We start from the raw sequence: 71,827 nt of genomic DNA on the forward strand, positions 1-71,827 counted from the left end.
TTTAGGTCTTCTGCCCATTTTTGGATTGGGTTGTTTGTTTTTTTTGATATTGAGCTGCATGAGCTGCTTGTAAATTTTGGAGATTAATCCTTTGTCAGTTGCTTCATTTGTAAATATTTTCTCCCATTCTGAGGATTGTCTTTTTGTCTTGTTTATGGTTTCCTTGGCTGTGCAAAGGCTTTTAAGTTTCATTAGGTCCCATTTGTTTATTTTTGTTTTTATTTCCATTTCTCTAGGAGGTGGGTCAAAAAGGATCTTGTTGTGATTTATGTCATAGAGTGTTCTGCCTATGTTTTCCTCTAAGAGTTTTATAGTGTCTGGCCTTACATTTAGGTCTTTAATCCATTTTGAGTTTATTTTTGTGTATGGTGTTAGGGAGTGTTCTAGTTTCATTCTTTTACATGTAGCTGTCCAGTTTTCCCAGCACCATGTATTGAAGAGGCTGTCTTTCCTGCATTGTATATTCTTGCCTCCTTTATCAAAATAAGGTGACCATATGTGCGTGGGTTTATCTCTGGGCTTTCTATCCTGTTTCATTGATCTATATTTCTGTTTTTGTGCCAGTGCCATACTGTCTTGATTACTGTAGCTTTGTAGTATAGTCTGAAGTCAGGGAGCCTGATTCCTCCAGCTCCGTTTTTCTTTCACAAGATTGCTTTGGCTATTCGGGGTCTTTTGTGTTTCCATACAAATTGTGCAATTTTTTGTTCTAGTTCTGTGAAAAAATGCCATTGGTAGTTTGATAGGGATTGCATTGAATCTGTAGATTGCTTTGGGTAGTATAGTCATTTTCACAATGTTGATTCTTCCAATCCAAGAACATGGTATATCTCTCCATCCGTTTCTATCATCTTTAATTTCTTTCATCAGTGTCTTATAGTTTTCTGCATACGGGTCTTTTGTCTCCTTAGGTAGGTTTATTCCTAGGTATTTTATTCTTTATGTTGCAATGGTAAATGGGAGTGTTTCCTTAATTTCTCTTTCAGATTTTTCATCATTAGTGTATAGGAATGCAAGAGATTTCTGTGCATTAATTTTGTATCCTGCTACTTTACCAAATTCATTGATTAGCTCTAGTAGTTTTCTGGTAGCATCTTTAGGATTCCCTATGTATAGTATCATGTCATCTGCAAACAGTGACAGCTTTACTTCTTCTTTTCCAATTTGGATTCCTTTTATTTGTTTTTCTACTCTGATTGCTGTGGCTAAAAGTTCCAAAACTATGTTGCATAATAGAGGTGAGAGTGGGCAACCTTGTCTTGTTCCTGATCTTAGTGGAAATGGTTTCAGTTTTTCACCATTGAGAACGATGTTGGCTGTGGGTTTGTCATATATGACCTTTATTATGTTGAGGTAAGTTTCCCTCTGTGTCTACTTTCTGGAGGGTTTTTATCAAAAATCACTGTTGAATTTTGTCGAAAGTTTTTTCAGCATCTATTGAGATGATCATATTGTTTTTCTCCTTCAATTTGTTAATATGGTGTATCACATTGATTGGTTTGTGTATATTGAAGAATCCTTGCATTCCTGTTATAAACCCCAGTTGATCATGGTGTATGATCCTTTTAATGTGCTGTTGGATTCTGTTTGCTAGTATTTTGTTGAGGATGTTTGCATCTATGTTCATCAGTGATACTGGCCTGTAGTTTTCTTTCTTTGTGACATCTTGGTCTGGTTTGGGTATCAGGGCGATGGTGGCCTTGTGGAATGAGTTGGGGAGTGTTCCTCCCTCTGTTATATTTTGGAAGTGTTTGAGAAGGATAGGTGTTAGCTCTTCTCTAAATATTTGATAGAACTCACCTCTGAAGTCATCTGGTCCTGGGCTTCTGTTTGTTGGAAGATTTTTAATCACAGTCTCAATTTCAGTGTTTGTGATTGGTCTGTTTATATTTTCTATTTCTTCCTGGTTCAGTCTCGGAAGGTTGTGCTTTTCTAAGAATGTGTCCATTTCTTCCAGGTTGTCCATTTTTTTGGCATATAGTTGCTTGTAGTAATCTCTCATGATCCTTTGTATTTCTGCTGTGTTAGTTGTTACTTCTCCTTTTTCATCTCTAATTCTGTTGATTTGAGTCTTCTCCCTTTTTTTCTTGATGAGTCTGGCTAATGGTTTATCAATTTGTTTATCTTCTCAAAGAACCAGCTGTTAGTATTACTGATCTTTGCTATTGTTTCCTTCATTTCTTTTTCATTTATTTCTGATCTGATCTTTATGATTTCTTTCCTTCTGCTAACTTTGGGGTTTTTTTGTTCCTCTTTCTCTAATTGCTTTAGGTGTAAGGTTAGGTTGTTTATTTGAGATGTTTCTTGTTTCTTGAGATAGGATTGTATTGCTATAAACTTCCCTCTTAGAACTGCTTTTGCTGCATCCCAAAGGTTTTGGGTCGTTGTGTTTTCACTGTCATTTTTTTCTAGGTATTTTTTGATTTCCTCTTTGATTTCTTCAGTGATCTCTTGGTTATTATGTAGTGTATTGTTTAGCCTCCATGTGTTTGTATTTTTTACAGATTTTTCCCAGTAATTGATATCTAGTCTCATAGCGCTGTGGTCAGAAAAGATACTTGATACAATTTCAATTTTCTTAAACTGCCCCTGCATTTCTTACCTTCTCAGGCAGCTCTTAGGGTGTGGAGAGCTCAGCACTTCCCCCAGTCTCAGAAGAATCTGCAGCCTCCCCCATCAATCAGGAAGGAACGCAGGTGCTGAATGGCTTTGATGTCCATATCCCCATCCTACCTGAGCCTTCTCTGGTTCGGAAGCTGGCTGGTTGCCGTGGCTGCAGGTGGTGGCAGCCCTTCCCAGGGAATCTATTTGCTCATGTTGATAAACCTGAGTGGAAACCTGAGGGAGGAGGCTGGAGAGATTGGGAAACTGGGAGGCTCTCAGGGGGTCTGGTTCTAAGCCTGGCCTACGGTCTAGTCTGACCCCACACCTGGGACGTTGTCCCCATTTCCATGGGAAATACACTGTGGTTCTGCAGGGTGAGTGAGGGATGGCAGTCTGGGATTAAAAACCTGGACAGGGCAGGGATGGTGTGGGGAGGGGCCCCCCAAGGAGCCACCGGATGGCTGGTGGAGGCCACACTGCCCAAGGCAAGCGTGAACCCTCAGCAGATGTGATGGATGCTTGGCGGATGCCAGTTCACGCTGGATTTTGAGCCTGAGAGAGGCTCCCCATTCCCATAAATACATAATGTCTGTGGGCTCAGGGACAGGCTGGGGTGGTGGTACTTCCGCTGACTTGCCGTCAGGCTGGCAGGATCCACCAGGACAACACAATCTGAGTATTGATGTGGCCTCATGTGTGTTCCTGGTGAGTGGACCCTGGGGACATGCGAGCAAAAGCGGCCTCTGACATTTATGCAGGTTCGTGAGCCCCAGATGCAGCTGGGACTGTTAGGTCACTGGCAGCGGGGCTAGGGGCTGATTACAATATGTAGAAATGAGAACTGAGCTCCTGTGATACCTGCTGAGGTCTTCAGACTGCTGGAACTTGGCTCCTGTTATCTGATGCTGGGATTCGAGCTCTGATCCTACTGTTCTCTTTAGACAGCACCCTCTTCTATGAATGCTCAAGGATTCTGGAGGAAGATTCTGGAAGAGGAGGGAAGGTGTCCCTCCCACCGTTTCACTGTATTCTCATCAACTCTGCCAACAAGTCAGTGTTTCTCTGCTCACAGGGAAGGGCTTGAGGCTCCCAGAGGGTCCCTGGCACAGCCCAGGGCATCAGCTATGAGGATAGGTGGACACTTCACTGGAGACTGACCCTCCATCCCCGAGGGCTCCTTTTGAGGCTGGTTGACGTGCGGTTGCCTCACTCGGATTATTCACAGTCAGAGGCTCACTTGGGGATGGTGGATCTGTATTGGAAAAGCACTCCTAGCTCTGGTACCAAAGATCTCCAGAGAGCAACATTTTACCAGAATAGCACATTGTATTTTTTCCAAGGCTGTCTCACTTATACCCTGGAAAGGCATGTTTTCAGAAAATGGATCACGTTTGCAAACAACAGAGAACAATGTTCCTTTCTGTTTTTAAAAATTCTTTTATGTGGAAAAATAATGTAAAGTTTGGATGTGTGTTTATTAGCCTGGAGTCTTAAAGAACAAGCCTACCTTGTTGGTTGCAGGCAAATGAAATCCACAGGGGTCTGCTTTGGGGAGGTTTCGGTGAGAGTAGACCACTTTGCAAATAATAAATCACCTAACTTTCAAGGCCATTAGAGACCACTAAGAAGAATTTTATGGCCAAGGCCCAGGGCCTGCAGCTGACTCAGTCAGTGGTGGTGAGATGTTAAGGAAATAGAGCCTTGATGTGTTCCAGGGTCCAGTTAAGTGCAATAAAGGTGTAAAAACCACCTATCTCCAGCCACTGACTGCACCTAGAGTTCAAGCCTATAGCATTGGTGGGCAGAGGAGAAGGAAGAGGAGGAGGGGGAGGGACAGGGGGAGAAGGAGGAAGATGGGCGGATGGGGAGGGGAAAGCATGGATGTTCAGTGCAAACCTCTCCATCACTGGTGAAAGCAGTCAGTGTGCATGAATTTTTCCACCTTTCTGTATAAAGGCTCCTGTGGACCAGCCCCGTAAGGAAGAAGCGATATTCAGTTCTAGGGCCCGAGTGAGGGTGTGTGGCCACCCTTTGGTCTCTACTGTGGTACCCAGGCCTACCTGTACCACCTGTGAAGCCAGGACCAGAGTACAAATACCCTCCACACACCTATATCTAAACATTCATAAGTCATAAAGATAAACTGCTAAGAAAACGTTCCACCCAGCTACCTTGACAAAAATACCTTCTTAATGACTTGGAAGACCCAGGTTTAAATGATGATCTTGAATTCCTGGAAATCTGCACCAGAATATGGCAGTGGGGGGAGAGCTGAGCCGTATAAGGCCTTCCCTTTTCTCTTCCCAGCCCTGGCTCCATCCTGAGCCTCTAAGGGTCTTGCGTACCCATATGTGGATGCCCCAGCCTACAAATCCAGCCTCTGTTCACATGCCCCGCCAACATCCACTGCGTGGACACTCAGTTCACCCTGGAGGAGGGATGCTGGGAAGGGGCCCACCCCCAAGCTTGGGGTCTTTTGTGCAGAGAATTCTGGGATCCTGAGGATGTGCTAAAATAGGGCACTGGTTCTGGGCGGGTGTGTGCCCTTGGCCCCACAGATTCTTTACCCCAGAGGAAGAGCACAACTGGAGGAGAGCTGGAACAGGGCCCTCTAAAGCACTGTACTCCAAATAGGGGCCCATTGCCCAGGTCCAAGGGCTGCACTGGTGGTTCCCGCTGTGTTCACGATGAGATGAATTCATTTGTGATGCTGCCAGAACCTTCTGGTCATCAGATCTTAAGGAGAGCAAGATGGTAAGACAAGATACTTCGGTGGTTTTGATTCTCCTGAATGGGTCTGAGATGTTGAATTTGAGGCTTAAAATAAACTCATTCTGGGTACACCTAGCAAGTGCAGGTTGCTTTTCCTGGAGTCTAGCATACAACCCCAGGAAATGTGCCATTCTGTGCTGTCCCTGCCAGGCCAGCTCCTGCTGACCCGAGAAGGGAATATGCAGTTGGGTGGAGAGAGGGCATGCAGTGGTCAGAGCACAAAGCCTACTCCATCACTAACTAGCTTTGTCCCACCAGGTATAAGTTATTCCCAAGACCGAATCAGATCTCTCAATGACCACATGGAGGTGATGGATCCATAAAGGTGAGACAATAATGGTACCTGCCTGTAATGGTTTATTTTACATGTCAAGTTGGCTGGGCCACGGTGCCCAGACATGAGGTCAAACATTATTCTGGATATTTCTATGAGGGTGTTCTTAGATTAAATTAACATTTCAATCAGTGGACTTTGAGTAAAGCAGATTGCCCTCCATAATGTGGGTGGGCCTCATCTAATAAGTTGAAGGCCTTAATAGAATAAAAGACTGACCGCCCCTGGGCAAGAGGGTGTGTGCAGCAGATGCCTCCAGACTTGAACTGCTACACTGGCTCTTCCCTGGGTCTCCAGCCTGCTGGCCCATCCTGCTGCAGATTGTGGACTTCTGAGTCTCCACAATCACATGAGCCAATTCCTTAAAATAAATCCCTTCATATATATATATATATATATATATATATATATATATATATATATATGCGCATCCTATTGGAAAACCCTGATGAATATACTGCCTTACAGGGGTGAGTTGCACAAAGGGCTTGGTTCAGCACCTAGCATGGACAGTGCTCTCGATACACATGAACTATTATTATAACTGAGAGTACAGCTTTGGAGTCCAATGGCCACAAATCGGTTCTGGCTCTGTCGTGTCCTGTCGTCCACCACCTTCTCTGAGCTTTGGTTTCCTCACCTATGAAATTGAGAAATGGAACGTTGCCTGCCATATCAGTAAACAAAGGATGCACAGTCATCAGTGATTGTAGCCACTGCCGATGGTGAGCTGGTGAGCCCTGAGGGAACTCAAGAAGGAAAAGAATACCTGCCATCTAGCAGCCATCAGACTGCAGCCACTCCCCCTCGGTGACCCCTGAGGAAACTCAGGATATGAAAACACAGAATACTGGCCCCAGATAGATGAGGTGCATATCAAAGGAATAATTTCAGTGAGCCCAGACTCTTGCATCTTCCCATATATAGAAAAGCAGTAAATTCCTTGAGAGGTCTGTTTTTCTTTAATAACAATATTTTGACGTTCAGACTACCTACCCTTTGTTGCAAAATTCCTATATATCTTAGCTCCCCACCGTTGCCTCCTTGAAGCAGTTCTCAGGGCTACTTGAGATGCTGCCTCCCCGGCTTGAAGTCCTAAAAATTCCCACCGAATAAAACATAACTCTCAGTTTTTAGGTTGCGCAGTTTTTTTCAGTCGACAAAATGAGTATGATAGCAGCTCTCCACTTGAGTTGTGAGGTTGCTTAAGTAGGGCTCAGGTTTGTAGAGTTTCTAGTACTGTGCCTGGAATTCATTTGTTTGCTCTCTCACCCCACATGCATACTGGTTGTGCCACTACTGTTCAAACGCTGGAGACACAAAGGGCCGGAGTTCCTGCCCTAGGGGAGCTCATGTTCTAGTCCAGAAAAGGTAGACAATAAACATGTAAACAAACAGGTGGGATAACTTCACACCATGGCACATGCTGTGCAAAAAATAACACAGGATGGCGTGATGAGAGTGACTCTGGGGAGGTGACACTCGAGACCCAAATGACACTAGTGGAGATCTGGGGGAGGGGGATGTCCGGAGCACAGGAGGCCCTCAACTGGTATGCAGCATTACCATTGTTGTTAATAATAACTTGAGATGCTACAGCAACAGAGAGCACTAAATCATTGCCTACTGTTTGTGCAATGTCACTTCTCAAAGGCGTTTCCCCAGTTGAGCTGTGGCTCCTGGTCAGTATATTTCCTTGGGTTTGACCACAGATGTCCCTAATGTCCCCATGTCCCCAGTGTTTCACGGGAACTTTATATCCAGGAGATGACTGTTTCAACTGCCAATATTTAAAAACTCTTCTTCCCCCAAATCATGTTCTTTTCAAAACTCTAGGTTGCAGTCTGCAGAAATGATGGTTAATTGGCACCCAGCAAGCCTGGGGGCCCCTCCCCTGCTCACTCATTCATTCAGTAAGTGACCACCGGCCCCTACACTCTGCAGGGTGTGTGTCTTCTGAGCAAAGAGCTGAGCCTGCTGACCACAGTGAAACACTTGAGGTGGACCGAAGGATTAAAATAGACTCATTAAGAGGGAATTCATCTACCAGAACCTATTATAACAAGGGTCTAGTGCTGTTTCCACAACTTGGGGTACCACCTCCCTAGGATTCTGGGAGAAACACAGTGTGCCTTTGGTGGGGGCCTAGTTGGATCCAGGGCCTTTAGTTGTGTCCCTGGTAGGATGCTCCCAGGAATGGCGATTGGAGACTGTGATGACAGACCGCAATGCCAACCCAACACAAGTCTCAGCTGAGTCTGTGGCCAGGCTGGGGAGGTGCTGGTGTTAGATTGCTTCGTGTCTCAAACTCCCAGCCTCTGAGCCCTCGGCCCCCTACTCCATGGTCTTTTCTATCTCCCCTATGATGGCCCAACATCAGCGCAGTTCTCTCTCCTGATTGAAAACTGTCTCCAGGAACCTTCATTCACAGTAAGGTACAAATGATGGCTGGAACCTTTCGACAGGAATTCGAGCAGCACCTAACGGTTCGTGATGACCAATTGGTTTGCCTATATTGTTTCCTCAATGGAAGCGTTACCTGCACTGAGGGTGGGGCGCACGGTGGTTGCCATGGAGTCTGGGAAGATGCTGGCCCACTTCTCCATTTGCCCAGCGACTCTGAGAAGACAGCCCCTCTGAGCCAGGGGTCTCCTCCACTGGAGCCAGCAATGCTGGGGGCTAGAAAGGTGACCGGGAGTATCCTCGAGGGTGAAGGGGACAAAGAAGAGTCGAGACAGAGGGTGGAAGAGGAGGAAAGGAGAGAAGGGGAGAGGGAAGCAAGGAGGTGGGAGAAGGAGGCAGGATTCAGCTCAAAACGACCCAATCCAAGGCCCCCTAGTGACGGCTGATTTTATGCATCAATTTGACTGGGTCATAGGGTGCCCGGTTACTTGGTTAAACATTCTTTCTGGGTGTGTCTGTGAGGGTGTTTCTGGATGAGATTAGGATTTGAATCTGTAGACAGAGTAAAGCAGATCCCCCTCCCCAAAGTGGGTGGGCAGCACCGAATCCATCGAGGGCCTGAATAGAACAAAAAGGCGGAGAAAGGAGGAATTTCTCTCTCTCTCTCTCCATCTCCCTCTCCATCTCTCCCTCCCTCCTTCCCTCCCCTCCTCTCCCTCCCCCTTCCCTCCCCCTCTGCCTGACTACTTGAGCTGAGTTTTCTCCTGCCCTCAAACTAGAACTTAACCATTGCCTCTCCTGGCTATCAGGCCTCTGGACTCAGACCAGAACTGCACCACCAGCATTCCTTGGGTCTCCAGCTGGCTGGCTGCAGACTGTGGGACTTTTCAGTTCCCATAACTGCCTGAGCCAATTCCTTATAATCCAGATAGATGGATAGATAGACAGAGCTCCTATTGGTTCTGTTTCTCTAGAGAGCCCTGGCTAATACACCCATCCATCCACTCTTGACTGGCTCTACCCAGTTACTCTCTGTCACAAGGCCTCATTTATTTCCTTCCTGGCGCTTATCACTACCTGCAATTATAGTTTTGTTTACTTGTTTGTTTTATATTCTACCCATAAGATTATTGAGGCCCAAGCAAGCCGGGGCCCCACCTTCCTTCCGGAAGGTGTACCCACAATTCCTGGACCAGGGCACTTAGCAAGCACTCAGTAATTCTTTGTGGAGGCAAAGATGCAAGAGAGCAATGAGGAAGAAACATAAGGAATATATTATGGGAGACAATGGAGAGATGCTTCCCCAAATATCCCAGGAGCTTCTCACCAGCCCCTCGTCTAAGTGTCAGTCCCCAGCAAGGTCCGACGCTGTTGATACCCATCATCTTGCATCAACCTGCTGGGTGCATGGCATTGCTTCATACTGTCTCTGAATCAAAGTGCTGCAGTCCACATCCTGGAAAACACTGCCTGTCACAGCCTATGCTCCAAAGAATGTCACACACACCCTAAGGCCACTGATGGAGGTTTTTCAGAAGCCAAGTCCCAGTTTTTTTTGTTTTTTTTTTTAACATTTTATTGGTCCGATATAACCTGCTTTTTGGAATCCTGGCCTCCAGGAAAGTTTATCACAAGTTCCAGAGAAGACGTCTGGAACGGTGCCAGCACAGAGAATGAACGGGCGTTATTCAGTTGAGGAGGGACTCAAGGCTGAAGGAGGTGGCGGGGCAAGATGGAAGCAACTTGGCTGTACTTCAGAGGGAAGAGTGACTCTGAGCAGAGGCCATCGCGATTGTACAAAAACGACTGTTCTTCCTTTACCAGTTGCTACCTCTTAGGATGAGGATCAGGGTTTGAGTTCTGTCAACAAATGTTTTTCTGACCTGCTCACCAAAATATAACAACAAACACTCTTCGGCCAGGTCTTAGCTTTTTCCTCGGTGCCATTTTAGCCAGATGTGGGGTTGTTTTCTGTGTAACACCCCAAGGTGGCCGAAGCCTATTCCAGAAGGGGCAGAAGTCCTGCTCCCATGGAGACGGACCTGAACTCCAATCCCCACCGTCTAGGTTGCTGCCTCTCAGGAGGAAGGAGAAGCTGCCTGGTCCTGCGGTCCAGGTCAGAGAAATGGACGGCACAAAGTCATCTCTGCAGGTGAGAGCTGCCAGTCTTCACATCCCCTGCGCTGTTTTCAGCTGTCGGCTCTGAAACCTGACTCGGTCATCTTCTCCCCACACGCACCTCAAGCAGAGAGGCAGGTTCTCCTCTGGGGATCCTTCCTGGGCTCCTTGGCTCTGCGGATTCTAAACTCTGAGATCAGAGGTCTCAGCGGGTGCGCCCAGGGGGCAAGGCTCAGAGCAGGCGCTGCTCCGGTCACTGATGGTCAATTCTTCTCCGTTTCCAGCATTTCCCTCGGAGGAGAGCCACGGGCTGGGGTTCTGGAGAGCGAGGAAGGGGTGCGGGTGGCTCAGTCGTCCTCATCCTCGTCTTCGTCCTCAGTGTCTTTGTTGGGGGCGCACCTCTGGAAGCACTGCACCACGGTGGCCAGAAAGAAGCTGGAGATGATGGCGACGATGGACACAGCCACGCCAGAGAAGATGATGACGAACAGGTCTGTGAGCGAGAGGCTGAACTTGCACTCGCTGAAGCTGGCCTCCGACAGCTCGTGTAGGAATATCCTCCTGTTCTCCACGGGCAGGGAGCACTGGATTTCGTCGAGGCCTGTGAGAAAGGCAGGCAGAATGAGAGAGCGGTTTAGGCTGCAGCCCAGGATTGCCTACAAGTTAGCAAGGGGAGTGCTTACCAGGTGCAAAGCAGGCGCGTGCCCCCAAACACAAAAGGGGGAAAAAGTTGACTTGAATGCAATTTAAACGTTTTCAAAAAGCCTCAGGGTAATCACATGGAAGAAACCAGAATGTGCTGGTCTCCCTTACTTTAAGGCATGGCACTCTTGATTTTGAATCACTCAAGGTGGTGATGGAAGGCAGCCTAATCTTTTAAGGGTTTAGAAGCTCTGTAGACCGTAATCCAGATCTGGTAATACCCAGCGCCCTCGGGACAGAGGGCGGGGCAAGGCTGTGGGATGCGGAGGGGCGGTGCCAACCAATGGCAGTACCCTCCAGTTTGTAAGGCAGCTTCCCAAGAAGAATGCCAGCCTCCTTTCCACTGCCACCCAGGAGAAACTGAACAGAGGATCAGTGTAGCGCTGTAGAAACTCCACTCACTACCCTAGAAGGGTTTTCCCTTGGCAGGAGTGGGGAAAATAAATATGTAGTTATGATGCTTGCATGAAGCTCCTCTGTGCTTGAGAGTCACCTGAAGACTATACTGAAATCCAGATTCCCGGGCTCCGCCCCCTGGAGAATCCAATTCAGCAGGCTGCACTGGGACCCCAGCCTCTGCAGTTTTAAAAACCAGGTGATTCTGATGCTGCTGGCCCACGAGGCACACGTGAGAAACATTATCTTCTAGCTGGTGAGAGAGACTGTGAGGGGTTTGAGGGAGAGTTCCTGGGACACCCACCCCACTACAACCAGAAGAGCCCTTGTAAACTCTGTTTTATATATTGGGGTTCCCTTTAAGATCTCACTTGAAAAGTGTTTGGCTAATTTAAAAAGAAGTTTCAAATCCACAGGTCAAAAAAAAATGTGACATCTGGGTATGTGCTGAGACAGTGCTTCATAGCAACAGCAATAAATGCAATCTAGAGCTTACCATGGGCCAGGCACTGTTCTAAGCACTTCACACATGATAAATTGTTTAATCCTCACAACTCCGTGAGATAGGTCCTGCTGTCATCCCCGTTCTACAGATGAGGAAACAGGCTCAGAGAGGTAAAGTAACTTGTCCAAAGCAGCACAGCTAGTAAGTGGCCTCGCTTGGGCTCTAACTCAAACAGTTTGCCTCCAGAGACCTGGCCTGCAGCCACTGTGCCTCCAAACGGAACAGAAAGCAGGTGTGGGGCTGGAGAGGAAAGCCAGGAAGAGAGGGGCCAGGGGCACAGGAAGCCAACGCCATCTTCCCGTGGCTGCCACCAAGAGGAGTGGTGGTGACAGCAGTTGTCGGTCACCTGGGGGTGAGGGACATGTTCCTCGTGTAATGGATTTATGGCATTTTAGAGATACCGCTGTATGACTGCTCCTTTATCAGTTAGCTCTTCCTCTCGGGGTACCTCATCTGCCATCAAGTGAAATGGGAGGGCAGCTACGAGAATTGCAGGCTGGTGAATTTTACCCCTTCTACTTACTCGTAGGAGCCTAAAGCTGAGGCTTGCCTGGGACAAAGGACCATCTGTAGATAGGGGGTCAGCTAAGGTCTAAAGGATGAGATGGAAGCAGTTATGGAAGAACAGTCCAGGTAGAGAAGAAGGAAGCTGGCAAAGAACTCGGAGTTCGGGGAACCGTGCAGCTGGGGCATCAGAGTGAACCAAGGGGAATTCAGCATGAGCTGGGGTGGGAGAGATGGGCATGTGCTGAGATGAAGTCCCTGAGAACCAGGGTCTTCAAATAAATACTATGAAGAAAGGCAGCCCACCTCCACCCCCAATCCTGTTATGGACTGGATTGTATCTCCCCCCACCCCAAATTCATATGTTGAAGCCCTAACCTCCAATGTGACTATATTTGGACATAGGGTCTCTAGGGAGGTACTTAAGGTTAAATGGGGTCATAAGGGTGGGGCCCTGATCAATAGGACTGGTGTCTTTATAAGAAGAGGAAGAGATAACAGAGAGCTCTCTCTTTCTCTCTGTGTGTGCACAGAGGAAAGGCCATGTGAAGACACAGCAAGAAGGTGGCCATCTGCAAGCCAGGAAAAAAGGCCTCAGCAGAAACCAAGCCTGCACACACCTTGATCTCGGACTTCTAGCCTCTGGAACTGTGATAAAATAAGTTTCTGTTGTTTAAACCACCCAATCTGTGGTTTTTTGTTATGGCAACCCTAGTAGACTAACAACAATCCTCACTGGACAAGAACAAAAGATACAGACTTGTGTTAGTATTAAGCTCTAAAGACTGTTTGTTATCAAGCATAATCTGCACATCCTGATGGATATACAATATGAACTACATACAAAGTCAAGTTACTGTCATAATTTCACAAACTTCGAATATAAGAAAATGCATGATATTAAAATGCATAAAAAGGTCAGACCTGTTTTTGATCTGGAAGAGGAGAGAAAAATAAAGTAATAGTACCTAACATTCATATTGCACTTACTACCTGCAAACACTGTTCTAAGTTCTATGTGCATATTAACTCTTAATTCTCACAACAACTATTATTACACCCATTTTATGAATGAGAAAACTGAAGCACAGAGAATTTACACACCTTGCCTTCAGCAACACAGCTTCACAGGGATGTGAAGACACCGTTTTGACATTAAGCTCACCTGCCTGCAATTTCTGTTTATCCTTGGCGTCCTTTCAGTTCTCAGGAGACCTTCAATTATTCTCTTTATCAGTGCTTCCTGGTTTCAGAAAGCTGCCTTCAACCCATATCCAGCATAATCTGAAAGTCAGAATGATTCCTCACACCTCACTAATTAGCTGGTTTCTGTTCTGCAAAGAGCAGCCCTGCTAATTGCACAGCAATCCTGCCACCACCCTTTGGGTCTTTATTGCGTATCTTTCCTTCTAGCTCAGAAACAGAAGGTGGAGGAAGAATGCCTGAGCTTCCTCCTTCCTTCTGTCCTGACCCATCTTTTATGTAGTCTATAGCCAACCCACTGATGCTCTTCTCCCCATGGGAACCGTTGCTTAGCAACCATACTCAAGTTCCCTCCTCTCCCTGAATGGATGCCTACCTTAGGTATCCAAGGAATTAGCTGGACCAAAGCTCTGCAGGTTTCTCCAGTTTACACTTGACTACGTTTTTGACTATTTCTTTTCTTAAGCCAAACTTTGTTTACTTCTGAGCATTTTAAATGCATTTGAACAGAACAGGAGAGCTTTATGACAGAGTTATTGTGGGGTTCCCTTGCAGACATTATTTTCTTCAATGGAAAAGCAGGAAAATCAATTGACCTGCCTCTTCTTAACATCCACCCCACCCCTCCCCGCCAGCCAAAGATGTTACAAAAATAAAAAAGATGGACACCACTGGACTACATGAAGCTCAGGCAGTTTCTAAAACGAAGATAGTATTTGCCATTTTCAAACCCGTAACAGGTCATTATTACCGAGAGAAAAGGTCTAGAAGTCCTTTTTTCAATGAGCTGTATTAACTGGCAAACACCACCCCAACAAAACAACAGAAGCCCACAGAGCCTGCCATTTAAATCCAACCTTTGCTGGCCACGACTCCTCAAGTCGATTCTGATTTCTACGGTGTTCTTTGTGCCTTGAGATTACGCCTGGCATTTTTACAAAGTGACACTTTTAGAAACTGTCATGTCACATTTCTCTGTGGCTAGAGGAAACAGGCTTGCTTGGAAAACACCACACACAAGCCCACCAGGAGTGGGAGGCTCTGGACCCACGCTCAATGAAGCCATCACAAGATACACTGACTTAATGGGTTTTCGTAGCTCACAAAGGGCAGAGAAATGACAGTCAGCAGGACCCAGCAGAGGGGGCAGGGCACCGCTGCCGGCTGCTCTAAGGACACAGTCAAGGCCGACTGCAGAACTCAGGAGTTGGAGTAATCTGACTTTGGGGTCCCCTCTTCTCTCCTGCAGGAGCTACTCTAGACCAGGGTTTCTCAACCTTGGCACTACCAACATTCGGGCCTGGATAATTCTTTGAGGTAGGAGGCTGTCCCATATACTGCAGGATGTTTATCATATCCCTGTCCTCTACCCACTAGATGCCACTAGCACCCCCACCCAGTGTGACCATCAATAATGTCTCCAGACGGTGCCACACGTCCCCAGGAGGAGGTCGGGGAAGGAGACAGAATTCCCTAGTTGAGAACCGCTGCTTTAGACTGAAATGCTCAGCTAAGTAGGTAAGCTTCTAAGGCAGGGCTGCTCTTAGCTACTAGGCAGACATTTAGTTGTTAAATGGCTTTTTAATTCATGCATTAAGCAAAATGGGTAAGGCTTAATACTAGATACCAAAAAAAGAAAGGAAAAGAAAGGAGAGAGAGAAAGAAAGGACAAAAGAAAGAAGGCAGGAAGGGGGGGGGGGGAGGGAGGGAGGGAGGGAAAGAGGGAGGAGAAAAAAAGAGGAAGACGCAGTCTTGGCCTCAAGGAACTTAGGTCTAATAGGGGCAGCAGGACACAAGCATAAATAGTGATATTTTTGGAGAGAGAGTGAGAAGTCGCACAAGAGGTCCAGTGAAAGCCAGAGAGAAGTTGCGAGGAGAGTGCGGGGTAGGGGTCTCTGGGGGGAGGCCCGGAGGGACAGAGGGAGGATGGGTGGTCATGAGCACGTGGAGGGGAGGAGGGGAGTCCATGTGATGCCCCTACTTGATTTGGAATGTTCGCCCTCCTTTTCTGAGCCCACCTCCCCAGCTGTCTGAGTTAAGAAGAGTGAACAAGAGCCAGTATTTATGGGGCACTTCATGTGTGTCAGGCCCTGCTCTTAGGGCTTTATACACATTAGCTCACTGAATCCTCAGGCCAACACAAAGAGGAGCCTCTAGTCATCCCCACTTTACAGATGTTCAAACGGAGACACAGAGAAGTCAAGTGACTTGCCCAAGACCACACCGCCAGGAAACAGACAGAGCCTAGACTGACACCAGCCACTATGCGGTCCCACCCACTTTCCCGGGCAGGGAGACCTAAGGCTGCACCAGCCCCACCCAGTGCCTCAGAACAAGTTCCCTCCTCCAGGCAGCGTCTTTGTTTTTTAAATTTTTTTTATGGTGTAAAGCATCTCTTTCTTTTTTTTTTTTTTTTAACATCTTTATTGGAGTATAATTGCTTTACAATGGTGTGTTAGTTTCTGCTTTATAACAAAGTGAATCAGTTATACATATACATATATCCCCATATCTCCTCCCTCTTGCATCTCCCTCCCTCCCACCCTCCCTATCCCACCCCTCTAGGTGGTCACAAAGCACCGAGCTGATCTCTCTGTGCTATGTGGCTGCTTCCCACTAGCTATCGGTTTTACATTTGGTAGTGTATATATGTTCATGCCACTCTCTCACTTTCTCCCAGCTTACCCTTTCCCTTCCCTGTGTCCTCAAGTCCATTCTCTAATAGGTCTGCGTCTTTATTCCCGTCCTGCCCCTAGGTTCTTCAGAACCTTTTTTTTTTTTTTTAGATTCCATATATATGTGTTAGCATACGGTATTTGTTTTTCTCTTTCTGACTTACTTCACTCTGCATGACACACTCTAGGTCCATCCACCTCACTACAAATAACTCCATTTCGTTTCTTTTTATGGCTGGGTAATATTCCATTGTATATATGTGCCACATCTTCTTTATCCATTCATCTGTTGATGGACACTTAGGTTGCTTCCATGTCCAGGCTATTGTAAATAGAGCTGCAATGAACATCGTGCATGACTCTTTTTGAATTATGGTTTTTTCAGGGTATATGCTCAGTAGTGGGATTGCTGGGTCGTATGGTAGTTCTATTTTTAGTTTTTTAAGGAACCTCCATACTGTTCTCCATAGTGGCTGTATCAGTTTACATTCCCACCAACAGTGCAAGAGGGTTCCCTTTTCTCCACACCCTCTCCAGTATTTATTGTTTGTAGATTTTTTGATGATGGCCATTCTGATGGGTGTGAGGTGATACCTCATTGTAGTTTTGACTTGAATTTTCTAATGATTAGTGATGTTGAGCATCCTTTCATGTGTTTGTAGGCAATCTGTATATCTTCTTTGGAGAAATGCCTATTTAGGTCTTCTGCTCATTTTTGGATTGGGTTGTTTGTTTTCTTGATATTGAGCTGCATGGGCTTCTTGTAAAATTTGGAGATTAATCCTTTGTCAGTTGCTTCATTTGCAAATATTTTCTCCCATTCTGAGGGTTGTCTTTTCATCTTGTTTATGGTTTCCTTTGCTGTGCAAAAGCTTTTAAGTTTCATTAGGTCCCATTTGTTTATTTTTGTTTTCATTTCCATTTCTCTAGGAGGTGGGTCAAAAAGAGTCTCGCTGTGATTTATGTCATAGAGTGTTCTGCCTATGTTTTCCTCTAAGAGTTTTATAGTGTCTGGCCTGCATTTAGGTCTTTAATCCATTTGGAGTTTATTTTTGTGTATGGTGTTAGGGAGCATTCTAATTTCATTCTTTTACATGTAGCTGTCCAGTTTTCCCAGCACCACTTATTGAAGAGGCTGTCTTTTCTCCATTGTATATTCTTGCCTCCTTTATAAAAAAATAAGGTGACCATATGTGCATGGGTTTACCTCTGAGCTTTCTATCCTATTCCATTGATCTATATTTCTGTTTTTGTGCCAGTACCATACTGTCTTGATTACTGTAGCTTTGTAGTATAGTCTGAAGTCCAGGAACCTGATTCCTCCAGCTCCGTTTTTCTTTCTCGAGACTGCTTTGGCTATTTGGGATCTTTTGTGTTTCCATACAAATTGTGCGATTTTTTGTCCTAGTTCTGTGAAAAATGTCATTGGTAGTTTGATAGGGATTGCACTGAATCTGTAGATTGCTTTGGGTAGTATAGTCATTTTCACAATATTGATTCTTCCAATCCAAGAACATGGTATATCTCTCCATCTGTTTGTATCATCTTTAATTTCTTTCATCAGTGTCTTATAGTTTTCTGCATACAGGTTTTTGTCTCCTTAGGTAGGTTTATTCCTAGGTATTTTATTCTTTTTGTTGCAATGGTCTCTTAAAGATATGTTCTGGAACTCTCCAGCAACCCTCCTGGTCCCCAGGCCCTGACCTGACATAGCCTGGAAAGGTCAAGGTGCTGGAATAGCCTCTCCCTGGCCAGGAGACGTGCTCCGTGTGTACTATGAAGTGCAGATGTGGAGGGAAACCATCCTGTGAGTGTTCGAACAGACCCCCGGGGGGGGCCCTGGCTCTACCTCCTGATATCCTATGACCCTGGCCCAGGCCCTGTCTCCCCAAGCACTGCCTTGTGATGATGCTGTGAGTATGTAATGAGGGGATATCTGAAAAGCTCTTACCAGGGTGCCTGGCCACCATTCAAGCTTGAAAAAGCCACTGTTAGTGTCATTCAGATTTTCAAGGTTTCAAATTGTGCCCAGGCCTGACTCCAGGTATCTGATGAGGGTGCCTTTGTTAGTCAGGGTTCTCCAAAGAAACCGAACCAATAGGATGAGTATACACGGAGAGACTTATTATAAGGAATTGGCTCATGCAACTATGGAGCTGACAAGTCCCAAGATCTGCAGTCGGGAAGCTGGAGACCCAGGTAATCTGGTGGTATAGTTACAGTCTGAATGCCCACTGGCTCAGGACCCAGGGAGGACCGGTGTTTCAGTTCTATCCGAAGGCAAGAAGGCACTGATGTCCCAGCCCTAGGCAATCATGCAGGAGGGGTTCCCCCCTACTCGAAGGAGGGTCAGCCTTTTTGCTCTAATCAGGTCTTTAACTGATTGGATGAGGCCCACCCACATTAGGAAGGGTCATCTGCTTTACTCAGTCTACTGATTCAAGTGTTAATTTCATCCCAAAACACCCTCACAGACACACCCAGAATAATGTCTGACCAAATATCAGGGCACCCACGACCCCGTCAAGTTGACACATAAAATCAACCATCACAGCGCTCTTTACACTTTCAGCAGCAGCAAGAGAGATGCTTCTCTAATTACATTAGGCTAAGGCAGAAATTTAAATGAAACTCTCCTTTCCTCTATTTGCTCAAGACATCTGAGATAGGGAGGTGGAACTCGTTAAGGATTCGCAATGTCAGAAAGATCTGCATGTCCAGAGTCATCCTGACTATAGAGCCGGTGGAGGCTCCTTCTCTGTTCCTCCTCCATCTCCTCCCTCCTCCTTTTCCCTTTCCTTTTCCTTCTCTTTCTTATTCTTTGTATTTTTAAAATTTTGGTAAAATATGCATAACATAATGGTTATCATTTTAACCATTTTTAAGTGTATAAATTCATTGGCATTAAGTACATATACCATGATGTACAACCATCACCACTATTTATTTCCAAAACTTTGTCATCCCCCAAACTCTGTACCCATTAAACAGTAACTCCCCTTGCCTCATTCCCAGCCCCTGGCAACCACTCCCTACTGTCTCCACGAATTGCCTACTCATATAAGTGGAATCATACAATATTTGTCATTTTGTGACTGGCTTATTTCACCTAGCATAATGTCTGTGAGGTCCAGCCATGTTGTAGCATGTATCAGAATTTCTTTCTTTTTTAAGGCTGAATAATATTCCATTGTATGGTGACACCACATTTTGTTTATCCATTCATCTACTGATGGGCACTTGGGTTGTCTCCACCTTTTGGCTATTGTAAATAATGCTGCTATAAACCTTGGCATACAATGGACTTGTTGAAGTCTCTGCTTTCAATTCTTTTAGGTACATAACTGAGAAGTGGAATTGCGGGATCATATTGTAATTCTACATTTAAATTTTTGACGAACCACCATAGAGATTTCCGCTATGGTTACACAGTTTATAGTCCCATAAACAGTGCACAAGGGGGGGACTTCCCTGGTGGCGCAGTGGATGAGATTCCGCACTCCCAATGCAGGGGGCCCGGGTTCGATCCCTGGTCAGGGAACTAGATCCCACATGCATGCCGCAACTAAGAGTTTGCATGTCACAACTAAGGAGCCCGTGTGCCGCAACTAAGGAGCTGGCAAGCTGCATCTAAGGAGCCCACGAGCCGCAGTTAAGGAGCCCACCTGCTGCAACTAAGGAGCTGGTGAGCCACAACTAAGGAGCCCTGGAGCTGCAACTAGGGAGCCCGCCTGCCACAACTAAGACCCGGAACAACCAAATAAATAAAAATAAATAAATGAATATTAAAAAAAAGACAAAAACAGTGCACAAGGGTTCCAATGTCTCTATATCCTTGCCCACACGTGTTATTTTACATTTTAAAAAATGGCCATCCTAATGGAAGTGAAGTAGTATTCATCTTTTTGGTGGTTTTGATTTGCATTTCTCTACTGACTAGTGATATCCAGCATCGTTTCATGTGTTTATTGGCCTGCTCCTTCTTTTTAAATGAAGGCCATAGTCTCCTAAACAGCCTGCATGGGGCATTTCATCAAGGATTAGCAGCCATGTTGCAAAAGGTTGGTCCCAGGTAAGTCAAACCTGGGTAGAAAATAGGGCTGAGAAACCCTGGGGGAGACCCAGAGGCACGCTGGACAGATTTCTGAAAAGGAAGACTAGGCATATCTCCCAATCCAGTATCATTCACCTACTACTTCCTGAGCCTTCATCCATGCCCTAAGCTGGGAAGAATGTGTGTGCAGGGGGTGGGTAGCATTTATTGAGCACATGTTATGTTCTGATGCGGTGCACGCCCCTTAACACACATCATTTATAGTTGACCTCCATCTGGGAGGTGAGCGGCATTATCCTCAATTCACAGCTGAGGAAGCAGGTCTCAGAAATCTTTGGCAAGTCACGTACTGTTAAATAGGGAAGGCCAAATTCAAACTATCCTCTCAGTTTGTTTTACTCCAAAGGCTGTGTTTTTCCCGTCACTCTATGTTGTCTGTAATGCTGAAGAAAGTGACATCCTCAGCCTCAGGAAGCTTATAATCTGACAGAGGAGCCCAAACTAAAATACATCAAGCAATGGGGAAGGAAGACACTATATGACTGAGAATCGACTTTGGGCTTTACAAATTCAGAGAATGAAGAGCCAGGGTGTGTGGAAGGTCTGGTAATACTCATCCCTATTTATGGAATGAACACATACCTTTGAGTTCAGGGGATTACTGGGGAGGAATGAGAAAGGCATTGCAGGCAAGAGGCCCGGGTGGAATCTGGAAGTGTGGGTGAGAATGACATTACAGGCGCCCTCCTGGGCTAGAATAGCGCCCCCCAAATACAATATCTTCCCAAATGGCTGCCACTGGCTGATGTCCAGTGGCCGCGTGCGGAGTTGATGGAGCATCTGAGGACCTGAGAATCTGGATTAAGAGATGAAAGGATGGCAATCCTGAGCCAGGCTCAGGCTGCAGAAGATTTTTGTGTGTGTGTGTGAAAGCAACAATAGTGGTCTTTTATCTTAAGAATCTAAAAAAACATTCAAATCAGCAGATAAGGCAATGTTGTCACATGAAGACAACCGTCAGGCTGCCCTAATGAGACAGGACACATGCTGTGAGCCTGCTCACTCATTCATGTCACCTGCTGGCCCCTGTGCAGGCATGTGAGTGTGTAATCCCCTGGGGCAGTGGGTTTCTGCCTGTCCTGCATCCCAGAGGCAGCCAGGGATTGCAAGGCATGGGTATAAGTTTAGGGTAAGACCATCCGCCTGTGACTAATATCTCTCGGAAGCCTAGAGTCTACAGCTATGATCCTCAGGCTTTTGACTTTTACATAATGGCAAAAATTGTTTTAAAAATAAGAAATAGAGGAGACTGACACGGGGCTGCAGCTGATAATTCTTCTCAGGACATTAAACACACACACGCCATCATCATTTTATAAAAGAGAGAACATTTGTACACCATTAAAGTTAAGAAAGGCAGGATAACAGCAAATCAGTTAATACATTGGCCTTAAAAAACACTCACCACAGTGCCTTCATTGCTCTCATTTTGCCTGGAAAGAAATGACCACTGATAAAGGGCCACATTTGGGAAGCATCATCATATTCCGTACTCTCTATCCCACCTGGAACAAGAGCCCGGGAACCGCCTCCTTATTCTTCAAGACCAGAGGTACAGCTGCAAACTACAGCTCCAGGCCCAAATCGCCCTTCCTTCCCTCTCCCATATGTATTTGTAAATAAAGTCTTATTGGAACACAGCCAGACCCACTGGTTTACACATTACTGAAGGCTGCTTTCGAGCTACAATGGCAAGTTTGAGTAGTTGCAAGAGATTCTATGGCTCACGAGGCCTAAAATATTTACTATCCAGCCCTTAATAGAAAGTTTGCCAACTCCTGTTCAAAACTCAACCCAGGAAACGCCTCCTCTGGGAAGCCTGCCCTGAATGCTTCCTGTGTTCCGCCTTCCCCTGAATCAGACCCCTCCCTTCCTGGCCCCCCACACCTCCTCCAAAAAAGTCAACTCCTCCATGGGGCGGCCTGTGTCTCTCACGTCTGCAGACACAGCTGCCAGCTCAGGGCCTGGCACACAGCACACGAACATTAGGAAAACTGGGAAAATCTAAAACAACTCAGAAATATCTGGGTGAGAAGGATCCTGGTGCATGGTTCCCAGCCGGGGTCCTGCAGGTGGGCTGGGGTTCTGTAAGCAAGGACCAGCTGTCAAAAGGCCAATCAGTCACTTGTTTGTGAGAAGGCCGCAGGGGCTATTTACTCAAACATGCAATTTGGTAGAAAAATCTTTCAAACTCAGGGTCTGGAAACATTAATACAATACGTTCTTTAGTGGCAAAAATGTTAGGAGCTATCAATTTTTGTGATTTCTCTGTCTTCTTCAGTGAAGTGCATCCAAGATGCGGAGACCTCTTCCTATTTATTACACATGATTTCTGAATTAATACTAGTAATAGCTGGTGGGTTCAATAGATAACTCAGTTCCCGCCCTGAGTTTAGAACTGAATGATTGAGAGACATGGGACTCAGAGGAAATAGGTGAGAACGTCAGTTTTGTTACTGATAAAACTGCAGGAGCCTACGCTGTCTTCCTGTGTCTACCCTACTGGCGGCCCCAATTCTCCCTTCAGCAGCCAGAATGAGTCTTTTACAGAAAAACTTATATCCCATCTTTCTCCTGCTCAACACCTCCCACCACCACCGCCACTAAGGCTCCTCATCTTTCCCAAAGTGAAATCCACGGTCCTTACCACTGTTTCCGCAAACCCCTCACTCCACCTTGCTTGCCATTCCTCAGACACCCCATGCACAGGCCTACCTCAGGGCCTTTGCACCTGTTCCCTCTGCCTGGCTCACTCTATTTCCTTAAGGTCTCTGCTCAGATGTCACTTTATCAGAGATGATGTCACTTTATCAGAGATGCTCTCCCCAGCCCCACGATCACTCCCCATCCCCTGTACCTGGCTTTATTTTTCTCTATGGGACCACCTGACATGGTATATGTGTATCTATCTGTTTATTTCCTGCTTCCCTGCCCCTCTCCACTCAATTGTCAGCTCTGGGAGGTCGGGCTTTTGGTTTTGTTCCCTGCTGTATTCCCAGTACCTAGAACTTTCAAAAGTATTTTTGAATGATGTATGAATAAAGACAGGATTGGAGAGTGTGGCTTAGCTGCGTGGCCACAGAGGGGTTCCTAGACCACCTCCCCAAACAGACCGTCCATCCCACCTAATGGCTGATGGTGCTGGACAAGCACAGGTCCCTCCCTTGCAAGACAGAAGTCCTTTACCCTAAATTCATCGCCATATACCTTGCAGCTCGCTAGGAGGAGGAAGAAGCTGTATGTATTTCTCCCGTGCTTTTCCCTCTTGGGAGGTGGAAACATTCACCGCTCTTTGGACACAGGTGGAGCAGAACACAGAATGCTGGATAGTCTTCTAAGCATTGCACTGTCTACACTCCTCTAATCCATAAAACAAGCTCTGTGGCTAGTACTATAGTGACCCCGGTCAGCAGAAAAAGAAACTGAATGCTACTTCTGTGACGTGCTTCCGGTTCTCCAGCTGAGAAATGATAGAGCCAGGATTCGGAGTCAGGCGGTCTGACTCCAGAGCCTATGCTGTTAGCCATTACCCTCCCCTATTGTCTTAAAAATGCTTGCACAAGTTATTGTGGGGATACTGAGACCCAGTGAGTCACAGACTTAAGCCAAAGCTTCATAGGAAACTTGTAAACCCAGTTTGGAACCCACGTCACCTCCAGGGGTGGCCCAAGCCCAGAGTACTCCGTGGGGAGAGGTCATTCTAAAGGGTCTGGGTGTTGTCGTATTTCCTAGGACGGCGGTAACAAATTATCACAAACCAGGTGGCTTAAGACAAATTCGTTCTCTCGTAGTTCCTGAGGCCGGAAGTCCAAAATTAAAGTGCCAGAGGACCAGGCTCCCTCTGAGGGCTCTAGGGGAGAATCCTTTCTGGCCTCTTCCAGCTCCTGGTGGCTCGTGGCATTCCTTGGCTTGTGGCAGCATCACTCCGATCTCTGCCTCTGTCTTCATGTGGCTTTCTGCTCTGTATCTCTTCGTATCTCTCTCTTTCTCTTACAAGGACACCTGTCATTGGATTTAGGGCCCATCCTAAATCCAGGATGATCTCACCTCGAGATCCTTAACTCAGTTATATGGACAAAGACTCTTTTTCCAAATAAGGTCACCTTCATAGGTTCCAGGCATTAGGGCTTGGATGTATCCCTTTGAAGGATGCAATTCAACCCAGTCCAGGTGTCTCACGTGTAACAGTCATTTGTTATCCTTCAGCTTCCCACCTCCATCTCTCCTCATTTGGAGTCTGCTCCCAGATTTCATTTTGGGCAATCACCTCTCACCCCGTGGGTACATCTTACTGCGACTTTCTTCAAATGCATGGCCCCTCACCAGCGTCTCTCTGTCCCAATACACTGAATCTTGAGTGGACTGACCAAAAAGTATGGCCGGAGCCCGTTCAATCCAGCAGCCCCACCCTGGACAACTCCTCAACTGGTTTTTGCTTTCCAGACTCCCAGGGCTGCCTCCTTCTTTTCTGAGCCTGCTTCCCCAGCTTTCTCTTCAGTTCTGTGAATTACCTGACATACCTGCAATGAGTCCTTTTCTTGCTTACATTAACCAGAGCTGGCTTCTGTTGTTTACAGTCAAGAGGCCCAATTAACCAACGGATTATATGAAAACAGAGTTCGAGGATGAGCCAGACACCTGTCCTGTCAGCCCCTGCTCCACAGTCACAAATCATCGCACTCTGCCCTGCTGTCCCACAGAACCACGTGTTTGGTGGTTCCAGGCTCTCGAGGAAGTGCGATTGATTCTGTGCAACCCGTCTCCCCTCCTAGGGAGACAACCCAGGCAACAGGCACGACTGATGGGAAGCTGAGTTCCTACCTTCTGTCTTGTTAGGGGTCTTCCTCCAACCCAGACTGACCTTCCACTAAAACCAAGTGGGCTCTGGCTCGTTTGGGTCCAGGCAGAACGTGGTTCACCGCTCCTTTGCTTCAGAACTACCTCTTTCTTCTCCACCAGGCACACTCCGAAGAGGTGGGCCATTCCTCGTGCGGGGTGGCTTGGCTCCCTGCCTACTGCCGCCCTTCCTGGTCCTCTCCCCTTGACTGATGACTTCTCCCCAGCAGCTGACACCTGAGCCAGAGAGGGTGAATTGCTGCCACCCTCCCGAAATAGATGGTGACACAGCAGAAGGCAGACTAAGATTAATCTCTCGCCCGTGCCAACAAACAGGCCTGCAGCCAGAGGCTCTCTTGGGGCCTTTCCCCTGATCTGGCCTCTCGGGAACTGCCTAATGACAGGCTCTCCTAAACGCTTTTTGTCATTAAAAATATATTTTTGCTTTCCTAATTCCACTTATTATGCAAAGCCTCTGTATACACTGAAACAATAGAAGTAAACAAAAAGAAGCAGGATAAAGGAACTCATAAATACATGTTTAACACACTGGCTTACACCTTGCTAGATTTTTCCTTCTGTGTGTGCATGTACATAAATCCCCAGAGCAGAAATACACTCCGCCACTCTGGTGGATAACCATTCTGGGAACATCTTTCATTCCACCAATATAATCATCAAACATCGTTTGTAATGACTACAGGGTATTTTATTGTGCAGATGAGTCATGATTGACTTGCCCAATCACAGAATGTTTCCAGTTTTTATCTTACTAGAAGCAAAGCTGCTATGAGTACCACGTACACATTTTTAATTATTTCCCCAAGACACATTCTGCCAAGTTGGAGGCTGTGTGAGAGTCCCTGAACTCACGCCAACAATGGATTTTGTCACTTTTTCATCTTTGCCAATCTGATAAGCCATAAAAGTGCACACTGGTGATTGAGTTTGCATTTCTCTGATTACCAGGAGAGCTGACCATTGTACGGTGTGCTCACCACCCACTTGGAGTTGTTTTTCTGTAAAGTGCCCGTCCAAGACCTGTGCTAAGAGCTTCGCAAGTCTTACCAAGGTATGAGAAGGCCCTGATGACAAGAGGCACTGGGGAGAGAGTCAGGCTGATCCCCTCCACCCAGCTCACTGCTGGAGCTACAAGTCCCAGGGAAGGGGTTTCCCTGTCCCACGTGCGGAGGAAGGACACTGTCCAGGACCACTGCTGGCGGTCCCATTGCTCTTGGCCGGAGTTCTCCACTGCCTCTTCCACCCTCCTCTTCTGTTCATTGGAGTAAGAGGGCTCAGCCTGGGCTGGTGAAACACCCAACCAGGCCCTCCCTGCCACCCTTCCGGAACCCAAACCCAAAGGACTGGGAAAAAGCAGCAGCTTTGGTTCTTTCACATGCACAGCCAGACTTTCAGCCTCCTGATTTCACAGCATCATACAAAGTTAGACCTGAAGGTGTCTTGGACAGCTAATACCCCTCCCCAACCTCCCTCCTTTACTTTACAGATGAGAGGCCCAGAGAAGTTAGGCAACTTGTCTAAGGTCACATGGAGTCTGGACAGAACCCAGGTCTCCTGACTCCCCGTTCAGTACTCTTTTGAGGCATCAGGTTCTTAGTTCACTACAAGCACCTGGAGTTGCACGTGCTGTGGTCCCTGCTGCAGCCACTTCGTGTGACACAGGAAGACTGCACGAGGGGGCATCGCAGATGGCAGGCAGGGCTTGCTCATGCTTCTGGGAAGCAGGAAGCCGGGGAACACCAGCTCACATTTTTTATAGTGCTGACCTTTGCTCCCTACCACCACTTTCATTAAGTATCACCACATAGGGGAAAATTCCCAGTTCTCCTCACTGTATCAGCCGGCAGACACTTCATCTGATTAAGTAATCAGCTGATTTCTACTAGAGGAAGACGCATCTGCAGCATTGGGTCAAGGGCACCTGCTTGGTCCTGGCTCTGCAGAGCATGTCCTGTAGAAGGGGCAGCACGGAAGAGTGGATCCTGCACCAGGGTTGGACCTGTGTCTGCTGTCCTCCACTCCAGCCTGACTCCCACCCCGAACCTCAGGACACTGACATTAGTCACACACACAAGCATGGAAAACTGACTGACTCACAATGCGGTTTTCCCAGACTGTCCTCCCCCGGTAAGAAATGAGCAGAGATGATCCTGACAGCTTACACTTTTATTCTCTGGGAAGCTTGCAAGCATTTCCACTACCACCATCACTGCCATCATCTTGACCATCACCACCATTGCTACATCCACCATCTCTGCCGTGACGTCCACCTCGGCCAAGTCCACCATTTCCAAAATGATGCCCACTCCCCCATGTCCTCCATCTCCACCCTGACGTCCACCTCCGCGTGTCCACCATCTCCACCCTGACGCCCACCTCCCCCATATCCACCATCTCCACCCTGACGTCCACCTCGCCACGTCCGCCGTCTCCACCCTGACGCCCACCTCGCCACGTCCGCCATCTCCACCCTGACGCCCACCTCGCCACGTCCGCCATCTCCACCCTGACGCCCACCTCGCCACGTCCGCCATCTCCACCCTGACGCCCACCTCCCCACGTCCACCATCTCCACCTTGATGCCCACCTCCACCATTTCTACCACCATCACCACCAGCGCTGCCACCTCCATCATCCATTACAGCCATCTGTTACAAGTTGGGCCCTGGGCTGAGGATCCCAACCTGTGTCTAGTTATTGTAACTGATGAACTGGTTAGAACCTTCCGGCAAGGCCAGCATGAGGAAGTCTAAGGCTGACCCCGTGAGTCTGGTACCTCCCACTACTCATGGTGGTTGACGCTCCATGCTGCTCAGAGACACCCACTGGGCCTCCCTCCTTAGACCTGCCCCTCTGAGCACCCAGTGTCCCAAGTTACTCTCTGTCAGTGGGCTCTATCACTGGCCAGCTGGACGAAGCCGTCCTGGGGGTGAGGAGGGGTGTGTGTGTGTTAAGCGGGCCCCTCAGATTTCACTGCGGAGATGACGTTCTATGGGGAAGTAATATCTATTGAAACTCATCATTTGCCAGGAACTACGATAAGTACTTCACCATTACCGTGTCATTTACTCCTCTTTCTCAACAGCCCTTTTGAAGAGTGGTTCTCATCTGGGGGTGATTTTGCCCCTCAGTGGGCATTTGACGATGTCTGGAGATATTTTTGGTTCTCACACTAGGTGGGGTGCTATTGGCATCTAGTGGGTAGAAGAAGGGATGTTACTAAACACCCAACAGTGCCAGGATGACCCCCAAGGCAAAGAATTAGCCAGCCCATAATGCTAATAGTGCCGAGGCTGGGATGCCTGCTTTGGAGTATTTTTTTTGTAGTCCCATTTTTCTAATTTAAATTTTGTGGTAAAATATACATAACGTAAAATTTGCCATCTTAACCATTTTTAAGTGTGCAGTTCTGTGGCATAAAGTACATTCACACTGTTGTGCAACTATCACCACCATCCATCTCTAGAACTCTTTTCATTCTGCAAAACTAAATCCCTGTTCCCATTAAACACTAATCCTCCATTCTTCCCTCCTCCCAGACCCTGGCAACCACAGTTCTGTGTCTATGAATTTGCCTCTTCTAAGGCGCCTCAGATAAGTGGAATCACACAGTATTTGTCCTTTTATGACTGGCCCCTTTCACTTAGCATCATGTTCTCAGGTTCATCCATGTTGTAGCGTGTGTCAGAACTTCCTTCCTTTTAAGGCTGAATAATATTCTGTTGTATGGATGGACCACATTTTGTTTATCATTCATCCATCGATGGACACTTGTGTTGCTCTCACCTTTTGGCTATTGTGAATAATGCTGCTACGAACATGGGTGCAAATGTGGGATAGGTTTTAGATGCAGAGACTGGGGCTCTAAGAAGCTGTGTGACTTACCTGAAGTCATATAACTCGTCTGTGAGCGTCTGGACGTAAGGGCAGGCCTGGCTGTCACCACAGCCCATCCTCTCTCCACGACACCACGGTGTCCTCAGTCTTGACCAGGCTCACTCACATATGGGTCGTTGGTTGGACTTCACTTGCCTGCCTCTCTCCGGAGTGACCTGATGGCTGCCCCATCTGTGCTACTGTGACAACCACTCCAGGACGTCTTCCCACGAGCGCTGGCACTTCCCTCTCAACCCATAAAGCTCTCTCTATGCCCCGGATGGCTCCGAAACAATTCACCAACACAGAAATTCTGATTTTTCTGGGAAGTCAGGAAACAGGCTGGTTTTTTTTTTTTTTTAGATTTATGCTTCCTCTGGCAGCAGGGACCGGGGGAGCCCCAGGATCCCGGTGGCAGACACCTTCATCCTGCAGTTTTCAGCAGGTCCTGGCACTGTGGCAACTGCTGTCACTGGGGCCAGAGTTGTGGGCTGTTGGGAAGTGACTTCAGGGTGGGGCGTTTGGGGGCGTGGTCGTTAGAAACAACCTGTGCAGGTGGAGAGGATGCACCGTTATCTGACCCTCTCCTTTCACAGGTGGAGAAACCGGCCTGGGGAAGTGAAGGTACTTCCCCGTGGTGACAGAAAAATGCCCCCCAAATGACCACGTCCTAATCCCTGGAATCTGAGAAAATGTTACCTTGGAAGATATGATTAAGTTCAGGGCATGGATTGTCCAGGTGGGTCCAATGTAGTCACAAGGGTCCTTATAAGAGGGAGGGTCAGAGTCAGAGAGGAGATGTGAGGATGGAAACAGAGATCAGAATAATTCGGGGCCATTTGCAGAGCCCACCAGCTGGCCGTTCGTCCTTATAGAGTGTCAGAATCAGTCTCCTTGTAGTTCGCAACCGTGGGTCCATCTTCGGAGGCCAAAACAAGTTTCTCACATTCAATGACAGCTCTTCAGACATCAGGAGACAGGGGCTATGTCCTTCCACGTCTGTCCTTAGTTAAACATCCATTTTCCTATGTCAGTATGGTCTTATTCTCCAAATACAAAGAGTCTCTGGCAATTTCCAACAGACAGGAAGCCCAGGTAACTGCTTACAAGCTGCAATTTGATGAGGCCTGGGGGCTCCGACCTTCCCTCCAGGCCTCCCCGCATCTGAAATTCTACACAGACTGTGCCTCCATAGTGAGCAGAGGTCCCTTCCTTCTGCCTTTACTGTATTTATTCCTGGTTAACCCTCAAGTCACTAACACTAACGCTGAGAATTAGTTTACCAAACTGTTTTCTCTAAGCGAGGCGGATGGTTCTGGAGGCCACCTCCTCTCTGCTCTTCTCCCCTTTACCTTGTGTTAGCACCCATCACTGAGTCATTCATTCAGTCAACAAATACATATCGAGCACCTAATATAGGCCAGCTCTGGGGTAAAAACAGTGAAAAAAATCATTTGTGACTACAGTTTAGTGAGGGGAACCAGACAGACCACGAGTAAATCGGTAATATGTATTATGCAGCAGATGGTGACAGGTGTTATGGAGAAAGAGAAGCAAAGTGGGGAGGGAAGGAGAGCTGGAAGCGGCGGGTCGCAGGATTCAGTGGGGCTGGCAGGAAAGGCTTGGTGAGAAAATGGTATTTGAGCAAGCAGCTAAAAGGAATGAGGGAGAAAGTCATGTGGACATCAGGAAAGGGTGCTCCAGGTGGAGGGAGCAGCAAGTGCAAAGGCCCTGAGGTTGAAATATGCCTGGTGTGTTTGGGGAACAATAAGGGGTCTGGGTGCCTGGATCAGAGTGAATGAAAGGGGAGTAGTAGGAAATTAGGCCAGAAAGAAAGGAAGAGTTCAGATCATGGGGGTGGGGGGCTGCTTATAAGCCCCTGGAAGAACCTTGGCTTCTAATCTCAGTGACATGGGAGTTACTGAAGAGTTCTGAGCAGAGGAAGGACATGACTTGATATCTGTCTGGCAAGCAGGGAGGGGTCATTGTTCCAGAAAAAGCTCTCAGAAGAGCAGAAAGTAGGAGTTGAACTTGCTTTCAACAGGTGTTTAGTCTACTCTGGTTTCCACTAATATGTTCAAGTCACCTTTGATTTCCTCCAAGTCAAGGTTCTGAGTTGGCAAGACTCACTAAGTTTGGTTCTGCACCTAAAGCAGGAGCTGTGGACCTGAGAGGGTGGGCTTGCGGATAAAGGACCTGGTTCTGACATGATATTTAAGAAGCCATGCAATGGTTGGTGACAAAGACCCTGGCTCATCCCTCCCTCTATCACTTCTTGGCTGGTGACCTTGGCCAACTTACATTAACCTGTCTGTGCCTTGGAGGTCTCACCTGTAAAATGGGGTGCGCCTGGCACTGACCTCTTTGGAAGACACTCATAGACTTAGAGCTACACTGTCCACTACAGTAGCCACCAGCCACATGTTGAGAACTTGATCACGGCCAGTCTGGACTTAGATGTGCTGTAAGTATAAAACACACCCAGATTTTGAAGACTTTGTGTGAAACGAAGAATGGAAAAATATCTCATGAATGAGTTTTCTATTGATAAGTTGAAAGAATAACATTTTGGATATGCTGGATTAAATAAAATACTGAAATTCATTTCACCTACTCGTTTGATTTATTTAAATGTGGCTACTAGCAAATTTAAAATTCTAGACGTGCTTTGAATTCTATTTCTACTGGGTGGAGCTGCCCTGGAGCGCTTAGCTCAGGGCCTGGCACATAGTAGACACGCAATAAATGGAGCCAATGGGAACAGCCTGCTCAGGGCAGGAAGCAGGGACAACCCTCAACCACATAAACAAGAGCCCGATTTGTTCCTTTAGTACCTTATTTTCCCACGTGCAAAGGAAGTGAAGCAATTGGTTCTTGACATCATAAAATCCAAGGGCTGGATGCCATTTTGGAGGCTACCAAATCCATCCCCCTGCCTCTGGCAAAGAGGGTGGTTATCATTATTTCCTGCAGTATCTTCCCAGGGCTGCCGTAACACAACACCACAGACTGGGGGCTTTACAACAGAAATGTATTGTCTCATGGTTCTGAAGTCTAGAGGTCTGAGATCAAGGTGTGGGCAGGGCTGGTTCCTTCTGAGCGCTGTGTGAGAGAGGCTGCTTCCTCTCTCCTAGCATCTGGTGGTTTGTTGGCAATTTTTGGCGTTCCTTGGCTTGTAGATGCATCACTGAGCTCAACCTTCTCCTTCATCTGGTGTTTTTTTCTGTGTCCATCTGTGTTCAAACCTCCCCTTTTTTATAAGGACACCGGTCATACTGGATTAGGGCCCATCCTAATGACCTCATCCTACTCAATTTTATCTGCAATGACCCTTGTATTAATCATGATTTTTACATTCTATATTTTATTTAGCTTTGGCATCTTGAGGTCTTGCCAACGGGGATGGACTGTCCCTCCCGGGGTTGGCCAGTTCCTAGAGACAGTAAACCCTCACCAGTGAGCACACCCTTGATATGCAAAGCTACCAACCCGAGTCCATACCCCACCCACCTCCTTTTATCAGGTTCTTGCAGTCCGAGACACTATCTCCCTGCCCTAAATCACCGCAGGGCCAGGTACTAGACAGCTAAGGATCACCCTTTGAGCCAGAGCCTCCTGAAATTATTCAAACTGGCCAACCCTTAACCTGCCTCCTCTGCTTACCCTGCCTTGCCCACTCCTTCCTGCAAAAACCACAATAAAGACTCTCACCTGTTTTTCCTTTCATTCCTTCTGTCTCCTGACCATCCCTAGTGCTTCCCCGTGTGGCCCTGCACGGCTTCCACTCTTCCTGTTTCTAGAGATCTGTGAGTATAAAACTTCATCCTTCAAGACAGTTATTCTGTATGCCCCCATTTTCTCCTAAAGCTCTTTTACATCAGGATTTCCCTGATCTTCCAAATAAACCTTGGGGTTACAGATGAGGGAACCACAGCCCAGACAAGTCAGGTGACCTGCCCAGGTCAAGGAGGTGGCAGCAGGTCCAGGGTGTCCCAACTGTCAGCTCTAAGCTCTCAGCCCCTCAATGGGACCATGTGACATCTTCATTTCGGATGCAGACGACCATTTATGTTGGTTATGTTTAAAAAGAGACATCACCTCGTTGGTGTCTTGTGCAAAAGCAATGCCATTCTTTCTAATAATGTGAGGGGAGGGCCTTTTCTTCACATGAAGAGGGAGAAGAGAGGAACATACTTTTGCACCTACTGATTTGAAAGAGAGCTACCGGGATGATGGGGCCTATATGCCAAGGGAACCCACCCAGGAAACCTGTGCTGGGAGCTGCGGGTGAGCGGCTTCCAGACCCTCTCATCCCACGACCTGGAGGAGGCTGGCTGGGGAGGGCACAAAGCAAGCCAGAGTCAGAGCTAGAAGAGGCCTTCGGGGTCATCTAGCCCCAGGGTCTAGGGCGGGTGGCTGGGGAGAGGAATTCCCCGTGTTGGGGAATCCGGCCAGCGCGGTGCCCTAAGTTGCTTCTCATATGCATGTGGTTCTCCTCCTGCCCCACCCTCTCTGATGACTCCCACCTACAGCCCCCAGGGGCATCTGGGGTCACCACTCATGATCTAGAGCAACTGAGAAACAGGACATGACACAGGTCGACTGCTGGCTAACACGGAAGTGGGGACAGGGACCCCGATTCCTAGCTCTCTGGGTCCCGAGTCACCCGCAGCTCCCTCAGGGTCCTGACTCCTGCCCTTGGCATTTATCCCATGACCAGCCCAGAGGATGGAAGAGATGAGGCACCCGGGGGCTCCTTGACGGGCAGCCTCTGAGGCAGAGGGGACAGGCTGAGAGCCACTGGGAGGATGGGCTGTGAACACACAGATAATGCCCGTCTACGCGGGTTGTAGACATCTGGGATTTGACAGGAAAGGCTTAAACCCGGTGGGATTTGTAAACCTGCACGCACATTTCTAGGAATTGGATACGGAAGAGAAGAACAGCCTCTACGTGCAGTGCTGGAGGAGGCGGCACTCTGAGCACCTTCCCATGATATCACTCGAGGTCAAAGGGCAGATGCTAACACCTGCAATTGACAGAGGGAACACCAGGGCCCAGGAATGTCGGGGGATTTATCTGCCGTCAGACAGTTCACTGGAAGCTCGGCCACGGTCACGGCTGCCTGGCTGGATGTCCAGTGCATGGCCTGCCCAGCCCCCATCCCTAAGCTCCGCCCCCCAGAGCCTCCTCCCGGGACCTGGAAATTGGGACCAAGACAGCACAGTCTCGCCCAGCCTCAGCTGGTCTCGTGAATGGAGCAGCGTATTTTTGGTCACATGGATGGAAAAATACAGAAAGCCCATCAGTATATGAAGGGGGGTAAAAAAAAGTGTGAGAAGCAGAGGGTGAAAAAAGGAGGCGCTCTGTTCCCTGCAGCCTCTCGGGTCTCAGCCACGAGCTCCCTGAGGCCTGACCGTTCAGGACTTGGGTTCCTGGTGACAGCCACATGCTTACAAGACACCCTTCTGTTTGCTTATGTCAGAGGCAGCTGGTTTCCGATTCATCGGGGTAAACTGAGATCGGCGGCCTCAGTGTCCTGAATTCCCCCCACCAGCCATTCTCACTGCACCTCGCAGAGCAGAGGCTAACAGACCCCCAGAACGAATGGCCGCCCCGCCGTCTCACCGGCACTGCTCCAACAGACGGGGCAGGCACAGCTGGCTCCCTCCCGCCTTCACAGTGGAGAGCCCGAGGCTCGGGATCTGACCAGGATCACACAGATCTGCGCAAGGAGCTCAGAGAACCCCCGTTCTGGGCCTCTGTCTTTGCTGAAAGCTGATCTGGATGTCCTTGGCTGACCAAAGTCGGAGAGGGGGTATTTGGTGGGGACAAAAGCCAAGGCCAGCGATGTTGGCCTGTCCCCCCGATGGCCCTTGTGACACAGCCCTCGGGAGTGTGCATTCGTCCACTCATTCACACATGCCTACTGCCCCACAGAGCCCCTTCTACACTGGGCATGGCCCCAGGCGCTAGGGACACGGCAGGGAGCGTGCTGATACTGAGCTCATGTTTCTAGAGGGACAAGACTTGTGAACGAGATAATGTGGACTCAGTGAGCGAGACGCCACAGACACAACAAGCAGATATGACAACGATGAGAGGGTGGGGACGGGACTGCTTGGGCGGGGTGGTCAGGGAAGGCCTCTCTGAGGAGGGGACATCTCCTGGGGACGTGATGATGAGGAAGACGCAGCCACTTGGGGTGGGAAACGTCTTAGCAGGAGAGGGAGCCGTAAGTTAGGAGGTCCTGGTTGGTCCCTGGCACCTGGCGTGTTCACGGGACAGGGGAAGGCCAGCGTGGCTGGTGTGGGGATGGAGCCTCGTGGGACATAGGAGGCAGCCGGCTTGTTCTAAGTGCAGCGGAAGCCACCAGAAGGTTTCCAAACATGCCATATACTGCACCAGCTGCTGGGGATTCAAGGAGAGAAAGACACAGTTTGTGTCCACAAAACAGGCCAGACCTGTGAACTGGCAAGTTCAAGTAGTGGCCATAGAGATAACACAGCATCCAGTGAGGTCACACAGGCCAGACTCCCAACCCAGCCTCGAGGCCCAGAGGGTTGGAGGCTGGAAGACTAAGTAAAAACCAGAAAGGGAGAGAAGTAGAGGTGGGGAAGGGCGGGAGGGAAGAATCAGGGACCTGGCTGGCACCGTCTGGGCAAAGACCTGAGGGCAGGAGCCCAGAACACTCCCAGGACTGGACTGACACACTCTGCTGTTATCCTACAGTGACCAAGTTCAGGATACGATTTGGCTCACGTAACCGTGAACACACCCAATTCCGGTCCTCGCGACAACCCACCCACGAGGAGGTCCTTCTGGGCCATCATCACACTGCCAGCCCGAAGGTGACAAGGCCTGCCAAGCATCTCATTCCCAGCTACCTCGGAGACCACAGGATTCTGGGACAGCGGGCATTGGACGGCCACTTGGCTGAAAGGCCTGAGCCTTCGGGTATCGGAGTCAGATGGCAGCTTGTCAGCTTCCGGTAACAGTGACACTGGCCTCTCCAGAGCAAATCCCCAGCTGCCTGTGCTCTCCCGGGGCTGTCCTAGCTGGGCAGGAAGGCAGGTCCTCTGTCCACTAGCCCGGCAATGAGGTCGCCCTTTGAGTTAATTGATAGAGCAGCAGGATGGTGACATTTCCAGAAAGATCCAACGTTTGGGACAGAGTAGCAGGACCAGGTGGGGCTCTCCAGGGAGAAGAGAGACAGGGCAGGGTTGTCTCAGGTCATGTTTGCAGTTGACTCTCCCCCGGACTCCAGATCGTGCTGTCTGTAAGAGCTGACACCCGGCTGGGACACTGGGGATGGTAAGAAAGGTGACACCGGGGACTCAACTCTAATTAAGACACAAGTTAAAAACACATGAGCCTGTGGCACCAGGACATGTACAGGCCTGTCAACCGCTGGAGGAGGCCACTTGCAAGAGCGAGTGAGACCTCAATCAACCTCTGCCAGGAACGTGGTTCTCTTAAGTGTATAAACACAAGGGAGAGGTCCACTCCGCTGGCGAGCAAATCATGCAAATTATAGCAATAGGGGATGTCATTGTTCTGTCTATTAAATTGGAAAGCATGTTTAAAAATAATAATACATAAACCTGGGAGAGGCATGGTGAGACAGGTACTTTCTATTTGCCAACAGAGCCTGCTGTCTGGGGTGCAATTAGGCAAAAATGTATCCAGAGGTTTAAAATAACCATAGACTCTGACCTGGTGATTCCACCTCAAAGAATCCAACCCAAAGAAGTAACCGGAGATGTCCACAAATTTCCATGAATGAGGATGTTCAGTTCAGCACCGTGTATATACAAAAAAGAAAGAAAAACAATGCAGATTTCCAACAACAGTTTCAATGACTAGTCATATAACATGACCTCTTACATGACCATAAAAAGTTAAATTTTCAAAGAGCTATAATGACAGGTAACTGTCACAACTCAGTAAGAGGAAAAGAGTCAGTAATAAGATATATAGTATAATATCAATTTGTTTAAAATATATATATGTGCATAAGAATACAACCAGAACTAAACACAGTAAAACTTTCGTAGCAGTGGGATTCTGGGTGGTTTTTATTCTCTTCATGATATTTATCTACATTTCCCAAGTCTACAAAGGATCTATTATTTTATCATCAGAAAAATAAAATGCTTTTATTTTCAAAGAAAACGAGTCACCTTGGAGTCACCTGGGAGAAAAGGACCTGTGTGACCTCCAGGCAAGCATCAGTTTGTGTCCCTTTGGCTGAATTACTGTTTCTTTTGTCAGTATGACAACAAGCCCCCACTCATCTGACCAAACCAGGCCCTCACGGCATCTGACGTCAGGAAAGGGAGGTGGAGTTACTGGGAGATGGGGGGCAGGCTCCCCCAGAAGGCCGCGAGTCTGGCCTGCTAAGCAGGCAGGGTTAGTGAGATAACTGGTGGGCGCCCCACTTGCCGTGAACCCCCTCCTCGACAGGACGCTGCCTGCAGGGGCTGAGCCACAGAACGTCCGGATGCTCCAGGCACCACAGGGGACCTTGTCTCGGAGGCTCCTACCCACCCAAGGGGCCAGGGCGAGCAGACTGAAGGCGTGACACGCAGCCGTGCTTAATTTTCCCCCAGTCCCCGCTTCTCCCAGCCCTTCCCTCCCTACAGCCTCCCTCGTCAAGGTCCCAGTTGCAGCTCAGATCTCTCCCCTGGGACTGTGGGCTGTGTCCTGCAGGCCACACGAAGCCACGGCTGCAAAGGGAGGTGACAGAAGGTGCCTCACTGTTCGGCACCCCTCACCCCCAGGCCCCGGCTCCTGCTCGGGCTTCTCCCACGATACACTCTCAGGGCTCGGTGTGGTCTGTGACCCCGGGGAAGCCTGCTGACTCCATGCGCCTCTGAGCACAGAGACAGCCCTTTGCCTGCCGGCTACGGTTCCTCACACCCAGTGGCCTTTCCTGCCTGAGGCTCCAGGCTCGAGGCTGGGACACATGAGATGTCCTGTGAGCCCAGAGCCCCGGGGTGCCTGAGTGCTCTGCCCCCTCCCTACCGCACAGAGACTACGGCCACCTGGATTCCAGCAGAGGGGTCTCTGGAGGGACCTGGTCTCCCCAGGCCTCAACTTCCCAACCCTTAAGACACAGACAGTCTTCCCTTCCCTTGAAACCACAGAACTGCAGAGTTGGAAGGAACCTTAAAATCCTCCTACCCATACTCCTTTGTTTACCAAAGAAAAATCTGAGACACAGAGAGACAGGAAAGTCATATAACGTCACACAGCATTTCCACAGCTGCAGCAAAATGACTTCTCCCTCCAGCGCGGGTTTTCAAGCTTCAGTGAGTGTGCACCGCAAGCCCCTTTCAGGGGCTGGGGGTGGGGGGAATTAAAATGCAGATCCCCGGGCCTCACCCCCCAGGCACACATTCAGTAGGTCTGGGGGCCCAGGAATCTGCATGTCAAACAAGCTCCCTAGGTGATCAGCACACAGGTTTCTCATCATCCGTGTGTTTTCATTCCCTACCCGCCTCACTGGGCTGCTGTAAAGGGAAGGCAATGCGAGGAACTGGAGGGTTTTTTAAAGATCACTGTCTGCTGAGAAGGTGTTGATGCTTCCCTGTCTCCCCACACCTTCCCCATCTCTCCCTCCCTATCCTGCTGGTCACTTGAGCGACTTCCCAGGTCTCTTGCTTCCAGGTCTGGAGCCCTTCTGCTGAAAGAGGGATGATCACTGTTCCCGGGATGGCATACTGTCCCACTTGGCCCAGGACCTACTGTCTACGGGGAGAACCACCTGACCAGGTACAGAATCTGGGGCTGGAAGGTCAGCTGTCACCCATGAGAGCCGGGGATGGTCGGACAGGGCTGGGGCTATTCTCACCCTCCAGAAAGAATTAGGAGTGGGGTCAGACACTCCTGAGTGCAAGCTCATGTCAGTCACTAACGATGTGACCTTGTGCAAACCACTTCATTTCTCTGCACCTCGTTTGCTTCTTGTTGGGTAAGTTGTGGGTAAAGGTACAGATGGCACTTGTAAACCACAAACCGCCACCATAAGGTAGGGCCACCGGGTAAAACACAGGACGGCCAGTGACGTGAATTTCAGAAAAACAACAAGTAATCCTGTGTGTGAGAATATCCCAAACATGGCACGGGACAGACTTATACTAAAATATTATGCCTCGTTTATCTGAAATTCAGAGTGAATTAGGCATCCTGGAGTTTTGTTTGTTTGCTTTCTTGTTTGGGGTTTGTTTGCTCGCTTGTTGTTGCTAAGTTGGCCAGTGGGCATTCTGGCAGGCGTCCCCTTGTTCTGTTCCTTCAGACCCAGCACCAGCAGGCCGGCTCCCCCTGAGTCCTGAGACCCAGATGCCTCTGTCCCCCCCCCTTCCCAATCGAGCCCTGAGGAACCGCACAGAGGGGACCAGGTGCCCTCGATGGGTGACTGAGCGCTCCCATCAGCGAGAAGGCTCGCTGGCAAACGATCACATTTTTTGTGCTGTCAGAGCTAGTCAAGGTCACTTGCTCTGTTCAGTTTGCTTCTCTGGGGGAGGAGGGACAGGGGAGGTGAAGGAAAGACAATGAGGGTGGGTCCCCTCTGCTCCTTCCTCTGAATTCCCTCCCCTGGGTGCCTGCCTAGAAAGTCTTGGAGCTTGTGCCCCGTGGTGCCTGGCTTTCCCTGGTGGGAAGTGGGTGGTCAGCATGGCCAGGGGCGGGTGGGGGGGAGCCAGGAGGTCCTGGTGCGCTCCCAGCTGTTTCTAACTCTCCGTGTGACCTTGGGCAAGTCACTCCCATCACCTCTCTGGGCCTTCTAGAGAAAACGGGGTAATAGTAACACCACTAATGCTTATTAGTACTTACTGTGTGTCAGGCACTGTTCTAAGTACTTTATAGATAATACCCTTTTCATCCTCCCAACTAGTAAGAAGTAGAGGCAGGATTTGAACCAAGCAGCTCTGTGCCAGAGTCTGGGCACTTGGCCCCCTTGCCTGCTGCATCTGTGAAACTATGAGAGGCCCGAATGCAGGAGGAGGAGGGAAGGGAGTGACTGACACCTAGCGATCACCTACTCCTTGCTAAGATTACCACGCCCTTGACAGAGCTGACTTCGTACAACCCTCGCCACAAACATGCTGTGGGATTCTGATCTTCAGTCTGAAGTTAGAGGCAGGGAAACGGAGGCACAGAGAGGTCAGGGACTTGTCTAGGGTCATAATCTGAGTCTACATGGGAACTCAGCTCTCCCACATCCAGCCCTGGGCTAGGTGCTCCACACCAGCCCACTTTCGGTTCACAGAACTCGGGACACTGCTGTGGCCACAGAACATGGGCAGCGAGGTCAGAGCTGCTCTTGGTGCTTCACCCCATGAGATGCCGGAAGCCCCCATGCTGCCCTGCTACTGGCCCCATCCTCTTCCCCCTGAATGAGACCAACCCTTCCCAAGGGCCTGGACACTGTTTCTTGCTCTGGACCTCTCCATCCTTACCCCCAGCCACACATCCTCATCTGGTGGCTCTTCGCTTTCCTGTATTACAGACAGTAGGAAGGATAACATTTTATATTCTTTGCTCTTTCATTTACCCACATTATCCTGACGATCACTGGTCAGATGGATTGGTCAGCATTACTGTGTCCCAATTTCACACAGCAGGAAAAGGAGGTTCAAAGAACTTTCCCAGAGTCACCCAGTTGTTAAGCCAGGACTCCAGTGTATACCTTCCAATCCAGGGCTCTGTAGAGGCCTCAGAGGTCAGCCAAAGTACTTTAAAGATGAAGAAACCAAAGCCCAGACAGGATACCTGTCCTGGTCAAGGTCACAGCCATCCATGGCAGAACTGAGACTGACATCCACAGCTCCTGACCCATAACACCTAGCCCTCGAGTGAATGCTGGTGGGAGCCAATTATAGCACCTCAACTGACAACTGGGGTTCACAATGCCAACTCTACCAAGAAGCGAAGGCAGAAGCCATCAGAACCAAGGGGAACCCCCGTTCAACAGTGAGGTCTGCATCTGGACCTTCCTGTCTTCTGGTGGGGAGGGTCTGGGGAGTGAATGAAGGCAAAGTTTAAAGTTAGGCGACTCTGTACCTTGCAGGTCAGATCTTTTTAGGACTTGCTCATGTGGGAGAGCCAGCCTGGGCTTAAAGTGCCAGCTCAGGGGCCCGTGTCTGCAGAGAAGTGACAGCCCCTATGCCTGGGATTTGTGCTTGGTGACAGTACAGAATGAATAAGCGAGCACAGGACTTCAGGACATAGGTGGGCAGCATTTCTGAATTCTCAATAAATGGAAAAAATATATATTTACCGATGATAAATCCACATCTATGTCACCTTTTATACTGTGGGTCTTTCAGCTCTGGTTCCTGTTCTGACAAACCCTCGGGGTCAAGGTGGGAGGTGGGGTCTGGCTCTGAAAGGTCACTGCTGGGACCCACGCTCACATGCTCACCAGTGGAAGCCTGGAATCCACTGAAAGTAGGGGCATTTCACCTGTTTCCCGTCCTGGGGCTCATCCTTATGGATGCTGGGGTCCCCTCTTCTCAGCTCTGCCTTTGCTTCCTTCCCACTGGCCTTCACAGGGTCTCTTACCTGCTGTGCCCTTATGTTCCTGTCCCCCAGGGGGGGATGTATGTCCATGTCACTGCCAGGAAAGTGCACCAGGCAAGCAAAGGGTGCCCCAGCCCACAAGATTTTGTTCAGCAATTTCACGTCTGGGCTGAAAAGCTACTGAACAGCAAATCTTTACTGCATGACTGACTCTTAGCAGGCTGCTGCTTTCCTTCACCGGGAATATTCTCACCCCTTTTAGACAGAAGAGCAAACTGGGAGCTGAGAAACAAGACCTACTCAGGTTACAGAAGCTCTTAGAGCTGGCGGGCTCTCTCTCCATGTTCAGTGTAGTGAGATGGGTGCTGAGCTGCTGCCCACAGAGTAGGGTGTCTTCCACTTAGGAGGGGCCCAGAAATAACCCACATCCACCGGTACTAGGACCCAAAGCCCCACAAGATGATCTCGGAAATCCAGGTCCCGAACACTGTTGGAGAAACAGGGGGGAAAGCAGGGCAACAAGGCCCAGAATCTCCAGAGAATTCCAGATGTGTCCCTCCCCACTCCCCTTCCCTAGCAGAGTCCCAGGAAAAGTTCAGACTGGGAACCTGGGAGGGTTACACCGGGAGCAAGTCTCATCCAGGGCAGTGGCCGTGAGCGCCCAGGCCTCCCCTTCCAGGCTCAACGCGAGGCCGCTCGCTGCCCTAGGCTCCCGGGCTTTGTCGGCCTCTCCCCGCGCTCTCCCTCACTCCTTCCCGCCTCCCGGTCCGGCCGGCAGGCTCACCTTTGGGCAGCTTGGACACGTTCTCCTGGATCCAGGAGAAGAGGTGGGCGAAGTCGCAGTCGCAGAGCCAGGGGTTCCCGTCCAGGCGCAGCGTGCGCAGCGCAGGCAGCGCGGCCAGGGCGGCCACGTTGAGGCTGCGCAGGTTGTTGTCGTTGAGCTCCAGCACCTGCAGCGACTCCAGCGTTTCGAAGGCGGCCTCGTGCACGCCCGCCAGGTTGTTGTTGGCCAGGCTCAGCTTGACCAGCCTCCCGGCCGAGCGGAAGGCGCCGGCGCCCAGCTGGGTCAGGTTGTTGTAGCTGAGGTCGAGGAAGGCGAGCTTGGCCGAGCCGCTGAACGTGCCCTCCTCCAGGGAGCGCAGAGAGTTGTTCCTGAAGTCCAGGTAGACCAGGTCGCCGTAGAAGATGAAGAAGCCCTCGGGGATGTGCTGGATGCGGTTCCCGGCCACCAGCAGCTTGCGCACGTCCAGGGGGAAGGGGTCGGGCACGCTGGGCAGCCCGCGGTCGCGGCAGTCCACGGTGTGCGGGTCGCTGCAGGCGCAGCCCGCGGGGCACGCGGGTCCTGGCGGGAGCAGCAGCAGGAGGCTGCAGAGCCCCAGCGCGGCGGCGGCGCCGGCGGGGGCGCGGGGCGCGGCGCGGGGGCGCATAGCCGGGACCCGCGCGAGCGGCGGCGACGCGGACGCGGCTCTGGGGCCGAGCCCTGGCGCGGGGCGGCGCGCGGGGTCCCGGAGGCCAGGCGCGGGGAGGGCTCGCGCCCGGGCGCGCGGGGGCGATGAGGCGCAGCGCGGACCGACCAGGGGAGCCCGGGAGGCTCGGGCGGAGCGGGGGAGCTCCGGGGAGGGAGGGGCGAGGGACTCGCGAAGGATTTACCCGAACAGGAAATTAACCCGCCGGAAAATCCCGGGAGAGAGGCGGGAGCGGCAGGGGTGGCGGAGCGGCCGTCCCAAACGCGGCCCCGCCCGGGCACCTCATTTCCGACACCGGGCAGTAAGACCTGTCGCGCGGACTTGGCGCGGAACACTCGGCGACCGAGTTCAGTGACCAAGCGCCCCCAGCCCCAGTGGATTTCAGAGGGCGTGTCAGGGTCGTGCGCCCCGCACTCCCGCGCCCGCCTGGTGCCAAAGCGCGCTCTCCGCGCGCCAGCCCTTGCAAAAGGGAGCGCGACCTGGGTCCCTCTGGCTCTGCGCCAGGGCATTCCCGGCGGGCTCTCGGGGGCCGCGCCAGGGGCTGTTGATCCGGGCTTGGGCGGGGCTCCAGAGGGCTCCAGGGAGCTCCAGGGTGGCTGGTCTTCCTTCCTCCTTTCCTCCACCGGCGCTTAACCCATCTCAGTGAGGCAGGCGGGGTCAACCAGTGGGCGCTGCCAGGGCCCCCGCTGTGGCCCGAAGGAAAGCTAGGGGCCAGTCAGCCGTTTCCACGCTGGCCCTGAGTTTGTCGGGGAACTGGCAGCCACCCGGGCGCGGATCTGCGGCTGATCTAACCGAGGCCCAGCCGAGACGCACCCTCAGAGGCCAGGGTTCCCAGCTGTGTGGCCTCAGTTCCAGTGCTTCCACACTCTGGACCCCGTGTGGCCCATCTGTAAGATGGGAAAAGGTAATATGTATGACACCAGCTTTGGGGGAGGAACACAGAGGCAAGAAACAAAGTTTAAAAATGATCTTTTCCCTCTTAATTTCTACTCCATCCTCAACAAACCCCCAGCTTTGGTCCCCAAGGAAGGTGGTCAGGGAGGTGCCAAGGCTGGCAGGACAGCAAGGAGTGGGTATGTTTAGCCTCAGACCCTTCACCAACCCCCAAGTCAAACTCCTTTCCCTTCCCAGCCCCATTTAGAAACTTTTCTAAGGAGAAGTCCCCAGAGAGCCACCAAGAGATTGTCCTGCTGTTGGCTATTTTGGTCCAAGTGTCCTGGAATTGATAAGCTCCCCCTGGACCAAAATAACCCAGGAACAGCTGTTGGGCAACAGGCCCCCAGAGCCCCTGCCCTGGCCCCTGGCCCCATGCAGATTGATGGAGCCTTGAATTCTGAAGCCACAAAGCTAAGCCCTGGCCTTTTTCCAAAGGTACACGCAGCTTGATGCCTTCCGATGGATCAAAAACCTGAGCTTCTGGGACCGAGCCAAGGGCTCAACAGAGCCCTGGGTGAGGAGGGGTACAGAGCCCTGAGGGAAGCTCTGAGGCACTTGGGGTCCTGCTTATACCCCAGGCCTTCGCACCAGACCTTCTGGGTCTCCTGTCTGTGTCCCCACTCTCCCAGGGTCCCCAGTTTGTCTTTGTCATCCCCAGCTGCAAGGGCTCAGCCCCCATTCTGGTCTCATCCCTTTGATGAGGCAGGTCTGGGGGAAACGTCTGAATCATCCCAGAGTGGGTGAACACCCCAGGCTGCATAAATAATGCATTATTGCAGTGTCAAGGCAAAGGCAGGTGGCAGAACAAACAGGTCCCCCCATTACAACTCTCCAGGAACACCCTGGAATGATTTGTTACACCCTCCACCCCTCCAGCCTCAGGCTTGGCTCCAGCGCCTCACTCTAGTACTGAGGGGAACCTATTCCTTACCCGTCTGAGCCCCTAACATCGTTGCTCAGGGCATCTGCATTTGGCTGGGCTGCCAACCTACACACGTGCCCCCCTGCGCCTGTGTGTCTGAGAGCACCATACCTCCCTGCCAAGTGGTCTGGTTGGCTGGAGCCCTAGCCTGAGTGTCAGGCCCCTGGACCTGGTCCTGGCCCTACCACTGGCCACAGAACCTTTCACAGGCCACTCGATCTCTCTAGGGAAATACTTCCCAGTCGGGGATCCTTGGGCCCCCTGAGGATCAACTCTTTTCAGAATTTCAAAAACTCTGGTGAAAATTGGGCCTTTTCCTATGAGGAGGTAACCCAGAGCAAATGCCGCAGTTCTTGGCAATGAACTCAGTGATAGCCCTAGTTCTTTTGTGTTGAGCAGAAACTGGTGACTTTAATGGAAACAGATGAATTTCTACCTAATAAATTCAGAGCATTTAGCAAAGGCCTGCAGAACAGGGGGTTGCACGGTTGTAAAATAATCAAAAGGGTCCCCGGTAATGAAAATGTTGAGAAATGACACTCTGGGCCTTGATTGCCTCATCTTGAAACTAGAGAGCAAGTACCTTCCCTCTCCCCTTCCACAGCCAGTGTGAAGGCCACGTGCGGAAATATTGGTTTGGAACGTGAGCTGAAAAGTGTTTGGAGAGACACTGCATATAAAAGTGGCCTTACGTCTTGCTGCGGCAGGAACGCCTTGCTTCTTGCTTTGTGTCCCCCAAAGTGCCTTGAATCCAAATCGAAAGGCTTTTTTCATGAATAGCAGAAGGAGCAGACATGGCTGGGGTTCGTGGCGAGCAGGGAGGCCCCCCATATTCCAAGACTCCCATGCCTTGGGAAAATGCAAGCTTTGCCACCTCTGATTTTCCCCCAGCAAGGAAGACATAGCTGTGACCTCAGCAAGGTCACACCGTGGGTCGGCGGTGGCTGCTGGAAAGAGTACACAGGCGTCCTGCTCCCCTGCCACCCCACTCACCCTGCTGCCTCCCTGGGAAGGGGGCCCCTTACAGCGTGAGGAAAAACACTGCAGGTGATGTGGAGAGACGCCTTCAGAGACTCAGTTTATCGGCTCCATTTCTGTATTTATTCCCAGAGTCAACACACTTTGTGATGCCTGATCAAGAGGTTCAAAACAGGGGTGGGACCAATACCCGAGGTATCCTGATGTTTTCAAAACCTTCCCCAAGTCACCGAGCAGAATCCCTCACCCCTCTTCTATGCTCCCCGAGCTACAGAGCACCTCGTATCTTATCTTGTAAGTGGCCCCTGTCTGACTCCCCCTGAGGTTGGGCCTTGGGGAGCTACGTGGGTGGGGTCCCCAGGAAATCCCCCACATGGTGGCTGGTCCCTAATCAAAAGCAAACCGGGCGTGAGGTCTTCCCCTTTGGTTGCCTCTAAATTAGCCCAAATCCTAGGCCCTAAATTGTAAACAAGATGATGCCAGTATGGTATGTGCAGGAATCTGAATTTAGGTGCAGAGGCTAGGTTTGGATGATAAGACTGTGGATGGTGTTTGGTGATGTCATTTGGGTTACTGGCAGGTGTCACCTGTGATGAGTGCCTGGCTGACCTGGCACCCCGTGGGCCCCAGGAAGGGAGACGTGCTCTGGTCCTCTGCCTGGGGGCAGGCTGACTCAGTGGAACCGGCTCTCTGCCCCGAGGACGCTGCTCTGTATCTGTCCCCCCACTAACTGGCAAACCCCAAGCTCCAATTTGTTCCCACCCACTGCCCTTCTCCACCACCACCACCAGGGGGCACCATCCACCGCTTGTACTGGTGAGAGCTGAACCCTTCCTCTCTCAAGGCAGCAGCTCTGTCTCCTCCCATAAAACTTGCTTTTGTTTTGCTCTCCTCTGGCAAGGCTGGACCCATTTTTTAGAAGAAAAGCTCCTGCCCCTTTTTCACCCCTGGTACCAGGAAACGAATCTTTAACCAGCCTCAATGGAGGCGGGGTGGTAGTCGTGCTTAAGAACATGGGTTTGGAGTCAGACAGACCTGGGTCAAACCTGGTTCTCTTGTTCCCTGGCTCTGTCACCTTGAGCAAGTTGCTTAATTTCTCTAAGCCTCAGTTTTCCCATCAATGAAATGGGATAATACTAGTGCCTATTTCACTGGGTTGTTATGAGGATTAAATGAGATCTATCAAGTGCTTAGCAGTGAATCTTGACATCATAAATGGCCATATAATTATTTATTTCTTTGTTTTTTCACATATAGGAGGTAAATCTTTAATGGAAGTGGTATTCTTTAGGTAAAGAATTACAAGTGTTTATCTGGAATGTATTTGCTAGGGATGCTCGACATTCTAGGATTGGGTTTAGTAACTCTCCCTGCCGTGAACCTTATTCCAAATGTAGCATTTCTCAGACACACACACACACACACATCCCCACCCCTCCAGCTCTGGCTGACTTTGTGAGCACAGTTATAGGTGAGCAGCTTCTAGCATCCTGGCTTGGTTGGCCTGAGCGTGGGCAGACCAATGAGACCAAGGACATGGGGTCAGTCCCTCAGCCTGGCACAAGGAGACATCTGTTCTCTGCTCACAGCCGGTGCTCCTAATGCTGGCCAGCCATCCAGCAAATGAGTGACCTTGGGTAAGGAGGATGGAGATACTGCCACCCTGTCTCTCCCAGGAGAAAAACACAGAGCACATGTCCCAAGAGTCAAGGGCACCACCATCCCACAGGCAGGAGGCACGTGTTCTCCAGCGAGTTCGGGACTCATCCCTGCTTCCTCTTCCCTCACACCCACCTCCTGTCCACTAGCAAGGCCCTTTGGTGCTATGTCTCTGCCTCCACTGGGACGTCCTTAGTCCAAATTGGCATCGTCCTTTACAGATGTCCCGCTGGCCTTCCTGCTTCCAGCCTTGTTCCCAACAAGGGAACACTCATTCTCCCCACTCATGCTCCCAACACTCAAGAAAGCCAAAGTGAGCCTTTGAAAATATGTTACCTCCCAGTTCAGACACCCCCAGTGGCTTCCTGTGAGTGGTAGGCAGACTTCTAAGATGACCCCCAGTGGTCCCCACCTCTTGGTACTCCCTGAGTGAGGGCAGGACCCATAACTTGCTTCTAACATATTTAGCCAAGGTGACGGATGCCATTTCTATGATTAGGTTACAAGAGACGGTGACTTCCATCTTGCTATCAGACTCACTCTGCTGCCTCTTTGGCTTGTGTGCTTTGATGAAGCAAGCCGCCGTGTTGGAGTGGCCTGCATAGTGAGGAACTGAAGGTGGCCTCAGATCTACAGCCCATGAGAAACTGTGTCCTGCCAACAACCACATAAGAGCAGCAAACATTTTGGTTGCAACCTGTGAGAGACCCTAAGCAGAGGACCCAGCAAAGGCCCGTCAGACCCCTGACCCACAGAAACTGTGAGATTGAAAATGTGTTTTGTTTAAGCTGCTAAATTTCTGGGGAATTTGTTACGTAGCAACAGCTAGCTAATACACCTTGGCACTTGGAATAAAATCATCCCACCAGACCCTGCATCCTCTGGCCCCACATGCTTCTCTCACCCCATTTTGGACCCCTCTCCCCTTGGCTCACCACCCTCCAGCCACTCTGGTCTTTTCATACATCTAATTCATCATGTTTGTGCCAACCCCAGGACCTTTGCCTGTGCTGTGCCCTCTGGCTGGAATACTTCCCGCCCCCACCTCCCCCAGTTTTTGGCATGGTTGGTGCCATTTGGTCATTCGGGTCTTCTCAGCCCAAATGTCACCTCCTCTGACTGGCCTCCACTGACCTCCCTCTCCCCCCCATCACTTCTGTGCTACCACCTTGTTTTATTTTCTTCAGAACATTTGTTACCACCTGATATTATCTAGCTTGCTTGTTAGTTTACTTACTTGCTTTACCTCCTGGCACTAAAATAGAACTTCTATGAGAACCATTACATTGTCCCAGTTCCTAGAATCACCCCAAAAATATAATAGACATTTGAAAAATGTTTAATTAATTAATTGCCACCTACAAATGATGCTTCTCAACTAGGCCACAAGTTTCTCAACAGCTTCCAGTGGTATCTCACCTGGAGATGCCTATCTACCTCCTTGGGGGAGCAAGGACCTTCATCCCTCCAAAGATGGCCTTGGCTCTGGGCCCATGGAGGGGGAGGGATTCATGTGTGGAGCACAAAGTGTGCCAGCTGTACCCTTGAAGTAGCCTGGGTGTTTGGGGCTCCCCCCAACATATTTCTAGCTCCTCTCTACTCCATCAAAGCCCACAGCACCCCATAAATCGCTTTAACACATCCACCTTCAAGCCTTCACATGCACTCTCTTTCCAGTTTGCCTCTCACCATGTTCCAAGTTTGGCTCAAGGAAACTTTGGCCTCCTCCAGGGAGCCTTCCAGAGTTGCTCTGAACAAATTCCTGGTCCCCTTATTATCCATCCCAGGAGAATAGGTGCTATGCTAGGTATGGGGGTACAAGGATGAAGCAAGCAGAGCCCCATGCTCAAGGAGCCCCTGGCTTAGGAGGCAGCCATAGGAAGAGGTAATCACAATTTGGTTAGAGCTCAGGACTTACCTGTCAGCCTGAAAACTCCAATTCACACTACTTTATTAAGCACACTGAAATAGGGGCAGTAAATTTGGGTAGAGTCAGAGCTAAAAGCATCAGCCCTTGGGCCAGTCAGCCTGCATTCAAATCCTACTTCCATCACTTCTAGACTGCATCTCTTCTGCAAGTAATCTCTCAAAGCCTCAGTTGCTTCATCTGTAAAATAGACACTCATAGTATCCACCTCTTAGGGTTACTGTGAGGATTAAATGAGATAATGTACAAATTAGCATGTGGCACAACATCCAAGTGGGTGTTCAAAAGTAGCAGCATCCTGACACTGTCATCCGTTTGGATGCCTCCTGCAACAAACGTCTTTTGCCTGCTTAATATTCACAAGAAAGGCATTGACCTGGGTTCTGGGGAGCTAAAGATAGACTAGAAAGCCTCATTTGTCCGCTGACTCACAATCTCTTTGAAGAGGCGGGACACACAGCAGCAGCAGAGGGCAGACAATTCAAGGACTCGCTGTGTATGATAACTGCCAACAAGCCTTATGAGTTTATAAATGTCACAGGCATTTGGAGGAGTCAGGGATGCCTGGATTGATGTGACTGGGAAAAGGTACAGCTTGACACCATTAACCATATTTTCCAAATCCGATTTTGGAGCACGTGGCCATGTGGCTTCATGCTCTGTACCCTGGCATGCAGCCTTCCCTCTGCCGGTCCACCTGGCAGGCTCCTTCTTGCCCTTCAAGACACCATGCATTTCTCCAGGTGGCCTTGACCTTCCGAGGTGCAGCCCCCTTCACTCTCTTGCTCCCCAGGCTTCTATCGTTGTCCCTTGCATGTGGTGTGGCATTTATCGATGACATGTTTGTCTCCCCTGCTGGACGGTTAGTGAGCTCTGGTGTAAGGAAAAAGGTCCTTAGGAACAAGGACAGCAGGAGAAGGTCCTTGTGAGCAAAGATTGTGTCTCTTCCATCTTGTAATCTTGGAACCCAGCACAGGACCCTGCCCAGGGCAGATGCTCAATGTCTTTGCTAGAAGAACAAATGAGTGCATGCCTGTATGAATGAATGATTCTGCCATGTGGAATGATAATCGGGCGAAGACTATTTGAAGTCTGAATTGCTTTGGAAAGCTCAAGAGGTATGAGTCTCTGTAATTATACTATAGAATTGTTCATTCAGCCCCATAAATACTAAACACTGTTCTGTGGCCCCGTGGCAGTTGCTCCCTGCAAATCCTCCTCCTTCCCCAGTAATAATGATGGTGATCCCAAGCCCTCTCATTAACCATTCACAGGACTGCAAAGCCCCTTTACACCCATAATCTCAGTTGATCCTCAAAGCAATTGTCAGGTACGCAGGCCATGCATCATTGTGTCCATTTTACAGAAACTGAGCCTCAGATAGCTCACTGATTACTCAGCTTGCACGGCTGGGGAATTCCAAGGATATTTGACATTCCCGCTCCAGGAACAAGTTTCCTGTGCTCCTTTTGCAGCTCTTGTGGTCTAAAGGGAGCTGTTTAATAATAATGGGTGGTGGTTAGATGGCTGTTGATTACATGGACAGCTGACTGATTGGATATAGGGCCTCAGAGCCTGGAATTTTAAAATTTATTTTGGACCAGCCACATATATCTGATTGCAGAGCAGTATTTCAGCTGCCCTCACTAGCCACCTCTGCCCTCCATCCCACAGACGTGCACACAACCCCACAGGTATACATCCACCTGCGCACGCCTCCCTCCTTCCAGCCAGGTGTGTCTTTCTGAGAGTGCAGATGAGGAACGGAACGTGACATAACCTGAACAGAGTATAAAGCCACCAGAATTCTTTCTAGTAAATGCGGAGGCACAAAGCAGGCTATTTTTATGTGGATTTGCATGTAATTTGCATACATACATGCATGCATTTCCCAAAGCCATCACACTTAGTTCACGAAATGAACAATTAATGGGTAAATCCACTTCATCTGTGCCAGCCAATGGCAGATATGGACACATCTACTATCCAAGCTGCCATGGCTTCTTTACCCCTGAAGTTTCTTCTAATTTAACATGAAATTGTTTTCAGAATTACTGAAAACATCAAAGGAAAACACAACATTTATGCAATAATCATGCTAACAATATCTAACACATACTGAGTGCTTACTGTGTCTTAAGCACTTCTCTATGAGCTCTAAATATATTAATCTCAGTAATCAAAAAGGTCCAATAACTATCCCCATTTTACAGGTGAGGAGACTGAGTTCCATGGGGTTAAGGTCAAATGTCTTGTTAGTGACTCAAACACGGGCAGTCTGGCTCGGTTCGTTTCTGTAGCAAATATTAGTTTGAGCACCTCCTATGAGCCAGGTGTTATTCTAGGCACTAGGAACACTGCAGTGAACAAAGACAAAGTCCCAGCTGTTAGAAAGCATCAGGATATGTTAGTTAAGGTGAGGCTGGATTGCTGAACAAAGAGACCCCAACATTCATTAAATTAAAGAACAAAGAGGGAATTCCCTGGCAGTCCAGTGGTTGGGACTCGGTGTTTTCACTGCTGGGGCCTGGGTTCAATTCCTGGCCGGGAAACTAAGATCCTGCAAGCTGTGGGATGCAGCCAAAAAGTTAAAAAAAAAATTAAAGAACAAAGAAGTGAATCTCTCTCAAGCAGTAGTAATTTAAGATGTGCGTCCCAGGCTGGTGGGCAGCCCCACTCCACCTGGTCACTGGGGAGAACCCAGGTTCCTTCCAAGTCCTTGCTCTGCTGAGCACATACGAGGCTGTCCTCTCCTGCTTGAGTGGAGCTGGGCTGCTGCCACGTCTGTGTAGCTGTCAAGGAGGGTGGAAGGGAACCTGCAGGGGCCACCCCAGCTAAAGCCCAGGCTGGGGGTGGGGGAGGGGAAGGTAACCATCACATCCGTTTCCTCTCTGGGAGTGAAAGCCTGGCCACATCCAACTTCAAGAGGAGCTAGGGATCAGGGTCTGGCCAGGGACCAAGGAGGAGGAGAGGATGGATCTGGGTGGGCAACCAGCCGCCTTTGCCGTGGAACCACACCCACCAAGCAAATGACTCTACTGGATAATGTCAGAGAGTGATGAGCACAGTGAAGAAAAGCAAAGCAGGGGAAAGGGCTGGAGGGTCATGTTTTTAGACCATGGAGAGCTCTTAATCACTCTGCTTAACAAACACCCATGCTCGCAGTGAGGGTGAGGCTTAGGAGAGTTCCAAGCACTCCCTGAACCAAACAAAGTCAATTCACGTCCAGCTGAGAAACCAGGGGCTCTGGCCAAGCAAGAGGTGATTGGATTTGACCTTCATAGAGTCCCTCATGCCTCTTATTGAGGTATTTTTATTTATCAGTCATCTTACTCTCTTTTTAAAAGGCCTTTAAGGTAGTTAGGGCAGGTACTGTCATCCCCCTTTGACAATGGGGGAACTTGAGACTTAATGATGAGTTCAGTTAGAAAATAAACTACATTGAACTCCTTTGTGCCAAGGAACTGGGATAAAAAGGCAAATGGGGGGACTTCCCTGGTGGTCCAATGGTAAAGAATCCGCTTTCCAATGCAGGGCACGCGGGTTCGATCCTTGGTCGGGGAACTAAGATCCCACATGCCGTGGGGCAACTAAGCCCACGCACCACAACTACTGAGCCTGTGCACCTCAACTAGAGAGAAAAAACCCGCACGGCACAACTAGAGAGAAGCCCTCACGCCGCAACAAAGAGACAGTGCTCCACAACGAAAAATCCTGCATGCCGCAACTAAGGCCCGACGCAGCCAAGAATAAACTTAATAAATTAATAAATAAAATTTTTTAAAAAGGCAAATGGGGCATGGTTCCCTCAGATACCTTGACAGGTAGCTTAGTGTTGCATGCAGACATACAAGCAAAAGATTTGTAAAGCAAACAATGATAAAACTGTGTACAAAATACAATCATATGGCGGAAGAAGGGAATAATAATTCTACCTGGATGGAAAGGATCAGACAAGGTATCGCAGAAGAAGTGACACCTGACTAAGGTTTTGGTTTTTTGTTTTTGTTTTTTTATTGAAGTATAGTCGATTCACAATGTTTCAGGTGTAGAGCAAAGTGATTCGGTTACTACACATATAGCTGACTAAGGTTTTGAACGATGAACGGGAATTCTCCAAGCAGATTGGGAATCTGTTCCAGGTAAGGAAAATATGTTCCAGCAAGAGGGAGCTGTGTACATAAAGACATAGAGGTCTTATGAAAGAATTTAGAATTTGGCCATGAACGCTTGAGAAAGGCTTACTAAACCTCTAAAATCAGTGCTGGAAAGTAACCCAGGCCTCCTGATTCCTACCACACTGGTTTTGGATCTTCTTTTGCAGCTGTCCCAGGGTCTGGTGGTCAATCTCTGAGTTTTTGTACAAGCATTTTAAAAGCTCTGATCACAGAGTTGCTATTTCCTTGCATTCACCCAACAATACTGACTGAGTGCATTCATTCTAAATGGACTTGAACGCTGGGGACACAGTGACACCCCCACCTGGCCTGATCCCCAACATGAGAGAGGGGCTTGAGAGGGGAGAGCAGGCTGCACCAGGAAGGCCACTGTATATTTTGAGGTCAGGAGTCTGGACTCTGTTCTGCTTATGTGGTTCTGCAGATACACTTGGACCCCCGCAGACCCAGCCCGCAGCCCAGCTGGTCCCAGTCAGGAGTTGTCTTCCTCCAGCAACACCTGGTTTCTGGGCAGAGTCCATCATTGGTCACTTGGCCATGCACTCGTTGGACAAATCTTTACCTGCTATGCAAACCGGGTACTAGGCTCTGCCCTCAGTGGGGTGAAGAGACATAACTGGGTGTGCCTTTTAGAGAGATGACTGTGGGAACAGCATAGAGATTGAGTTGGGGGGAGGCAAGACTTTTTCATAGCAATTCAAGGGGGTGATGATGTCACCAGCACTCCTAGGACTCTACCAAAGAGAAAGAGCAAGGTAAGTCTACCCCCCAAACATCTAAGCTAATGCTCCCAGAATCATTATTGATCATTGCCCAAAACTGAAAACAGCCCAAATGTCCATCCACTGGTAAATGGATAAACAAAGTGCAGTATGTCCATACAATGGAATACTACTTAGCAATAAAAAAATAATGAGGGGCTTCCCTGGTGGTCCAGTGGTAAAGAATCTGCCTTCCAATGCAGGGGATGCGGGTTCAATCCCTGGCCGGGGAACTGAGATTCCCACATGCCGCAGGGCAACTAAGCCCGCGCCACAGCTAGAGAGAGAAAACCCGCACGCCACAACTAGAGAGAAGCCCGAGCGCCACAACAAAAGATCCCGCATGCCTCAACGAAGATCCCGCATGCCACAACTAAGACCCTACGCAGCAAAAAAAAAAAATAAAACAAAATAAAAAAATAATGAACTACTGGTCCATGTTACAGCATGGATGAACCTCACATTATGCTAAGTGAAAGAAGCCAGACACAAAAGACCACGTATTGTATGACTCCATTTACATGAATTGTCCAGAATAGGCAAATCTTCAGACAGTAAGCAGATCTGCCCACAGAAAATGGTAGGAGTGGGGATTAACACACACAAGCATGAGGAAACTTTTTGGAGTGGTGAAAATAGTCTGAAACTGGATCATGGTGATGGTTGCACAACTTATAAATTTACTAAAAATCATTGAGTTGGACAGTCACAATGAGTGAATTTGGTGGTATGTAAGTTATAGTTCAATAAAGTTATTTAAAACAAGAGTGATGATGGAGTCCTGAACTAGGGCCTTGATCGTGGGGGATGAGAGGACAGAAAGACATGAGGGAGAGAATGGAGGGAGGATTTGCCCACCGCAATCCCACTGACCTGTGCTCTGAACCCCAGAGACCCACAGCCCTGCATTTCCTGATCCTCACTGGATAAGTTAGGCATTTCATAGATCTTACTGTTTACCACAAAGCAGAAGTTAGTAATCGGGTTTAAAAGTGTGAGTTTATGTAAGGAAAACAGTTAAGCACATAGAAGGAAATGGCCAATATTGACACTGGTAAGGACAGCAGGAGCTTCGGGAAGCAGCACTCTAGCTGGCCCAGTGGAGTTGGAAAGAGCAGAATCTGAGCCAGGGGAAGATGATGACGGAGCAGTGATGAGGGGGTGGAGGGATTGGGGGCTGGAAGCTCCTGGGTGTCCCTGGAGGTCACTGCATTTCCAGTGACTGCCTACTTCAACTATGGCTGACCCCCACTCCTTGGCAGGAGGTAGGGGCAGGAAAGGAAGGCAAAGATGCAGGGAGATGCTGGAAGTTACCTGTCAACTGCTTGGCTGATGGCATTTTCCCTCTGCGGCATCTCATCCCGGCCGCCGTCACAGTGAGAGCCACAGCCCTGGGGCAGCTGGGCGGCGAGCTGCCCACTGCTGCATCCTGAGTTTCTGGTCTGGTGGCGCTCCGTGAATGTGGTTCTGCAGATACACTTGGACCCCTGCAGACCCAGCCCACAGCCCAGCTGGTCCCAGTCAGGAGTTGTCTTCCTCCAGCAACACCTGGTTTCTGGGCAGAGCCCATCATTGGTCACTTGGCCATGCACTCGTTGGACAAATCTTTACCTAATACCTGCTATGCAAACCAGTTACTAGGCTCTGCCCTCGGTGGGGTGAACAAGTATCTTACGAGCTGGTTCAGGGCCACGGAGACTTTGTGCTCCATTTGGGGATAAAATGCCCGCAGGCCTGCTCTTCCCCATGCCTCCTCTCTCGTGCTAGCCGGACCGCTTCCATCATGTGTGGTCCAGGCTGGGACGGCCGGGTGGAGACAGTGAACACAGAGCTAAGCTGGCAGATTGTGCAGTCGCCCTGCCTGCATTTGAATCCCAGGTTGTCGATTACTAACTATACGATCTTGGCTCATTATTTAAATAGTCTGTGCCTCGTTCTCCTCATTTGTAAAATGGGAATCATAGTACCTCCCTCAGAGGGTTGTGTGAGGATGGAAAGAAATAATATAAGCTTAGAGCAACCCTTGATAAGTGTGAGTTCTATTATTATTATTATTGTCTCCACCATTATCACTATTATATCCCTGGCTGCTGCTGCTTCTCCCTCAATCCCAGGCCATTAACACCAAGTCCTGGAGATTTGCTTCATATTTTCCTTGTATCCTTTTGCTTCCCAGCTGACCACAGTCCTGGTCTGGGAATGTTGTCCTCACATTCTCGGTGGTTGTAAAACATTTCTTCTCCTAACTGGTTTCTTGTCTCCAGGCTTTGCCACAACCTAAATCACATTTGACATTCCTATCACTGTGATCTTTCAGAAGATAACTGACCTTTGCCTATAGCCTCCTGGTGACAAGAGATATGCACAAAGATGTTCATTACATTGCTATTTATAATGACATAAAATTTTTTAGAAACAACCTGAAATATTGTCTTAGTCCATTTGGAATGCTATAACAAAATACAAGAGACCAGGGCAGTGGGCAGTGGGAGGGTGGTGTTATAAACAACAGAATTGATTTCTCACATTTCTGGAGGCTGGAAGTCTGAGATCAGGGTGCCCACAGGGTCAAGTTCCATAGCTGGGGAGGACCAGCTTCCCGGTTCATAAATGGCATTCTTCTCGCTATGTCCTCACATGGTGGAAGGGGCTGGGGGCTCTGTGGGACCCTTTATAAGGGCACTAATCCTATTCATGAGGGCTCCACCCTCATGACCCAATCACCTCCCAATGGTCCCACCTCCTAAGGCCGTCTCCCTGGGGATTAGGATTTCAACATATGATTTGATGGGGAACCATTCAGACCATGGCAAATATCCAACAATAGAAGATTCGTTACATAAATGTCCACCTAACGAAATGCTATGCAGCTCTTAGAAATCTTATCTTAGAAGACTGTTCAGTGACATGGAAAATATTAAGTGAACATAAGCAGTTTACAAAACGTTATGTCCCAATTTTGTTTTACAGACATGCACACAGAGAAAAAAGAATAAAATAAAACTGTTTATCTCTAACTGGCATTTTATAATGAGGAAAAGGGTATTGAAATCGAAATAAAAATTTCTGATGGCTTACCTTTGTCCTTAGAGGAAGTCTGAGCACATATCAAGGCTTTCAGTGTTCAGATGTGACCTCATCCTGGGGGGGGGTCTTTCCACCCTAATCTCCAGCCACCCTCCCTCCTGCTTCTAAACACACTGGTCACTGGCCCTCTGTGCCTCTATCCTGCTATTATCTCCATGCTGAATGCTCTTCCCTGCTCTGTATCACCTCCTTCCTAGGGCCCCCTTCCACCTGCACTGCTCCCCAGGATAGAATGGCTCCTTCCCTCACCTGTGTCCTCCTGGTCCTTGGTAAATCCTCAGATGCAACTCTAGCCTCACTGAGTTACAATTATTTGCTCACCTGTCTGTCTCTCGCATGAAACCTTGAGCTTTGTAAGGAGAGATTCCAAGATTCACCCTAACCATCAGCTCCTGGCACGTAGAGGCCTGTCATTTTACTATCTAGGGCACCCCAGTTATGAGCCAGGAATACGTGTAAAGAGGCTCTATGGTGTCAAGTTCAAAGAAGTACCATCCTGTCCCTGAAAGTACATTACAGGTTCAGTCCTTGCTGCTGCTTCTGCAGTGACACTAAAGGGGATCTAAGTAACACACCAGGGCAACTCTTTAGAAATCTCTCTCTGGTTCTCTTCTCCCCAACTCTCTCTCTCTTTTTTTTTTTTTAATTAATTTTTATTGGAGTATAGTTGATTTACAATGTTGTATTAGTTTCTGCTGTACAGCAAAGTGAATCAGTTATACCTATACATATACACATATCCACTCTTTTTTATATTCTTTTCCCATGTAGGTCATTACATAGTATTGAGTAGACTTCCCTGTGCTATATAGTAGGTTCTTATTAGTTATCTATTTTATATACAGTAGTGTGTATATGTCAATCCCAATCTCCCAATTTATCCCCTCCTCCTCCTTTCCCCCTTGGTAACCATAAGTTTCTTTTCTACATCTGTGACTCTATTTCTGTTTCGTAAATAGGTTCATTTGTACCATTTTTTTTTTTAGATTCCACATATAAGCAAAAATCCGCACAGCTGTTCCAGAACGCTCCACACTCCAAATCCCTCACTCTCCACGCACTCTGAAGCCTCAGCCCGCTTGCCTTTTCTGTCCTTTCCTGTCCTGTCTCTTGCTTTTCTCTACTCATGGTCCCAATTTGATATCTCAAAAGCCCAGGAAAGACAGAAAGGACAGAACCCTCCCAAGCAGATGGAGAGGAAGTGCTGAGAAGGTGAATACACAATCATTCCTCAGCTCCCGGGCTGTGCAGGTGGGAAGGGACTTGCTCCTTTCCAGTTCCAATTGCTGGAAGGCACATTGTCACGTGACAGGTGAGCCACAGATTCAAGGCTGGCTAAGAAAGGGGCCATGCAACACGCAGACCAGCCAAGGCCATGGTGACCACAGCCCTCAGCGGCTGATGGTGGGCAATGTCTCCTGCGACCTGGAGGGAGCTGTCCTCGGTGGGTTCACCCATCCCCCGCAGAGGAAGAAGAGCAGCTTGGAGAAACTGAGTCTGGCTAACCCAGCCCCTCCCCTTGCTCTCCCCTGGGATCTGTGCGCCTCCAAGCTGGGGGTTTACAGAGGCAGCACCAAACTGGCCCAGCTCTGCATATACCTGGCACCTTCGTCTGCCTGTTTCCATGTGGGATGTCCACTTGCTCTCAGATTTAAGCCACCTTCTCCGAAGTCTTAGTAGTAAAGAGAATGTTCCAGACCTCTGTCCACTGACGGTTCTCTTGTTTCTCAGTTGATCCAGAACTCAGGTAGGGACAAGGGATGGTATTTATCAAGCCTCCCTGAGCCTCACCACTTCCCTGCTCAGCCTTCCTTCTGTTCCCAGCAACCTAATCAGTGCAGACTACATTTTCTTACTTTCTTTTCTAAGCTATACAGGAGCTAGTTTAAACCATTCCTGCCCAGAGCAACCCTCTTCATCTCTAGGCATCAGTAATCAATAGAAAATCCATAGTGCTATTTCTCTCTCCTTTTTACCCGCTGGCCCTTGCTTGTCTCCTGGCTGAGTTCAAATCTGATTTTTCCTAAAGTTGCTTGAGGCTAGACCATTAGTTTCTCTCTCTGAGCCCCAGTTTCCTCACCTCACATGTAGTATCTCAATAACACCCTCCTTTCAAGTTTGCCACAAGGATCAGATGGGATAACATTTGTGAAGCTCCTGATTGATTCTAAAAAGCTTCACAAATATCAGGTCCTCTCTTTCCTGAGCCCCTGAAAACTGTGATCCATCGTTCATTCAAGTATGAAAGAGCAGAAAAGTCGGACAAACCTGTTTATCACCGAAAATGTTCCCTTCCTTGCATGGCATGATAAATCAGATGAGTTCTGAGTCCTTTGGAGCACTTTGTACCGGTCCTTTGGTGGGAATCCTACCAGCTTACTTACCTAGAAGACTGTGTACTTCTCTTGACAAGCATACAAGGAACCCATAGGTTTGGGGGATACCAAAATACTTTGTTCTGAATTTTCTGCAACATACTCTAAACAAATGTCATTTTGCTTATTCATTTAAACATCAAACAACTTGGTTTCCCAGTTGAACTCTGGGAGGCAACATTGAAAGAATATACTGCAGATTGGTTCTCTGAGTGGAGAAAATGATATTTCAACTGGCAGGTGGAAATAAATTGAACCAATTCTGAACAAGAAGTCTCTTACTCAATTTATCCTACTTTTTCCAAGAAATACCAGTCCCCCTTATTCTCAGCACTGCCAACATTCTGTTTCTGGGTCTTGATGATAATTTATGATAGCTCTAATGGGATTATCACATTTGAGGGACTCTTTGAAGCACTTAGCCCATTTAAATTGGGCCCTATCATGTTAGAAAGGTGTTGTAGCCAGAGATGTGTTGGTAAGTGTTTAACCATCTGCCTCTCCAGAAAAAACATATTCCAAATATACTTATGCATAAACGAGTTAAAATTTTGCTGACATAAAGGATGTAGAGCACACAATTTACAACTAATAATAAATTATGCAATACCTTTTCTTGTAAATTCCATACACCCAACTAATTATCACAGAATGTTTTCACTGATTTTTATAGAACTCTTGAGCTGTAGCAAACCTCTGGTCGCAATTCAACCATAATTTGGCAAAATCAGACTACAAATAACTTCTTGATCACTATCTGATTCAGCAAAGCAGTCACTCCTGTAGTTGGCTGTTGGGTATAGTTCTAGCGTGGATATTGATTGATCTCTTCATTTGCATTAATAACTAAAATAAAAGTTAAACAATGAAGGTATATGTTGAGACTTCATTGATCATGTAAGCAACTTCTTTGCTGAATCAGGTAACTGTTTTCCTAAACTAAAATATTTCCTTAATTTTTTTGGCTGGTCTCAATATCATAACCACAGACACAAAACCCTTTTCAGTTGAATCTGCGTTATTAGTGTTTTCCCATCACTTTCTTAAGTCTATGCATTTTTCAAAAGCCCAGCCAAGTAAGCCCTGATTTGTAAGTGTTTTCCAGTCTCTGTGGTACAAATACTCCAATCATGGTAACATGTAGCAACCAGCATGACATTACTGAGTGTGGAGTTGCGGAGAAATGTACAGTAAGTAGAACATTGTTTAATAGACTTTCTGCCATGCAGACATCTGAGATATAAATAACCTCCCAAGCATAGATAATAGTAAAATGTAGTTAAATAATTAGAAAATGATGTTTTGAGTATTTATTGCCTTTTTAAAAAAATCATTTTAATGTGTTCAATTCAGTAGCATTAAGTACATTCACAGTGTTATGCAACCATCACCACTATTTAGTTCCAGAATTTTTCAGGACCCCAACTGAAACCCCACACCCATCAGGCAGGACTTCCCATCACCACTCCCCCACCTCCACCCCCAGACTGCAGCAACCACTAATCTGCTTTCTGTCTCTATGGATTTGCTTGCTCTGGATACTTCATATAAAGGGAATCATACAATATGTGGCCTTCTGTGTCTGGCTTCTTTCACTGAGGATAATGTTTTCAAAGTTCTTCCATATGGTACTGTATGTCAGTACTTCATTCCTTTTCATGGCTGAATAATATTCCATTCCATATGTGGATAGATCACATTTCATATATCCATTCATCTGTGAAAGGACATCTGTGGATGGGTTGTTTCTGCCTTTTAGCTATTATGAATAGTGCTGCTATGAACAGTTGCAATTGCCTTCATTTTTGATATAATTTATTTAATTGTAAGTTTATAGCATTTAATTTTTAATAATGGCTGTGTTTACCACCGGCTTGCAAAATTCCTGATCATTTAATGATTGGTTCTTGGGAGCAGGCAGGAGCTGGTTCCAGGGGGACCACTGGTTATCATTGTTCACCTAGCTCCAGGCAGGAGACAGAGTTCTGAACTTTGAGCCAGCAGATCTGTGTTCTGGGGTCAGTGCAGCCTCCCCCTCACTGTTATCTTAAGCAAGTCACGAAGCTCTCTCACCCTCCGTCTCATCTCTGAAATGACACTCTTAGGCTAGATGATACCTAACATCCCTTCCTGGGGTTCTGTAAACAGATAGGGTGGAAGGGGTGGCCCCTGGAGAAAGAGAACCAGACATGGCTTCGTTGACAGAAGAGAAGCCATTTTTGCCTAATCCATTTTGTGATCTAAGCCTGGCTGCAATCCTTAACCTGGAACGGTCTCAGTAAAAATGATCTTAAGGGAATAAAAGAACAAACTGTTATCAGGCAAAAGAAGTAACCATAGCAAAGATAACAAATCAGCTATAAAGACTCCCATTTCTGTTTCAGTGGTGATGGTGAGCCTAAAGCTATTCTCTGAGCTATTTTGCAGAATTTAAACCGCCCTCAGGTGCTCAATCACCAGGTCAACTGGAACCTAAGGGATGAGGATGGTGACCTTTTCTGACCCTCGTGACTTCAATCAACCAAAGCTTGGACTCTGCCTGCTGCCCAAGCACCTTCATGAGTATGCATGTACCCTTAGCTTAAAACTTCCCCAATTTTTCTGCTAGGGGAGACACTGCTTTGGGAAAGACCCCTGGTGTTCTCCTTACTCGCTGCAAGGAATAAATCCTTCCTTCTCCTGATCTTGGCTTGGTTGTCTCTTTTGGCTCGACACCCACCAAGAGGCGAATCCAGTTTTTGGGTAATGGTACCTTCTAACGGGTGGCCGTGCCGGGTAAATAGATGAAACAAACTCACATTAACCGCCTCCCAGCCCAGCAGGTCAGGAGACTGAGCGTCACTCTTCTGCAGGTTGGGGCATTGGCTCCATCCCCGTCGTAGACATGCTTGATTGTCACCCCACCATCCCTTCTTCTCTTCTCTTCCCAAGAGTTTTCCTGGGCTTCCCTGGTGGCGCAGTGGTTGAGAACCTGCCTGCCAATGCAGGGGACACGGGTTCGAGCCCTGGTCTGGGAAGATCCCACATGCCGCGGAGCAACTAGGCCCGTGAGCCACAACTACTGAGCCTGCACGTCTGAAGCCTGTGCTCCGCAACAAGAGAGGCCACGATAGTGAGAGGCCCGCGCACCGCGATGAAGAGTGGCCCCTGCTTGCCGCAACTAGAGAAAGCCCTCGCACAGAAACGAAGACCCAACACAGCCATAAATAAATAAATAAATAAATAAATAAATAAATAAATAAATAAATAATCCTTTAAAAAAAAAAGAGAGAGTTTTCCTGTTGGTGAAATCAGCCCCTCCCCCCATTCTCAGACTTGTGTTTTGGGCACTGACCTGAAAAGATTCTCTTCTTGACCAAATTCTAGTCAGGTTCCTCTGACCTCTTTTCCCACCAGGCCCTGTCCTTGGGCATGTCCTCAAGAGCTTAATTTTATCAAGAATCTTGCTAAGTCAGTTTAGCCAGAACCCTCACTCTCAATATCTGACCAAATTCCTCACCCCCCCCCCCACCATCCCCCAGGTGATGTCCGATCACCCTGGCCTGATTTCAGCAAGATCCTGTGAGGTCAGTTTACCCAGAATCCCCCCTTAACTCTGATGCTTCCTCTCAGTAATTTTCCATCCACTGACCACCCCTGGCCCCTGCTTCTTGGCTATAAATTCCCACTTTTCCTTGCTGTGTTGGGAGCTGAGCACAATTTCTCTCCCCTGCTGCAAAACCCCATGGAAGCAGTCCCTATACCTATTGCCACCATCCTGAATAAAGTCGGCCTTTCTTTTTTTAATTTATTTATTTATTTTATTTTTGGCTGCTTTGGGTCTTCGTTGCTGTGTGCAGGCTTTCTCTAGTTGTGGCGAGCGGGAGCTACTCTTCATTGCAGCTCATGCGCTTCTCATTGCAGTGGCTTCTCTTGTTGTGGAGCACGGGCTCTAAGCATATGGGCTTCAGTAGTTGTGGCACGCGGGCTCAGTAGTTGTGGTACACAGGCCTAGCTGCTCTGCGGCATGTGGAATCTTCCTGGACCAGGGATCAACCCCGTGTCCCCTGCATTGGCAGGTGGATTCTTAACCACTGCGCCCCCAGGGAAGCCCCTGCCTTTCTTTTTTAACAAGTGTCATGAACAGTTTAACAGACCACACCCCATCTCCATGTGACTGGTTCGGTCCTGAATACATGACTCAATTGGCTCCAAGAAGATGCCAGAGGCTGTTTTGCTGGGGCTTGTGGGAAAGAGAAGCATCCTCTCCCTCCCTCTGTTGAGATGCTGTGGTGTGAGGATGTGGTGCTTGCAGTTTCTAGGGCCATTTTTTGGCCATGGTGAGTATTTATTAAGCACCTTCTGGGTGCAGGCAGGGCCCTGAACCAGTGTGGAGCTTGCAGACGAATTGTTGGGAAGCAGAGTGGAGGGCCAGTGGGATGATATGCAGTCTCTCTGGGCCTCTCAGTTACATGAGCCAATAAAGTCCTACTTTTCTTGAGGCAATTTGAAGTTTGAGTTGGGTTTTCTGCCTCACACAACTGGAAAAACAACAATAACAGCAAACAATGGATACCACCTCCATTGGAATGAGAAATGGAATATTTCCTGCCATATCAGGAAACAAAGGATGCCACAATCATCAGCAATTGCAGACCTGCAGCCCTCCAATGTGAGCCGGTGAGCCCTGAGGAAACTCGGGAAGGAAAGAATACCTGCCACCTAGCAGCCATCAGACAGACTGCAGCCACTCCCTATGGTGAGCCCTGAGGAAACTCACGATAAGAAAACACACGATACTGGCCCCAGATAGCTGAGGTGCATATCAGAGCAATGATTTCAGTGAGCCCAGACACTTGCATTTTCCCATATATAGAAAAGCGCTAAATTCCTTAACTTGGGATATCTGGTTTTCTTCAATTTAACAATAATCTTTTGATGTTCTGACTACCTGCCCTTTGTTGCAAAACTCCTGTATATCTTGGCTTCCCCCTCACTTCCTCGGAGCAGTTCTCAGGGTTACTTGAGATGCTGTCTCCCCGGCGTGAAGTCCTAAAAATTCCCACCGAATAAAACATAACCCTCAACTTTTAAGTTGTGCATATTTTTTAAGTCGACAGGAACCAGCAACTTCACTATTGTTTCAATCTCAGACCAGTTGTGGTCAGTGCTCTTGACCTAAAGAGGTCCTGGGGAAACAGTGGGAACAATTAGAAAGACCATCCCCAGTGTAAGCTGCACGTATAGAGGGCTGAAAAAATCACCTTTGGATATTGGCCTCTGTCTCCAGTTCCTGGCACAGAGTTCCTAAAACCCGTGGAATTTCCTGAGTGATAGGAGTATCTTTTGCTATTCGTAACAAAACCCTCTTTTATATCTCTGGTGTGTTTTCTCTGACACCACACAGTTCTCCAGTTCTTTTCCCATTCAATTCAGTTCTGACACAAGCCCCTTTAGATCACATCTGAGTTGGTGCTAATGCAATGGCTTAGGGTGGGACCCTTAGACAGCCTCAGGATGGGGCTGGTCACCAGAAGGACCAAGTAATTAGAGGGTGGGAACTTTCAGCCCCGCCACTGACCTCCTGGGAGGGGAGAGAGGCTAGAGATTGAGCCCTATAAAAACTCTTGAATACTTTGATTCAGAGAGATTCTGGGTTGCTGAGCACATCACGTGCTGGGAGGGTGGTGCGCCCAGAGCGGGCATGGAAGCTCTGCACACCCTTCCCCATGCCTTGCCCTATGCATCTCTTCCATTTGGCTACTTCTGAGCTGTCCTTTATAATAAGCTGGTAAACTTAAGCGTTTTTTTAAGTTCTGTGAGATGTTCCATCAAACTGTCAAACCTGAGGGAGTCATGGGAACCCTGGATTTACAGCCAGTCAGTCAGAAATTCAGGTGAGACTCAAGAACTCCAGGTGGATAGTGTCAGAACTGAACTGAATATCTGGGCACACTGTTGGTGTCCAAAGAACTGGAGAATTGGGTGATGTCAGAGAAAACACACCAGAGACACAAGAGAGAGTTCATTATAATCTTTCCCTTCACTGATTTCTAATTCTTAGTAAATTAACCAAGTAAAGAAAACATGAAATTAATAACTAGCAGTTTGCAATCTGCTCATGAGATTAGAAATTGAATTCAGGGATGTCCCAGGAAGCACACTCACTTCTGGTTTCTCTTCCCCAGAGAAACCAAGGTGAACAAGGTGCCAGTTGCCAGCCTCCTGAATAAAGCAGCCTTTCCTTCCCAACCAATACGTGATTCTTGAGCACTGGCTTTTGTGAGCAATAAAACCTGAGTTCAGTAACAATATTTTATGGCAAGACAAGAAAAATTTAAACATAGGAAAATTTTCTCTGCCCTCTGGCCCCCTCTCTCCCCTCGGCTGTTGTGTATCTGCATTATGCATCAACCAAACCTCCCCATCGGCAGAAATACCTGCTCAACTATAAAAAGCAATATTCTCCTAAGCACCAAGAAGACAACTCCTTAAAAAATAACATTCCTTCTTGATCTTGTAAAGGGGTCATCATGACTCACACCTTTGTACTTACAGATCTGGATTGTGCAAACTATCTACGCCATTTAATGTACAGCCCTCTGTCTCAAAAACCTATATAACTGTGCTTTGCCTCTAAGGGGCGGAAGAGTTCTCAGAGCTTTTTGATGAGTTTTTTCATCGATACAAACCTTCTCCCTAGCAGTTTACAGACGAGGTACATTTGGGTCTGTTGATGAATGAAGTGGTACAGACCTCAAAAGTGACCAGGTGGGGACTTACCTGGTGGTGCAGTGGTTAAGAATCCACCTGCCAGTGCAGGGGACACGGGTTCGATCTCTGGTCCGGGAAGATCCCACATGCCGCAGAACAACTAAGCCCGTGCACCACAACTACTGAGCCTGCGCTCTAGAGCCCACAAGCCACAACTACTGAGTCCACGTGCTGCAACTACTGAAGCCCGTGCACCTAGAGCCCGTGCTCCACAACAAGAGAAGCCACCACAATAATTCCGCACACCACAACGAAGAGTAGCCCCTGCTCACTGCAACCAGAGGAAAGCCCGCACGCAGCAACAAAGACCCAATGCAGACAAAAATTAACTAACTAATTAATTAATTAGTTAATTTTTAAAAAGTGACCAGGTGGTGGAATGGAAAGGTGAGTGGACACAGTTAAACCTACAATCACTCAAGGAAAGGAATAGACTAAACTAAACGAGCTATGTATGTGTGTGTGTAAAGAACCATGTCAATCAGTAAGCATTTACTGAGCACCTCCTCTGTGCACGCAGAGCCCTAAACCAGCCCTAGAACAGGAACTCAGAAGGAGAGGAAGGCAGTGGAAGACACAGTTCTGAGCCACAGGTGTGAGTCCTTGGTTCTCAACAGTCACTAAACTCTAGTCTTCAGTGGCTAGTTCATCATGGAAACGCTCTTAAGCATCACTGGGTTTAAGTGAGAAGCACTTAGGCAGAGTCACTCAAATCAGACTGGAGATGCTGCATTTGGAAATTCTCCAGAGTCTATTAGGAGGCTAGCTGTCTGATTCTTTAAGGAGCAAAAGACCCCAGTGGAGGGTGGTTTTTATCACCTGAAAATATGGGAAGAGGTAAAGGGAAATGCTTCATAAGGAATGACACCTAATTACCAATTTCCCATTCCATTTCCAGGCCCTACAGGCAAAGTCCCTCTGGACATCTAGTCTACCCTCCACCTTCAAATGCAAGGCACACACACACACCAACACAGAGGTTGACTCAAGGCCTTTTTCTCAGCTTCATCACGAGCCCTGAGAGAGCAGAAAATGAACTCTGCATTGTGACGCTCCATCTCCCACTCCTGATTAGTTATTCCGGAGCTGTTGATGGGTGACACCTGCCTTGGCATTACGGCGACTTTCAATATCCTGAAGTGTAGAACTCAGGGAGGGAACCCTCTGCACAGAATGACAATGCATATGAAAAAAAGGAAAAAAAGCAGAATTGCTGCCTTGAAAATAGGAATGTATCTTTGAAGAGAAAGCACCTTGCAGATGAGACTCTCAGGAAAACAATTTTTGAGGCAAGTGTTTCTGAGAAATTGTACCTGTAGACAGGCAGCTATTTTGCCAAAAGACACTACAGTAGTGTCTGATTATGAAGGAATGAAGCGACAAAAAGGGAACAGGGAACTTTTCAATTCATCTGGGATACACATGCTCCTCACCTTAGGGAAGAGATGTGTTCCTGAAAAGTTAACTGCAAATTGGAATTTTTATGACCTAAATCATGCTTTTTCCAATACCATCCTTGAAAAAAAAATGGGTCCACAGAAAATTTTAAGTTCTAGGATGTAATAAAACCACAGCTAAAACCTTTTAACATGATCACTTTTATAGCTAAAACTGACCATTTTCTTATATTAAAAAAGTTACATTTCAAAAAACCTGAAAAACATGCAATAAAATAGCTAGGGTTATTTCTCTATATGGTACAATAGTTTCCATGTCAACCACCGTTTCCTAGGTAGGTTCTAAGTTTGGGGCACCAAGTGAGGCATTTTCACATGATATCTAATTTAATTCCCACAATGGTTCTGTGAGCTAGATCATTATTTCCATTTTTTTAATGTAATAATAAAGTTTAGGGAGATTAAGTAACTTACCCATGCTCATGAAATGGAAGTGGCAAAGCTGGGATTCAAACCAGGTCTGGATGTCCCTAGGTTTGGTATATTTCCCCCTCCACCTCAGATACCTGGTTTAAAGGTCTTAAGTAAGAAACCAAACAAGCAATACCCCCAATGTAAACAACCTCAGCTGCTACATGAAACAGAACACGGTCCCAGATTCTAACACATTCTTTTCTCCAGAGTCCTTCAGGGAGATGAGAAACCAGTCACGCCTTCTGCCTTTCAGATGTCATTTCCAAACCATTGATGGAATTTGTTGGCTTTCAAAACAGCATGGGCGAGGCTAAATGGGTGACGAGACAAAGACCCCACCACTCAGAGCTCAACTGGAAACAAACAAGAGTGAAGCCCATCCATGGAGCACGTATCAGGCACGAAAGCGTTCAACTACCGAAAACCCCCAAGGCCGGCAGAGTCTGGGAAGCCCAAGCTAGGGGAGCAATTACTGGCTTTGCATGTTGACTTTCTAAGGATGCTTGTGTTCCTGTTTCACAGCTGTGTGGAAGCTGGCCTCCAAGACAGCCCCTAGTGGTCCCCTTCATGGATTTCTCACCTTTGTGGCCCCTCCCACACTGTACTGAGGTGGTCCCTGTGACCACTAGCTCATGGCATGTCAGTTCTGGTATTAGTTATAAGACTACAGTGTCAGGACTTCTCTGGTGGCGCAGTGGTTAAGAATCCGCCTGCCAATGCAGGGGACATGGGTTTGGGCCCTGATCAGGGAAGATCCCACATGCCACAGAGCAACTAAGCCCGTATGCCACAACTACTGAGCCTGCGCTCCGGAGCCTGCAAGCCACAACTACTGAACCTGAGTGCCGCAACTACTGAAGCCCGCGCGCCAAGAGCCCGTGCTCCACAACAAGAGAAACCACTACAATGAGAAGCCTGCGCACCACAACGAAGAGTAGCCCCCGCTCACCGCAACTAGAGAAAGCCTGTGAGCAGCAATGAAGACCCAACGCAGCCAAAAATAAAATAAATAAAATAAATAAATTTATTTAAGAAAAAAAAGACTACAGTGTCCATCTCAGATCTCTCTCTCTCTCTTTCTCTCTCTCAAAACACTCTCTGGGGGGAGCCAATTGCCAGTGGTGAGGACACTCAGGCTGCCTATAGAGAGCTTTGCAACATGGCAAAGAACTTGATGCCGAAAACTCAGCCTTTGTGCACCAGTGCTGAATTGAATCCAGGAGACAGAGTTTGGAGTGAAATAGAATAGCTTTATTGCTTTGTCAGGCAAAGGGCTCAGTGGGCTCATGACCTAAAAAACTGTATGTCCCAACTTGGAGGAATTGGTGCGGAGTATCATAGGAATGGTTCAAGGGTGGGGTTGCTAATAAGGATCAGGATGTGTGCAGGGCCTGCATTCTTTTAATCTGGTCTCAGGTGGTCTCCTGATGAGCTGTGTTTCTCAAGGTTAGCAAACTATGACCTTCTCTCTCGAATGAAAACTTCTTCATTAAGTAGTTCATCTTCCAGTTGTTGGGGGTCTTAGTTCTGAGGAAGAGCTCAAAGCTACTGTTATGTGTATCCTTTGAGGAGGAACCAGGACCCTGCACCAAGGCTGCACTATTGTTTCTCAACTGCTCCTCCCTTGTCTCTGCGTTCCCTCCCTTCCCTGATTAGCAACTGTTCAAATCTGCCCTTTAGAACACAGGGAAGGTCATGGAGGCTGGAGTCTATTCCCTACAATCAAGAAACGGGGAACACAGAAAGGCTTCCATGTCCAGGAGCCCCACAGGGTCCTGCTTGGTTTCAAGCTGAGGTCTCCTACCAATTGTCAGCAAGAAATTGAGGCCTCCCACCAACAAGCACGGAAGTGAGCTTGCACGTGGGTTCTCCAGCCCCAGATGACCACAGCCCCATCCCACATGGCGACTGCGACCCCCAAAATGATCTTGAGTCAGAACCACCCAGCAGAGCCACTCCCAGATTCCTGACCTACAGAACCTGTGAGATAATAAGAGTTTGTTGTTTTAAGCTGCTAAGTTTGTGGGTAATTTGTTACGCGGAAATAGAAAACTGGTATAAGTTGTTTCCTTTTCAAAGCTTCCTCACTGTGGACACTGAACCTTACCTGGTCAGGTGGTACTCACACTTGACAATTTCTCTCCTCCTTCCTCAAGCTCCTTTTGCCCTCTTGTCCCTTTATTTTGAATAACTTCATTAAGGCAGTGAATCTCAACTCAAGGCCACTGCAATTAACCAGTGCACTACTTCAAGGGACAGTAGGTTATGTGAATGGTGCTCCCTGGAAGTGTGGGGTGTGCAGCTTGGTGGGGCATCCCTACCCACACTCCACCAGAAAAGGTGCCCGTTCTGTTGGATGGAGCAAATGGGGCAATTCCTCCAAAGACTACAGATGAGAGGGGTGGTGATAAAGTGATTCCTTTTCACTGGGGCTGGCGGACCCATCTTGAGGCTGTGGGCAAAGCCCAAGGATTTAGGTCACCATCTTTCTTCCCACCGCCATGATGGGGTGGTGATCATGAGCTTGGACGCTGGAGTGGCACAGACAGGTCCACTTCCAACTGTCCATGATATTAGCTGGGCGACTCAGCACATGGCTTTACCTCCCTCTAGGACTCAGATTTCTCATCTGTCAAATGGGAATAAAAATAACACACCCCCTCAGGGAGTGGCTGGAGGTTACAGTGAGTTCACATACATAGTGTACCCAGTTCAGTGTCTGATGCCTAAACAACAGCAATTATTATTATCTTTTCGTTCCCCCAGATGAACCCCACATCCTGCTTGTTACCTAGCAGACACTCAATAAGGATTTCTTGAATTAATTGAATGAAAGTCTTCATTTCTCCAAGAAGGAGACAGCCCTCTAGTTCTGAGTAAATCAACAACCAACAATAATGATAATGGTGATGATAAAGTCACACTTTTAACTGAATAATACAAAGCGTACAGTACAATTTGAACCCTTTGTCTCACAAACCACAGCCTTAATCAAGTCATTTTTTTCCACACTGGGGAAATTTCAGAAGAAAAGAAACCACGTCCGTTGGCAAAATACAGAGTCAGGGGCAGCAGCTGTGCGGTTCCAGATGCCCTTGGAGGGCTCTGAATAATTCTAACCTGAAGATGCGCATGCAAATATTTAGTCAATAACTTAAGGCTGACGTAACTCAAATCGAGCCGCCAAGCGCCCAGAAGCTATAAACAGCCCTACCTGGACGCTTGGCCCTCCCTCTGTCCCCAGGATTACATCCGCAAGGCTCCAAGTGGGAGAGAAAACGCCAGTCATTCCTTCTCAGGCTTCAGGACACATGTTGGATCAGCCA

The 71,827-nt window shown here is 48.4% G+C and overlaps 1 protein-coding gene across 1 annotated transcript; it reads right to left on the reverse strand.

Annotated features, from left to right (window-relative positions):
• Positions 1-9,364: 9,364 nt before the first annotated feature.
• LRRC38 (leucine rich repeat containing 38) lies at positions 9,365-43,015 on the reverse strand. Its single transcript, XM_059896060.1, has 2 exons — positions 42,373-43,015; positions 9,365-10,832 (listed from the first exon to the last, which is right to left on the reverse strand). Exons 1-2 carry the CDS (start codon positions 43,013-43,015, stop codon positions 10,579-10,581), a joined length of 897 nt encoding a protein of 298 aa, XP_059752043.1. The 3' UTR covers positions 9,365-10,578.
• Between the last annotated feature and the right edge of the window lie 28,812 nt (positions 43,016-71,827).

This window comes from Balaenoptera ricei, chromosome 1 (genome assembly GCF_028023285.1).
Source record: "Balaenoptera ricei isolate mBalRic1 chromosome 1, mBalRic1.hap2, whole genome shotgun sequence".
NCBI lineage: Eukaryota > Metazoa > Chordata > Mammalia > Artiodactyla > Balaenopteridae > Balaenoptera > Balaenoptera ricei.

Coding starts and splice junctions, on each gene's coding strand:
- LRRC38 (XM_059896060.1), bottom strand. CDS start 43,015: ATGCGCCCCCGCGCCGCGCCCCGCGCCCCCGCCGGCGCCGCCGCCGCG. Junction 10,833..42,372: donor CGTGTCCAAGCTGCCCAAAG/GTGAGCCTGCCG, acceptor CCTTTCTCACAG/GCCTCGACGAAATCCAGTGC.